Below are 70,038 nucleotides of genomic sequence, written 5' to 3'. Positions count from 1 at the left end.
AAACTTTATCTGCATCAAATATTGACCCAGGTACTCATATGTTGTGCTATGGCCCTATGGACTATTGGCTACTAACTAATAATGCACTAGGTGGATTTCAATCTAAAACATGACATATATTTCAGGTGGAAATGAAATCTTCCACTTATGCTGTGTTCTAGTTTTTTTTTCACTCTTTCACTAGAGCTGGTTGCCTGGAAACCAGTTTGCTGGTTGCTGCCTTGCATGGCTGACACCCATGTATAAATGAGTGAATCTGTGTATGAATGGGTAAATGTGAGGCAATTATTGTAAAATGCTTTGAGTGGCCAAGTCTGGTCTGTAAATGCAATCCACTTATCATTTACTCACAGCCAATAAACCCTGACATCATACAGGAAAACACAATGAGACACTTAGAAGAGTGGACGCTTAGAAGTTAAATTCTTGTATCTATCGTATTTGGTTACAATTCATGTGATATCAGCAGCGACAATAAAAAGTGGAATACCTGAGGAAAGTCATGTGACCTTTGCAGGTTCAGTTAAATATTTTCCAGAATTGCATCTTTGTTTGTTGTCGGTTCTGTCTCCCTACTATGAGAATAACACCAAATGAGTAGACATATATTAAAAAACAAATAGAGAAGCATAGCTGTACATCCAGTCTGTGTGGAGGACTGGTTAGATGAGTGTTGGCGTGGCCAGAGGTGCTGCGGCTCCAGTGGTTGCTGTGAGGGGGCCCGTGTGGACGCTGCGGTGGAAGAAATGGCCCAGCAGCCTAAGCATACTTAGATCTTTTCTTTCGTTGTGGACCTGATCGCTGATTTCTACGTTGCTGCTGTCGGAAGGAGAGCACACACCACACACACTTCAAACAAATAGCAGACACACAGGCCACCTGCCCAATTTCTGAATTCCGATCCGTGCAGATCCATTTGTGGACACATCGTGTTAGAATGTGGTTATCTTTTCATTACTCTGTACTCTATCCTACTCTCCTGTTCCGTCACCTTTCTTTTTCCTGTAAATCCGGCTATTTAATAGTAGGTTGAGAAGGAGGTCACAGAAGATGTGTGCCTGTCAAAGAAGAGGACAACATGAATGAAGAACTATGATATTATGGCAACCTATGTTGCTTTTACCTTCTTCGGCTTTGAGACAAACAGCCTAACCACTAGAATATCAAGCCCCCGATAATGGTCCTGATTCTGAAGGAAACTTAATCAGCAAATGCAGTGGCCTTGGCATGCTAAATCTCTGAGTCTACTACTGACGAGAACACATTACAGTATTTACTTGTTGTGAAGCCCTAGCCTAGAATAGGACCCATGAGCAATTTGGTAACTGAGAAAATGCCTTTAGGCATGAACAATAAATAGTTAAATGTATACAAATGAAATAATATAAATAGGTAATACTTACAAAGCCCATCATACCCAGGACGGAGGCTATGTTTATCATTGTCGGAATTGTACTAAACTGTCCAGCCTATTGAGGACAAACAAGATCAAATGTCAGTTCCAAATTAATCATTATATAACAGCCAAAATTGCTGTAAGGCTCTTTGACCCACCTTGCCGTGCACCATGATATTAAACCGTATACCATAGACTTTGTACAGTACTCTGCTGCGTTCCCCAGTGTCATCTCGGAAATACTGGGTGTGTCTGTGTTACAACGTAAAAGAGTGTCAGGGTGAGGAGATATGTCCTGGTAGGGATTTTAGAGTGACGGTCACCTGAAGTTGAATCCAGCTGTGACAGATGGAGAGTTTAAGATGGAGAGGTCCAGGCGCTTGAAGTCATATTTTGGATGGCAGTTGGAATAGCCTTTGTCAAGGTCACAGTTCCACTCGATCATGATGCCGATTATGCCGCCCTGGAAAAAAAGATTAAATTAAATCAAATTTTCAATATCCCTTTCCTTTTTTTATTTAGATTTTGAAGCCACAACGTCAAACATTTTCCCCCTGAACAAGGATGAGGCAGTAAATCAGTTTCTCCCACTATGTAGGAGGAGAGGTCATTTCTACTCATGTGATAGGTAAACACATGACCACGCTAGAAGTATGTACAGGCTCAAGTATTAAAAACTGTGCTGTACATCGTCATGGCTTCTTTATGAACCTTTTAATCCTTCTGAATATTTTATTATTAATTTATTTATTTTTATTTATTTTTCTGAGCATGAGCCAACCATACCCTGGAAGCCATGTCCTGAAAGTTGTGCCCAGCCATTTTGGTAATGTCCCCCAGGCGGAATATGGGACAGTAGAGGTTGTGCTCTGGGTCAAATTTACATTTGCTTAGATATGAATTGTTTGGGGATTCAAGGACGTTGGATCTGAAAGACATATCAAAGATTGAGTTAAACAGGGCCGGGTCAGGGTGCTACACTTGATGTCACTTATTTTGTCTTGCATTGAGGAGGCGATGTGACTCACTTTGAGAAATTAAAATGGCTAAATTGGATGAAATTCTTGATGTATATGGTGAAGTTCTCAGCATTTGTTAAAATATGATTTCTGTGAAGAGAGGAAATTAGAAAATTCAAACAAACAAATAAAATCTAAAGTACAGAAACAGGGTGTGGACCTTAAATTGAGAATGTGTAGTACTGTAATATACTTTTTAGCCATTAGAGGGGAGAACCAAAATGTACAGCCCATGGGCCGTACATTTTGTCATTCCATACATACTGTATGTAAATCGCCCTGGAGTGACTTTCATCAGCATTTTAATCATCTACCTTTACACATGTACATTACCTCCTGTGTAAACCCAACATGTTCCTCTACTTGGAAGTATTTATCTTAAAAAATAAACATGAGGTTATTACGTTCACAAGGTTATACTGTATAAGTCACATAAACCTGCAATAATCTCTCTTGCATGATTTGAATGATGTCCATGCAGCTTCTTACTTCTTACTATAATTTTTTTTCTCAACGGGACACCAGGCATATATTTCACAGGTCCCATTAGGGTTTCCATCTTTCCTGCATCTGCCACTCATGACTCCTAGAGAAAAGAAAAACCACACAACCAGTTACCATGCCTCTACAGAGAGCACTGGCCACAAACATATCGGTTTACAAAACTAATGCAATCTGAGCCATTGTAGACAGTCACAGACAGTCTTAAAAGGCTTTAGAAAAACACACACATTTGGATAAGACCAAGCATCCATCCATCCATATATCTATACATATACAGATATATAAACATACGTACAAATCAGCAGCCCTACCATTTCCATACAAAACGATTTGTCCTTTCTTGCAGTTGTCATCAGTTATGCAGTGGCTGGCGAGCACTGTGGGACTCTGGCAGCAAACACAGTTCATCGAGACATTCAGGGACCTTTCATTTGGTCTGGCTTTTTTCAATCTACTGTTTGATTTTGAGAGCCTTTTGCTGAAGCTGTGTCACAACAGTTGAGAACTACTTCTGTTTCACTGCCTGTCACCGACGTGAACTTGAACGGATAATGGATAACTACCAACCAATTGACGGTATGGCCTTGCAAAAGGTGTAAAGTACTCCAATGTATACACCGTTGGTTATATATGTGTGATCGAGTACCGTTTTACTATTCCAGAGGGCTGCATGCTGTATAAGTGTGTCTGACCGCACCAAACAATACACTGTCACATACCAGCAGCCCGCCAACAAACCTCTTCAAGCCATGTTGCTGACAGACTTCAATTCAATTACATTTTATTTGTTTAGCCCTTAATCACAGGTACAGTCTCAAACAGCTTAACAGGCCATATATTGATAATTACTGATGAGGCAGTGGGAAAGAAGATACAGTGATGCAATAGTGATCCATATGGGACCATACCTAGAAATACCATAGGAAGTTCAGTTTGACAGTATCATGGTGTTGTGATCATAATAAATAGGCCTATGGATATTGTCAAATTCCCCATGAGTATTGTCCTACACATCATGATATACACGTTGTGGCCTGGAATTACATTCATACATACTGAGCATTCACCCACAAATATCCCTACCTCAGCACACAATCCAAGCTTCTGATTCGGTACCTCTTTGAAATTGGTCACAATAAAAGGTGCATCCTCACCCTGGAGAACAAAAAGCAAAGATAAAGCAGATCTACTCACACTCACACAAGGAACTCTGTCAGAACATGCATGGGTAGCCTATGATCATAATGTTGTTTGTATTCTTCACCTTGGGTGGAATAGCATAGTCTTCAGGGCCCCACACCATCTGACCTGACTCAGTCGTATTTATGACCGAGACCCCTTTTAGTTTACTCACAACAGAGCTCAGAATTGACTCGTCTTTCTCCTGGTATCCTTTCTTGTTCACGAACACCCACCTTGGAGTAGCAACCCAATTCCAGGCCAGAGAGTAGAGTTTAGAGTTTTGAGATGATTGTGGCTGATTGTGGATTTCATATTTAAGTTTAGCCTACTTTTGATAGCTAACATGCATTATTCACACATAAATATATATTTCAGCAACTGTTTCAAACAAACAACAAAAATATTTTCTCTAATTCCAGAAGGACATGTGACGTGGTCAATCAATGAAATTGCTACTCACCCAATAACGTAAGAAAAGATGAAAAGTTGAATGAGTCTGTACACAACCCCAACTGGCTTGATGTCATTGACAGTATATTTCACGGTTTTGTACATAAATGCGCCAGCGAGGATCCCAGCCATTGTAATGTAACGATGTCGCCGGTGACAGAGGAATGTCCAGTCAGGAGTGTGCAACATGCAGTTTTATTCTGTGCAAACAATGGTCACTTTTTGTTAGTAACCTACGCCAAATAAAGACTGTTTCCAAAAATCCAATACAATACACCGCAGTCGTGCTCTCTGAATCTCCATCCATTAACTCCCACACACAATCTAAGTCCCCTCATTTCTCTCCCTGCAAAGCACCTCCCTCGTGCCACTTTGATTCACCAGCCACAGATTGAACATAGAACTTTCCAGTAAAAGCATGCGGGAACAACTAACCAAACGGATAACTATTTACAAAAACAAACACGTAACAACATTCTGAAATATATGTTAGGGCATTATAAGTGGCCTAGCATAGCGGTTGATGTCACAAGGCCTGTCCATCAAAGGTCTCCTCTACTTCTGTGAAAGGTTTCTTCTCTCCAGCCAACTGTTAAAAATGTGTTTCTTCATTCTGATTCTGAGTCGATTGACTGCAATACAGTGGCAGTCAGATACAGTATAAATACTTCTTCCAGAATTATTTTATGACAACTCCTTCTTACAGGAATTGATGAATTTGTCTTTCCTACAATTTCATGCTTATATAGTGTTAGCATGAACTATCCACGTTCACCTATAAAGTTTAGCCTTGTTGTCTATGATTTGTAGGCTGATCTTTCAAATATATCAAATATTTACGATTAGCAGAGTTACTCTTCATTTGTATTCACCCTGAAAATTACACTATGTTTAGGCATTTAGTGCATACATTAATAGCGAATACATTATCACCTACTACAGCATACAGCATACACTCAAATTGATGCTCTAAATGCCATTCAACTCATGGCTCTTCTAGAAACTCATCTGACCTCAGCTCGATGGTGGCTTCCCCTGGCTTTAAAAAACCAACCGACTTATCTTGTTTCTTGTCTAATTTTCTGCAACATTTATCATGGTTCTGGCCATTAATAATGCATACAAAGATGTGTTATTGTATGAAGCCCAAATTAACAGAGGAAGAGGATTTATTTGTTAAAGTGTTTATAGATTTTTGTTAATGGGAACTAAATGCATTTCTGCATGGCAATACATTTTTCACTGCCTGACAAACTTCTATGATACATGTGCATTAGCAAAGAGGAATGACAATAGCAATATACCACACAATTGTAATTAGTGGACTTAAAGTTGAAATTAATGGCATTAAAACACATTTTGATGCATTGCTACCAAAGCCCCAGAAAGCCAGTTCCCGGACCTCTGACCCCTGATTTGTGTGACCCCGCTGCTGCAGGTTCAGGATGAGCGCTGTGCGCAGCTGCAACTAGCAGCAGATTTATAATGATTTTTGTAATAGTTTGTTGTCATGACCGTATCTTCTTAATAAAGCTCAGGAGGTAATTAACAGTGTCTATTTATTTCACACTCATGTAACAACCGCACCAACTTCGTCAGTCCCTTTACACACTACCTTTTACATATCCTTACGCATGTCACATTAACATCAAGTGTATCGGTGCGTGGCACTATATACTACATCCCCCTTTCTTAACATGGAGGTTAACCTTCAACACTGGTATTGCTTACCCATCTATAATGAAATCATGTGCTGTACTAATAAACTCAACTTAGTATGTTTGGTATTGTTCTTCCACTTGTGAATACCTCCAAGACACAGATTGAATAACATCTACATTGTGTCAACTTCTGTATAAGGCATGTCAAATACAAAACGTTTCTGCTAAAGAAACACATTATAAGAGACTTCAAACATTTCTCTTTAAGATGTTACCAAACAAACATCATTTCACATTTTGTTGTTTCATACACTCTTCATATATTAAATTATCTTTTTTTTTTTTTAATTTTCAATTTTGCAAGAAGTGGTCCATCACTCAAGCTATCAGCGTTGACCCATCTGAAAGTCTTTAAACCTCTCAGGCGGTCTGACGACTCTCCCACTCCTGGTGTGAGTGGAATTCAGCGTGGATGAAGGCTGAGAGTCCATACTCTCTGCTGTGCCCGTACCTGACAAGTCTGGCGGGTCCTCATCGACAACGTCTGCATCAGAAGTAGCCTGAGTACAGACTGGCGTTTTTCTGAGATGGCGCCTGTTGCGTCTGTAGTGCTGCCCAGAAGACGCCACAATGTTGTAGGAACGAGGTTCACCTCGCTCTTCAGTGACCACAGCCGGACACCAGCCCTGTGCAGTTTCCATGTGCACGGTGGTGCCAGGGCTCAACTCAGGAAGCCGCCTGGTACCTCTGTTGTAGTACTGTTGCTGTCTTTTCTGCAGGTCTTGGAGAACAGAGTGTGCGTTCTGGGGTACTGCAGGCTGGAGAATGGAGCTGGAGCTAGGCAGAGTGCTCCTCAGTACCCTGCCCATGAGCATCTGAGCAGGAGAATATTCCATACCTGTGACGGGCGTGTTCCTCAGGGTGAGAAGTGCAAGAAGAGGATCTATTCCTGTTTGTTGTGCCTTCTTGATCACCTGTTTCACAGTTTTGACATTTCTCTCTGCTAGGCCATTAGACTGTGCATAGCCTGGGCTAGAGTGAGTGAGTTGAATGCCCCATGATGTTGCAAAGCTATGCATTTCCTGACTAGCGAATGGTACATGGTCACACACAATCTCTTTTGGAATTCCTAGTCTGGAAAACACTGATTTCATTTTCCTAATGACTGTGTGTGCTGTCTTGTCCCTAATGTTCAGTACCTCTGGGTATTTTGAGAAATAGTCCACTATCAAGAGATATGACTGACCATGAATTTCAAAGATGTCTGCCATGGACATCTTTTAAGCCACGGAAGCTCAGGTACGTCATGTGAGATCAATGGCTCTCTTTGGTTTCTTGGCTGGAACTGTTGACATGCACTGCAGGTCTCAACCATTTGCTCAATGTCTCTCATCATTCCTGGCCAGTAGAAGTATCTTCTGGCTAGGGCTTTTGTTCTTTGCATTCCTTGATGTGCCACATGCAAATGATGCAGCATTTCTTGTCTGAGCACGCTTGGAATGATTATCCTGTCACCAGCAAACAAAATGCTATCTTTCACTGACACAGTGTGCCTGACAGGCCAGAACTGTGCCATACGAAGGTCCACCTGTTTCTTGTGATGTGGCCAGCCCTGTCTGTGTCTGTTTTGCAGGAGCTGTAGGGTCTCGTCTTTCTGTGTTTCCCTCTTGAGCTTTTCCAGAGATGCTGTGCTGAGAGCCTCCGTGGGCTCCAGAGTGTAGATCACCTTCTTATCAGCCACATCATCTTCTATCATGTCTTGCTCTTGTATGACAGCTCGAGACAGTGTATCAGCAATCAGCAGCTCTTTACCTGGCTTGTAGAAGACATTTAGGTCGTACCTTTGCAGCTGGAGTAACATTCTCTGCAGTCTGGACGGAGCTGTGCCAAGGGGCTTCTTGAGGATATTCTCCAGTGGCTTGTGGTCTGATTGAACATTCACTCTCACTCCATAAACGTATCGGTGAAACTTTCTGACAGCGAACACAATGGCTAATAACTCCTTCTCTATTTGTGCATAATTCCTCTCAGAAACGGTCAGTGCTCTCGATGCATAGGCTATTCCATCTTGTAGCAGACATGCTCCTAAACCATCCTTGGAGGCATCAGCCTGTATGTCAAGCTGTTTCTTTGGATCAAAGAACTTGAGCACTGGTGCATTTGTGAGGGCAACTTTGAGCTTTTTGATGGCTTCGTCGTGTTCATGTTGCCACAGCCACACCATGTCTTTACGCAGCAGCTGTCTCAAAGGTGCAGTAAGGGTGGCCTCACCTGGAATGTATTGTGCAAGATATTTTATCATGCCTAACATCCGCTGTAGTCCTGCTTTATCAGCCGGTGGGGGCATTTCTGTGATGGCTTTGATTTTTGCTTCATCTGCCTTCACCCCTTCTGCAGTAACAACATGTCCCATGTATTTAACCCTGTCAACTTTAAACTGTATTTTGTCTTTGTTGAATTTTACGTTTGCTTCCTTTGCTCTCGCCAGCACTTTCTGTAGTATCTCGTCGTGTTCTGTCTCTGTAGAAGCCGCAATGATCATATCATCGGCTATGATGTGAACTCCTTCTATGTCTCCAAAGGTTTCACAGTTGCGTTGCTGAAAAACTTCACTTGCTGATTTGATTCCGAAAGGAACGCGTTTGAATCTGTATCTCCCCCATAGGGTGTCATCGCTGGCAGCGATGATGCTTCATCCAGCTTCACCTGCCAGTAGCCATCCTTTTCATCTAGCACAGAAAATATTTTCTTACCAGCAAGCTTGCGCAGTACCTCATCTGTTGTTGGAATGGAGTAATGCTGTCTCAAGATCGCCTTATTCAAATCACTGGGATCCAAACAGACTCGCAATTTATTCTTGTCTTTCTTTTCAGTGACCACAAGGCTGTTTACCCATGATGTGGGCTCTGTCACTCGTGTGATCACATCAGCTTGCAGCAGGCTGTCTAGTGTGTCTTTGAGTCTGTCCATTATTGCCAGTGGTATTTTTCTACACCCATGTATCACTGGTGTGATGTTAGGGTCTATGTGGATGTGATATTCACCATCAAACTCACCAAGACCTTCCTCACTCACCATCCTTCCCTAACGGGGGCGCGGCTCTGCTGCTGACCCTGTGTCTCACCTGTCTGTCTCGTCTCCTGTCATTTTTATGTTTTTTATGTTTTTTTTTGTTGTTTTAAGTGATCGAGCCCGCATTCTCTTTGTGGCAGGATGAAGTTTAGCGTCGGCATGTTACTTTGGCTGGCTGTGTGCCTTCTCAGTAGTTTAATCGCCGAAGTATGGAGTTTATATGGAAAAGCCGGCATCCTCACCTACACGCGGGACCAGCTGTTGTCACTCAGGCACTCAATCAAACCGGGGGACTCTGGTCCGGAGCTGCTGGTCAAGTATCCGCAACTCAAAAACACCGGAACGCGAAAATGGACTAAAATAAAGAAAAGAGGATCGAGAGGTGGAGTGAGAGAAAGACTAAGGAGGCGCGGCAGCAGACATCCTCTACCGGTAATAACTTTTTCTAATGTTCGCTCTTTGAGCGACAAGATGAATGAACTGACCGCTAAAGTTCAATATGACAATGAGTTCCGACAGAGTAACCTCATCTGTTTTACGGAAAGCTGGTTGAAAGAGGATATGTCAGACCCCAACTTGCCGGGTTACACAATTATTCGGGCTGACAGAGACATTAATTCGTCACGGAAATCTATTGGCGGTGGTTTGTGTGTCTATATGGACACACGCTGGGCCACCCAGTACACCGTCCGGGAACGTGTGTGCACACATGATTATGAAATCCTGGTTGTCTCCTTTCGCCCCTTTTACCCAGTTTGGCCAGATTACAATCATATTGGCCTATGTACCTGGGCCGGACTTCGTGGGAGCTGCAGACAGGATAGTCGAGAGCTATAACACCGCCCTGTCCTGTGCAGCTAACCAACCCGTCCTGTTGCTCTGGGACTTTAACTCCTGTGATCTGTCCGACCATCTACCCACTCTACATCAATACGTGGACTGTCCCACCCGCCTGGCACGTACCCTGGATAAGTGCTATGGCAACATACTAGACGCCTATAAATCCACCTGTTGGCCTGCCTTGGGGAAGTCTGACCATAATGTCGTCCATCTACTCCCTCGTTACAGGGCTAAACTGAGACGGGAGAAGACAGTGACTAAGGAAATTGAGATCTGGACTGAGGACTGTACGGAGGAGATGAAATGCGAGCTGGAGACTACCGATTGGTTATTTCTTAACTCATGTGGCACCCCTCATGAACTAATTGACACTTTTACATCATATCTGTTGTTTAATGAAAGTAAAATCATCCGTACTAAAACTGTAAGAATATTTCCTAATAATAACTTATGGATGTCTAGTGATCTTAAGGAATGTATCCGTGAGAAAAAATGTGCTTTTAAAAATGGTAATATTGAGTTACTTAAGGAAAAAAGATGTGAACTAAGATCTAAACTGAGTAAAGCAAAAATAGAATATAAAGATAAAGTTGAATGTCACTATTTTTCAGGAAATGCCAAGAAAGCATGGGAAGGTTTAAATGTGATGATGGGCAGGGAAACTAAGCAAAAGCGTACCCCCCTGTCACACCCCTCTCCATCTTTTGCAAATGATTTAAATGTTTTTTTCAGTCGTTTTGACAAGAATGATTTTAGTGCTGAACGTGATAGTGTGTGTAGGTCCATTTTGGGATATGTCCCCATTACACTGAATGAACATGAGATTGTAGCCAGCCTGTCTAGTATTAAGCCAAACTCGGCCCCGGGGCCAGATGGCCTGAGAGGGAGAGTTTTAAAAGAAAATGTTCATGAACTTAAAGGTATTGTGCTGGAGTTATTCCAGAACTTGCTTAATTCTTTGACAATGCCCAAATTATGGAAAATGTCTTATATTGTACCTATCCCTAAAAAACCTGGAGCTACTGAATTAAAAGACTTCAGGCCTATTGCTCTTACTTCTATCTTAGGAAAATGTTTTGAGAGAGTTATAAGCAGACAAATTACAGCGTCAGTTTCTAACAGTTTAGATCATCTCCAGTTTGCTTACAAAAGTCAGAGGGGAACTGATGACGCAACTGTCAGTATGTTCCACACCCTGTCAAAGCACCTACAAGCCCCCTCCCACCTTGCTAGGGCCCTATTTATCGATTTTACCTCTGCCTTTAACAGCATGCAGATTCACATCCTGCTGCAGAGACTTATCGACATAGGAGTAAACGGTGGTATTATCCACCTTGTTAGGGACTTCCTCTCTGACCGCCCTCAACAGGTCCTGGTTAACAATACTCGGTCCGACATCACTGTGCTTAACACCGGCGCCCCGCAGGGGACCATTTTATCCCCATTACTTTTTTCCATATACACAAACGAATTCCAATTAGATCTGGAAAAGTTTCGTTTGTTCAAGTATGCAGATGATATGGCCCTGGTTGCCTTATTAAAGAAGGGGGACATAGTCGGAGAGGAAGTATATAGAGCACACGTGTCATCTCTCCAGAAGTGGTGTGATGAAAGTTCCTTAGAGATCAATGTAACAAAAACTCAGGAACTTGTCTTTCATGAAAAGGACCCTGTGCAGCCCCTTATAATTAGGGGACAAATTGTAGAGGTAGTAGACAAGTTCAAATATCTAGGTACATATATTGATTGTAACCTAAATTTCAGTGAAAACACAGACCATATTTTTAAAACCTGTAACCAACGTCTCCATCTACTGCGCAAGCTCAACTCCTTTAGAGTGAGTAAGCACATTATGGAAACAGTTTATAAGAACCTGATAGAAGGCATTCTAACTTTCAACATGGCAATGTGGTACGGTAATCTAAATATTAAAGGAAGAAGCAAGCTGCAGAGAATAGTAAACCTTGCCTCAAAAATCATAGGGACAAGACAGAAACAATTAAGTTGTATGTACGATGAAGTGCTTAGGAAAAAAGCTGTAAAAATAGCAAATGATCCCTCTCATCCACTCAATAGGGAGTTTGAACTTCTTCCCTCTGGTAGACGTTATAAAGTACCAAGGGCAAATCGTAATATTTTTAAAAATTATTTTATTCCTAATGCAATTGGGGCACTGAACACCATGCCCCGTTGATGCGTTGATGCAATGTGTTGTAATGTAACTGCCACTGCTGTCCTGCTTTTTGCCATGAAGATGTCTGTGTGTAAGTGTTGTTGTTGTTGCTGTTGTTGTCCTGCTTGTTGTTACATACTTTTCAATGGAGATTTTTTTCTGTCATTGGGTGCGCCCAAAACTGGTGCCTCTCTAATACTGTGTTCTTCCTCGGCAAACAGTATGCCTTGAAAGCGTCCAATATTCCACTCATCGTGAGGTCACCGTCTTCGCCGACATCAACATCCAGCATGTTGTATATCTCCAATGCTTCTTCGCCTATTGCGTGCAGCAGAATAGCCACTTGTACCTTCTCATCCTTTTCCTCTGCACCACTCGTGGTCATGTATATTTGGAAGCGCTGTTCCCATCGTCTCCAATTTTCACCCAAATTGCCCGTTAACACCAGCGGTGACGGTAGTTTAAACTGTTCCATCTTCAGATAGCTTCTGTGCTTGTTTCTCTAGGCAAGATGACGAAATGGACCAACTTCTGACACCATGTAATAGTTTGTTGTCATGACCGTATCTTCTTAATAAAGCTCAGGAGGTAATTAACAGTGTCTATTTATTTCACACTCGTGTAACAACTGCACCAACTTCGTCAGTCCCTTTACACACTACCTTTTACATATCCTTACGCACGTCACATTAACATCAAGTGTACCAGAGCGTGGCACTATATACTACAATTTTCAGGTAAAAAGTATTTAGAACTGTAAAACTATAAAACTGATTAGTATACCTAATTTAATACTTAACACTGCCAATGCCAAACCATGTAACTCACAGTATTAATCTGTATCCTTTCGTTTGGCACCCTCTAGCGGTCAGAAACGACCGGAGCACCGATGAGGAGCTCCACGTGGAGAAAGACTTATGACTATATTACACTAACAAGGAATCACAGAGTGATTTCCATATACAATCATATACAACTAGACATGTCGCCTTATGTGTATTTTTTCTGAAGCTAATGTATCCGCAATATTTCGTGGGCATGCTAGCAAGACTAATGAGCAAGCACACCAAAGTTTCAAGTCCCATGGACCGCTTTGAACAACTTGTGATTGATTGAATAATGGGTCTGATCGCGAGTTATAGCACCTACTGTCACCTTTGTTATGTTGTTTTTAATCCAGGAAAGGCCGCCAAGACAGGATCGCTTTTAACTTGCTTTATTTGGTAAAGGTTTTGGTCTATTGTCTATTGTCTATGACACAAAAGGAGAGGAATTGTGTACAACACGTGCGTAGCGTCTCTAAGCTTTATATCTACGATATGCTGCCCAAGAGACTATGTCTTCTAAAAGTCCAAGTTGTGCTTATATAGATAGGTAAAGATAGGCTTCTTCTACAACGTTTAAACCTGCTCACTTCATCTGTGTGTCCGTTGTTGCCCTCTCTTGACTATGTGCAAGTGTTGCAGCTTTACTGCATGTGCTCGGTGCTGCCCCATTGTGACTATGTGAGGATATTACCTCTTAACCATTGTATGTGCTCGGTGCTGCTCCCTGTGGTTATGTGAGGATATTACCTCTTAACTATTATATGTGCTCGGTGCTGCTCCCTGTGGCTATATGGGGATATTACCTCTTAACTATTATATATGCTCTGTGCTGATCCCTGTGGCTGCCCGACCATTTTTGTTGTGATTTGGTGTTAATCCCTCAAAAACTGAATGAGGAGAAAACTTATTTCGCCTGAAATCAGGCGAAATAAGCAGAATAGGATGAATACACAGAATAACAGTGTGGCTTGCTTTGCAACCACATAATGTTTTCTTTTTTTATTAATATTTTGTATTTCATTTAAATAAAGTATTGTTGTGGATTTTGGTCCAGGAAAGGCCGCCGAGACAGGATCGCTTTTAACTCACTTTATTTGGTTAAGGTTATTGGTCTATTATCTATCGTCTATGAAACAAAAGGAGAGGGATAGTACATAACACGCGCGGAGCGTCTCAAAGCTTAGCATTCAGGATACGCCGCCGAGAGATTCTGATCTCCAAAGGCGGAGTCTGAGTTTATGTATCCCAGGTGTTCTTCTTTGGGTTTCTCACTTCCTCTGTGTGTCCGTTGCTGCCCCTAGTGTAAATGTTTTGTAACTTTGTCAAATGTGTTCAGTGCTGCCCTCAGGCGATTAGGAGGGGAAATTACCTCTAAACTATGCTTGGTGCTACTGGATATGGCTATGTGAGAGTATTACAGTAAAAATGTATCACTAGGGAATATTACAATTAAAAAATGTCACAGTATGAAACAGATGTATATAAGGATTTTGGGGAAACACATATGCATGTCATTTTATTCATCCATCTATGTCATATTCCAAATTAGATTGTCATTGGACTTCAAAATAACATCATACACACCACTGGAATGGGAGTGTTGATTTATTGTACATTTCATATACCAAACCAAATACATATTTGGCTAGGTAATGTCTTGTAGGATCTGAGAGATTGAGTGACCTATGAACCCTATGATAGCATGCCACGTATTTTGGACAGCTCTGGACCTCTTCTTTCAGATGTGCTGAAAGCTTAAATATGGCTTTGAAGTATCAATTGATAATGTCCTTTAGGCAGTCCTTGATTTATTTTAGGGTTAGGCAGAAATTTTCAAAGCAAATTTCTCCCATGTGCTAAGCAGAGATGTATAGTAATGAAGTAGAACTACTTCACTACTGTACTTAAGTACTAAAATGCTGTATGTGTACTTTACTGGAGTATTATTTATTTTCTCCTACTTCCACTTTTACTTCACTACATATTTTTGTTGTTGAGTTTAATACTTTTACTCCAATACATTTTTCATGCGCTGAATTACTCGTTACAATTATAAATAATTTATCCCATTGATTTCTGTTGGAAGATGTTGGGAAAATATCGTCGGTCCAATTACGCGAGCAGATAAACTGAGACGGAGAGTAGATCAAATTTGTCGGCACAGGGCCTCGGATTTATTTGGTGAAGTAGCAAAAGTTACACTGAGTCCTAAAGCGTAGGAGATCGATCGAGAGAGAATGTCCCTAACAGCGCTGAGGTCGTCTGGAGCTTCACCTCCGTGGAAGCTCCGCTTCAGATGAGCATGATGGTTCTCTGTGTGTGTGTGTTTTATATGTTCAGAGCTGGCGTGGGGGTTACCCGGGTCCAGCTCCCTGTTCAGCTCCCTAACCTTGAGAAGGACGGGAGGTGCCCCGGGCTGTGGTTAGGCTATGTGTTAATTACTGTGATCTAACGGTGGGATATCTGGCCGTATTCTGGGTTGGCTTGACCTTACGGGCCATGACATAAAAGTTGAAAGGCATACCACATTCTGGGTTGATTTGACCTTTCGGGCCTTGATATGAGAAAAATTAAAAGGCATACCATAGATGTGATGTGTTTGTTTTTGCCCATCAAAGACTCATTGCTCGTTGGCCGGAAACGGAAAGGGGGCTGTTTACGTTTGGTTGTAGTCTTTTTGTTCGGTTCTCCGTCTCAACAGTAGGGCTAGAACTGAACGAAAAGACTACAACCAAACGTAAACAGCCCCCCTTTCCATTTCTGGCCAACAAGCAATGAGTCTTCCAACAGAAATCAATGGGATTTACAAAATGCGATAAAATAGCAATCAAACACGACAGAAACTGTATTTCACTACCATACTTGATTTGGAACATCAACAAACACCACTAACCACTCGGTGAGTTGCACATTTCTGAAAACGAACGTTTAGGGTTGCTTTAAGGACACAAGGATGTTTTTAATTGTTTGTTTTTACATAAACACTTGTATGTGGCCTTTGACAGCTTTAAGACAGCTCTGTATGTATTCCTGTCCTTGTACAGCTGCTACAGCCAAAGGAATTGTGTCCTTCAGTTTAAATATTTGAGATAATGTAAACAATATGATATTCAAACTTTTGACAGCTTTCTTTAATATAAACATAACACAATACTTTTACTTTTATTTTCAGTAATTGAGTAGTACATTTTAAAATAAACTACTTGCAATACTTAAGTACAAAACATTTTTAGTACTTCCACTTAAGTGGAGTGTTTAAAGAACTCTTCTACTTCTCCAGTCACTTTTTTGATACAGTACTTTTACTTAAGTCTGGGTCTCTAGTACTTTATACATCTCTGGTGCTACGACAAACGTGTTGGTTGCCTTTTACTTTATTGATTGAATTTACGCTTCAAAAACCTAGGCGGTGTGTAAAATTAAGGCGGTGTGTAAAATTTATATTTGGAATTACAATTTTGGTGAAGCAATGGCAAACATAACTTCTTGGTTTCCTCCACAAAAACACGTCGGCCTAGTCTACTCTGAAATCCAAATAATAATAATAATAATAATAGTACAAGAACTTTATGAAAACAACAATAAAACAAAAAACCAGGGCCCGCCAACTTTTTTGATCTCTTTCTTTAACTTTTTTTGATCAGAACTACGTAGACTGATTACGTTTCTTGTAAAAGCCACACTGCAAAAAAAAAGATAGAGATAAAATCAAATGAAGAGGAGACAATAACATGAATGGATTCAGTTTGATTCATTAATACAGATATCGATATATATCTTTACCTTGAACAGGAGGACCACAAACAGCACCAGGACTAAGATACCCCCAATAGAACCGCCAATGATAGCTGCTTCTGATTTGGTCACTTCCTGCTTCAGTATCATCACATGCACCTGAGAGGTGAAGAATTAGGGAGTGAAATTCAACTGTACGCCACCAAAAGCAAAGAGGAATTGTGTTGTTCACACTATACCTTTGATGATGTTGTGTTGACACCCATGAGAACGAAATCCTCATCAAAGGCCACATTTGCAAAGGCAGTAATGTTGCTCGATGTTTCCTAATCATCCCATGAGGAAAAGTGGAAGGAAGTGAACTTGTGTGTGTGTGTGTCACACACACACACAGACATACAAATGCACATACATACTCACATACAGACATACATAGCCTATATACACACAAATATTTGAAATGAATACAATTCATTTGTATAATCTGTTATCTGTCATTATTATTACAAGAACATCTACCCACCTTCACACCAGTAATTGATGTAACGACTTTGATATCTTGCAAATCGGTCAAATGGCAGTGGATGTCATAATATCCTTGAGTCTTTAGAAAAACGACAATTATTAAGTATTGATTCAATACTTAATAAGTACAACTAACAAGTATTCCAAGCATTATGAATATGGATGCATTTATTAATGATCTTTAAGAACTACATAAGGTATACTCACTCTTTTATTTATCGTACAATGATCCTGCAATTCAAATTGAAAAGTTTTTAAATACAGACGGATCACCATTACAACAGAAACATCATTCAAATGTTGTAGTTGCTGACCTACCCTTGGCTCAACTGTAGGTTTAGCCATGTTGGTGTTGTGTTCAAACATCGTTAAACGGATGTCAACTGTTAAAGTTGCATTATACCTGTTCTCACCACTAAGCTGAAAAGAAGAAAACGTGGAAGAAGAAAACGTGCAAAATTGTAGCCATGCTTAAAACTGTTTTTCTCATTTTCTGGGTGGGTCGAAACTGACCTTAAATGTGAATGTGATGTCTGTCTCTTTAAGTTTGTCCTCAAATGTTATAACATTTGGGCTGGCAGTCCTATGACAAAAGTGTATTCAATCAGTAAAACTCACTACTCACTACAGTTACTGAAATTACTCTGTAGGTAGACTTACCCTGATAGCTGCACTGTCAAAGCATTCTTAATCCGAAAAGTATATATTTTTTCGTCCAATATTTTGATTTTTTGGTCCAATGTTTGGTTTTCTTGGTTTGCACTGAATACAAAAACAAACAACTTAATGTCAAGGAAATAATAAGGAAATTGAGTTTCGGATTAAGATCTGTTGTGATCTGAATTGTAAAATATTTCACACCTAGTTAGGCGTGCATCGATTTGACCATCACGCATCTCTGCCTTCGTATCCACAATTTGCCAATGGATGACAAAGTTGGCCTTTTGGGGACAAAAAAAATTCAAAGGAATGGCTGCATTTTAAAGAGCTTGAGTAAAACACGATTAACCCTGATTGATGCTGAGAAAATCTTTGTGCAAGCACCACCCTACCTGTGCACCTTTCTTGAAGTGTGGATGCCGAAGGCGACACCTAACCTCAGAAATAGGCTTTCTGATTTCATGATCACACTTGGTCCCCTCTAATGTGGAATTTGGATTATTCTAAGCAAACATGTGGTATTTAGACACAGTTAACATTTATGATGGTGAACAATATGTCTGGTAAAACACTTGGACATGATATATTACCACGGTCATATGGCTGTACTGCAGATTATGAGGGTAGGCCAGAACAAGCATTGTCATGTATGCTTCATCCCCATAGTTGATCAAATTGAAGGATATTGAGTTGCTCTTGGATGATCCAATGATAACGACGGTTTGACTAATGCACAGGGATGAGATATAGCTCAGGGATCAGTATTTCAGTGACATTAGAAAATTCCACAGCATTTTAAGTGGTAAAAAATGTTACAAAGCCAGAATCTTTATGTCTGATAATGATCATTTGTTTTGATATGTTCTGTTATGTTGCGAATGCTATTGGACTCACTTGAGCTTTGAATCCGACAGGGATATGTTTGCAACACATGCACCATCACAGTCATTGGCAAACATCACCTGCAATAAATCAATCACTGAAACCGACCTTAACAAACAAATCTATTATTTAGGATATTATGTCTTTATGTATATTACAAGGTACCTTATGAGTAACCTCCTTGGGAGTCCAATAATCCAAAACTCTGTGTGGTTTGCGATCGGTAGGAGTATTCAAAGTGAAGTTAAACAGAACTACAATGGGTGCGTGACAATCATTGCAGCCCTAAATAGAAATTCAAAAGGCGTATATCAGTTGCTCATATATTACATTGCTCATATAATACATATATTTTTATTGTCTTTTGGCTGAGAGACAAACTGTAGGTATGTGACTCACGCTGAAACTTAGGCTGATAGATTGAGGGCCTTTAGCAGATGGTTTCCAGTCAAACACTCCCTCCTTATCTGCATTGTTGATGAATGTCAGTCGCTTTTTGTCTTGATCCACGTCCAAAGAAATGTTATACAAAACTCGAAGTTCTTCAGTGTCTGGAAGAGAAATTAGTCAGTGCATTCTGGTTTTGAATTTCACCCACACACCATATGGTGTCCTAAAGTAAGATAAGTCAACCTCTTATTGATTCGTTTGGCTGTGCCTACCACATACCAGCAATTTCTCCCTTGTCTTGTTGTTTGAATTGGATTTCCAACTGGACCGCCCCCGTTTTTTGCCGCCATGAAAATGGGATTTTTGTTGGTATCACTTCAAGTACGGGTTTGATGTGAAGTACGGGAAGGGTCCTGGTGGAATAACCAAGAGACATTTGAAGCTTAGCATCATCTTGGAAGCTCACTTGGTAGCAGAGTGTGGCAGTAGCAATGCCAGGGTTGTGGGTTTCGTTCCACTGGGGCCACCATGTTCAGATGTACTCACACTCAAGGTAAGATGTTTTGGACAGGTCTTATTTTTGTGCTGCAACTTACTCAAGGACAGTTACATTGCCTTCACTGCCAACACTGATGTGGTGCTGTCTATTTCTGTCCACTTGCTTTGAGAAAGCACTGACCGACTGGCCAAAATGTCGGAGTTTCATCCCAATGGACGCAGGGGAGATTCTCTGTAGCAGGAACATATTTAGAAACTTAACATGTGGCTCTTACTGGCTCTTTGCATCCAAAACAGAGGACATTTTCAGAGGAACTACCTGTGAATGTAGCGGCTGTAGCTTGTTTGAAACACCATTGAAGATGTAGATGCTTCCGGAGCCTCCGGATTGGCCATCTTCTTCCAGGGGAGCGCCGACGGCCACATCAGTGCATCCGTTTCCATCTAGGTCCCCAACGCTGGCAATGGCCGAGCCGAACCTGGAAAACACATACTTCTCCATGCCTCGCCATTCAAAGTCCTCCTTTTGAAACGCATTCTAATGGCGAGGAGGGGAAAGGGGGGTGGGAGGGAATAAAACATTTAATATGAAGAAGTTTGGGTTTCTTGATGACACGCATGGGCTGATTTAAAACAACTCAAGGTCAATATGCTTATTTGATATTGGATTGCTCACCTCTCCCAGCACCTTGTATATAAACACTTTTCCCTCCTCTCCCTTCTGGTAGTGGAACGGTGCCCCAATAAGTAGGTAGTCTGTCTCTCCATTTTGATCAATGTCCACAGCACACAACACTGAACCAAAGTACGACCCCAACTAAACATGAGGGAGAGAAGATATTACAGGGGAAACATAAAAGCATGAGTGACAATTTACTATGTGAACAATGCCATGTGTCAGACATAGTTCATGAGAGTTTGACCAACTTGTTCCCCCTGTAGTAGCTGACGTTGTTTGTGATTGGCTGCATCGAAGACAAACACCCCTCCAGTCAGGTTGTAGCGAGGGGCCCCTGAGATATAGAGGTCCCCAGAGGGGACCGTCACTGACAGCACACTGTAGCCTGTAGGTAACACGCACGCGCACACACACACACACACACACACACATACATGCATACATGAACACACACACACACACACACACACACACACACACACACATACATGCATACATGAACACACACACACACACACACATATGTAAACACACACACACACAGGAAAACACACACACACAAACATACATTAACACACACACACACCCACACACACACATACATACACACACAAACACACACACATACACACTTGTTACACATTGCTGTAGTGCTCTACATTGTTTCACTGCAGCGATCCTATGTTGAGCGGCATGTCAATGGATCCACGTCACCTAGATAGGAGAAGCGTTGTTTGGAGAATTCCACCTGCAAGAAGCTCACTGGGCTTTGCGGCCCGGGAGGCTTGAGGATGACTCCACCGCTCCAGTCGTTGGCTCCCACGGCTCCAAACAGCAGGGACCCCTAATAAACGCCCACCCACAAAGCAGACATGCGTTTCTTCACTGATTATGAATCCCTTGCAGATTGGCGGGAACTCGTCCTCCTGATATGAGGTCATTTTAGAGCACTTTACATGGTCCATTTCTGGATCTTGTGTATCGACGCGTTCGTGACAGTGGACTTACATCAGGTGCCATGTGACTGCTGAATCCGGCCTCGGAGAGTTCAAATTTGAAGCCATCTCCTTCATTTAATCCTGGTTGAACAAAATACAGAATCATAATAAGTACGATTCATGGATGTACTAAAATAACTGAATCTTTGAAGCATTAATACAGTAATAGTAAATTGGGAATTCATACTAAATTCAGTATTTATAAAGCATTTTTCCTAAATGAATACTCTACACTTAACTTATTGTTTATATTGAAAAAATAAAAAAACAGAAAGAACAGCACGAAATATACATCTACTGTTAAGTGTACAGTATGAACTATATCAACTTAATAATGCTTCAATTCATACTTGCTCCTACACAACGACGTTCACAAATGAGTTGTAGCTATTCGGATAACACCTCCTCCTTCCTTGAACTCTAATCCCAAAACATTTTGTTATATAGTGCATAGTGTTCGAACTGAAGCTACTGGGGGTTCAGATACACTTTATTTGAAAGTCTTAGAATCATTTGTCCATTCTAAGCTACTGTTTAAACATGGCGGGCTCCGTGGAAATGGACACGCTCCCTATGGAGAAATAAAGGGCTCATTCTAAGCTAAGGCAACAAAACAAATCCATTCCTATTTTCATGGGAATATACACAAATTAAAACATACTCTTTAGTATTGTACTTCTGCCATACCATTCCATTACAATTCTACACTCTGCCTCTTAAACTAGCGCCCTATAATGATCATATTAACCATTATCAAACTATCTTATTTATAATTTAGAACTTATGATGAATAGCTTACCAATGAGAAGTCATGTATGAAAAATGCTATATAAGGAATTCCCTCTATATTACTGCTTTATTAATGCTTCAAAGTTGCAGTCGTTCTAAAGGACTACCCAAGTGATTTAAAATGTGATAAAATTAAAAGAAATGATGTATGTAAAATGTATTAGACCCACCTTCAATGCTACTCAAGAGATTATTTTCGAGTTGGGAAAGGATTGATGTCAACGCATTGTAGTTATCCACAAACTTGAGATTTTTATTATCTCCAGCAATTTCGGACATTTCCTTTATTGCCTCAGGTTTATCTTTTATTTCTCCCACCTGTATTGTATGTAGAAATGTATATGTTTAATTAAATGTTGGATTAATTGGATGATCCTGATTATTTGATCATTGAGCATGACCATTGTTCCACAGCACGTTCCTAAGATATCACTTACACCAATAGCAAATCTGGTGACATCCATTTCCTTAAGCATTGTCAGTGCTAGGCCAAGGTTTTTTCTATCAAAAAAACTTATTTCTCCATCTGACACCACAATCATCATCTTCTTGGCTGCTGGGTGCGATCCATTCTCTAAAGCAAAGCTATGGTTTCTTAAAAAGAAAGAAAAACACTTTATATAAATGAACAGCCATGAGGTCAAATTGTCAACTGTTTTGTAAAAAAACAACCATTTATATTTGATTATACTTACAATAAGTACTGTATGGCTGAAGCAGTTGCTGTAAGATTACCGATTTGTTGTATGTTCTTCACCTTCTCAAGAGCTTTTGGACCGTTCTCCTTGCTGTCTTTTAGTGATAGTTCAGACCTGACCTTCTCTCCATACTGAACTACAGTGAAGTCACACTGCAAAGACACAATGCTGTCATTTAATAGCAATTGAGGATGATTATTGTTAATTATTGATTGATTGATTGATAGATTTCTATACATTCAATTCCTCTCAATATATTGATATATATTGATTGATATAAGAGCAAGTGATAGGCCTTGTGTCAATCAAGGCCTGCAAGCTTCTGAAGCTTTACCCTAACCTGTAAGCCAGGTCATAGCCTACATGTTAGATAAATAAATAAAATATGTGTCCTCGTTTCTCTGTTCCAGGTTACTAGAAACATGGCGGTGCAGTATGGCGGGCTCCGTGGAAGAAGACCAGCTCCCTATGTAGATATAAAGGGCTCATTCTAAGGAGACAAAGTTCTTGTTTTCATGGGATTATACACTACTTTAAAAATACTCAAATACAACTACACTACACCTTCAACTGCAGTTGTTGTTTTTGTGCTGTCTATCAAAGAGTCATTCATGTAGAATCAACAGATGTTGTTATTACTTACGTTATAGCATTTCTTCCATACATTGGACATCACATTACAAATAAAGTTCTTTGCTATTGCAAAATCAGGTTCTGATATACTACCAGATCCATCCAGTACAAATCCAATCTCTGTACCAGGAACTGCAAAACACACACAAACACACGCACACACACACACGCACACGCACACACACACACACACACACACACACACACACACACACACACACACACACACTGATCATCTTTAAGTCAGTAACCATTATTTGGTGTCGATTGCATTATTACATACCCTCTTCATCATCGTCATCGTTGTTGTTGTTGTTATTGTTGTTATTATGGTTGTTGTTGTTATCGACCACTTGAAGTATTTTTACAGAGGGATATTCATAATTTGGAATTTTAAACATGAATGGATGAATTGAATACTTTGCAATGCTATGATGTTCATTAATGATTCACCACCTACCCAGGGTAGCAGGGTACATCACCTCAGTGTTACCGCCTGCAGACTGAAAAGTGCAGTGGGCATTAAAGTATTCAATCGATTTTTCCATCTTTCTCTGCTGTTGACAGACCTATCAATGGCAGATAAGGATTATTCAATACATGTGTCTGAATTCAATCGTAAAATTGAAAATAAATACCTGGGAAAAGTGTTGCTTGGCAAATGAATGTTAAAAACAATAATATTAGTAAGATAACATTGCCTTGAGTTCCCACAAATAACTTATGAAAGGCTTATTAAGTACCTGAAATAACATGAACTTCAGCATTATTATGTTATAAAGCATTACTTACATGCTATAAATACTCTTTAAATCATCAATTTACGCTTTATAAATGATCTTATAATTTTTTTTCTAATCATCTAAATTAGAATAGTAGAATAGTATATTTAATTAGGAACAATGTTTTATAAATGATGAATTCACTAGGAATCCACAATGTAATACTTATTAATGCTTCAAAGTTGGAGTTATTACCAAAAAATTGAGTACAAATCGCCTATTCATTTCATCCAGTATTGGCTGGGAGAGGTAGTTTAAGTCTGTATGAAAAGCTGCTGCATTGAAATGAAAATTCAGGAAGCGTTTTGAAATGCAAGTTTTGCATGAGAGGAAACTGTGGTTTTGAGTTGAGAGTCGTCTGGTTTAACATCACTTGTCTATAGTCAAATAAGCATATGTCAGGCTGCATTTAAATGGGATGTTAATATTAAATGATTTACTAGTTTTAGAATTGGAAGAAAAATACTTAACTTACATAAGTCAGTTGTACTATATTTGATTTTTGGAATTTTTATTTATTTGATTTAAACACATATTACCATTGACTTCTCGTTTTTCTCAGTCATAAGGTTTGTTACTGAAACAATTGGCTTAGTTCCTTTTACGCCAGTGAAATCTGTAAAGTAACCACATTTAAAAAAAAACACAAGGTAAATTGAGTCTATCAGAATTTAAATAATTGCTAGAAATGTATTGTGATGTTATTTATTTCACCTGTAAGTTTGGCACATTTGTCCTCATCTCCTTTATTCAAAGTGCAATTAAATACCACTCTGGAGTTTGGAGATGGAATCAGGACTCTAAAATTGAAGTTACATCATGAATAACAAAAAAATGGTACACTTAATAACAAAAAAATGGTACACTTACCCATCTTTGGACTGAACCTCAGTTTGTCCAAAAAGTGTATCGTTATCCCCTTGAAAGGTCCTCACTGGTTTCTCATAGATGTTAAAGCCTTCAGTAGTCCATGCAACTACAACAGTTTAAAGAGTTTATTTATGATCATTTGGGCATTTGATTGATTCAAATGTTAAAAATCGATCAATATACCTACCAGCCAATAGCAATAGATGTGCCCACGCCATCCTTTGTATTGTATGGGAGAAAGCAAAAATATCGAATCCTATCCTTCTCTTAGCATTTCACTCCAGACAGAGAAATACTGCAGACATAGATGACTTCCTCTTTCAATCTTTTCAATTGACTGCATGTCAGAAATCGGTGACGTGCAGGCGACATGTGGTGACATGCAGGCGGTGTGCGAGGGAGGGCCTCCATGCAGGGAGAGACTTTCAAACTCAATGTTTTTTGAAGACTTCTGACAATCTCAATAAGATCTCAAATGTAGAGACTAGGTTTTCTTTTATATTTTCTCACAGCAGTTCTGACTAGTTTGCTGCTTCTAAACATAGAGTGGTCAAGACAAAACCATAGCCTATAAAGTTGTATGGGTCTGAGTCAGGGCCGGAGTGGGACCCATTTTCAGCCCAGGAGTTTCAGGCCCATACCGGCCCACTTAAAAAGTGGGCCGGTAAGTCATAAGTCGTAAGTCATTTTTAGGATACATTTAGCTGCTATCAGAAATAGAGAGTATGTTATTTCTAAATTACTTAAAAGTAACATTATATACTTGACAAATTGTTTTTGTGTTGATCACTTTTCCTTCACCATCATTTGGATTCCTGTGACACAGTGTTGGTCAGTGCCTGCGTCCTCCTACCCTGCCATACTCCCTTCCTCGGCAGAACTGACTGGATGCTGTGGGTCCAAAACACTGGAGCACCTCTGGTTAATCTGTCGTCTCAAGGGAAGGTTAGGTTCTTGGAACCCAGGCAAGGTCGGGTAAAAACCTTCCCCAACGAGGGCTCCAGAGGGAACTTCACCATCCGTATCGACGCTCGGACGCGGGATGCTACCAGTGTGGACCAGCTGATGCATGTCATCAAGTGGTAGTTCAAAAAGAGGGTGAGATGATCGTTATTCATACATTGCTATAATAATGATAATATAATGATAATATAATAATGATATATCCAGAAATATATCCAGAAATACACAACAGCTTAATTTTCCTGCGTTACTGTGTGCATAACTACTTAATAATAGCAATATGTCACTCATGGATTATAGGTTCCTTGGTCTGTAACCTGGTCTCGGTCCGTCGGTTCTTGTTGCCGGTTGACCGCTGGTTTCACCTGCAAAGGATGCGCAGACCAGACCTTCTGCCCCCTGCTGGTGAGTTGGCTCTCTTTCGCCATGGGAAAAAGAAAAATAAAGTTGGGCTGTAATCATCTTTTTATTATGACCGAAACATAAGGATTGTACACATGTTGATGAACCTGAATGTTTCAACTTTGCAACACATAGAAAACACTCTTTCTGTGGAGAAGGAGCACAGCTAATACAACATTAAACTATAGCTGACACATATGAATGTGGGTTTTGTATTTTCTGTATGGAACAGGAAGTGTTATTAAAAACCTAGCTTCCACAAATGATATGCCTAAGAACAGAAAACTGCCCTATAATTCGATTTAAGTAAATGTGCCAGCTCTTTTTGTAAAACTTGAACCAATTTTATGTGAATGAGAAACAAATATATCCTTTCCTGGCTTTGACCATGTTTGACATCATGTTTCAAAGAGATCCTTTGTTCATTCCACTCTTAACTTGCACATATTCCCTCATCGTCAACCACGTGGACAGCTTTTGATGTAAATAGAGACATTAGAGGCTTTTAACTGAGCTGACCTTTACTTCTCTGTGAGTCCTACCGCCGAAACCACGATACGAGAGACTTAAGAATTATGCCTCATCCGTTTCCACAGGAAACCAATGAACTATACAGCAGCACTGAAATTTGAGTCTTCAGATTGTTTCAAAAACCTTTCTAATAAATGAAGCTTTCTACAGTCACGCACATGATGTGTAGTCTATCTATGTTGCAAACATAATATAAAAGAGAAAACATTGCGTACCGAGTTTCACACATACATCACACACAATAGGCCTAGCAGTCTCCCATTCAACCAATGACGTTCTTTTTTTAAGTGTAAGACATTTCCGGAAACTAACGTGTGGTTTTCTCAAGTTACGAGAACATAACTGTTCAAAATCACCTTAACCTTCAAGATGTTTGACATGTACAAGAGCATAGCTTGGTTTGCCTTGTGCTCTATATGTGCATCTTTAAACGGTAAGACATTTTTAGAATACATTTAGCTGCTATCAGACTACTTGTGTTACTATTACATTATTATGATTATTGTATAATTGGTATTATTATTAAACCATAACTATTTCTGCCATCCCTTTATGGCCATTCATCTTTTAATACGTTACGGTGGGAAATGTTTCACATTTGTGAAAGCAAGCTATATGGTATGTCTTTCAGACCAGCCCAACTGCCAGGATTTCTGTGACACAGTGTTGGTCAGTGCCTCACTGGGGTCCCCCGTACTCCTACCCTGCCATACTCCCTTCCTCGGCAGAACTGACTGGATGCTGTGGGTCCAAAACACTGGAGCACCTCTGGTTAATCTGTCGTCTCAAGGGAAGGTTAGGTTCTTGGAACCCAGGCAAGGTCGGGTGAAAACCTTCCCAAACGAGGGCTCCAGAGGGAACTTCACCATCCGTATCGACGCTCTTCAAGAGTCGGACCTGGGATGCTACCAGTGTGGACCAGCTGATGCATGTCACCAAGTGGTAGTTCAAAAAGAGGGTGAGAAATGTGATCATTATTCATACATTTCTATCTGATAATAATAAAAAATAACACAATAACAATAACAATAACAATAACATAATTTTACCGTGGTTGTTATTTTTAGAGAGAGAGAGAAAGCAGACAGACAGACAAACTGACAGAAAAACTGACAGACAGACAGAAAGACTGACACACCGACTGACTGACGCACTGACTGACTGTATGAGAGAAAGAGAACTATAGAAAGTGCCAGGTATGTGAGAGTAAGCTGCTGTTTCTCCTGCAGAAGTTGATCTGAGACTTCCTTTGTACATCTCCGCTGGCGTGACCACAGTCATCCTGTTTGTATGTTTATGCTGTTATTACGCATGCTCACGTGAGTTACTCCATTTCACACTATATTAGACAACATATCATTTAAAACCGGTTGACTTAATGGATTGGTCCGTGTTTTAGGCAGAGGGGTGTTGGATTAATGATTGTCATTTATTGGCACAGTCATTGATTATTTATGAAACAAAATCTGTAGGCCTACATGTGTGACTCTAGCAACAATTGTAGAATTGTATTTATTAAATGTGAAATAGGAGCAAATGGAAAACCGATAATGGACGTGTATGAACAATGTAAGGACATATTCTTACTTCTGCGACAGGGCGTAAAGGGTGTTCCCAGTCACAGAGAGGGGCCCGTAAGAGACAAGGTATGAGAGGTAGGGCTAAACATGCACTCAATGCAATATATTAAAAGGACTTAGGTAAACCCACGAACAGAACTATAATTAAGATGCTGCCATTTCACTGTGTAGGCCTAAATGAATATAAAAGATGATTAAACATGAAGGTATTGTGATTTTCATTCCCAGGAGACAACAATGATCATCTCATTCATGGTGTGGTTCTCTCTCTTATTCTTCTTCATCATCAAGTTCATGTATTGAGTTCATGCTGACTTTATTTAGGTTCTTGCTAGTAGTCCAACCATATCCATTGCTGTTGTATTTGGGGTTTTATTTTTATTTTTGTTCATAAGAAAACGGTGAGCAGGACCCTGCAACCATTGGCCTATCTGAGGACGAGCGATTGGCCAGAAATCAAGATCAAGGTCCCCCAGCAACCGTTCATGATTATGAGGAACATCAGAGCGAAAGTGTCGCCCCCTGTAGGGCAGTCAGAGGACACCCGCAGCTCGCACGGACCAGGAGTACCGAGAGAAAGCATGCCCTGCTAAACAGAGGTTTCTGAGGACGTCTTGCGGTTTATATTTGTGGCAAATCCATCTATTAACAAGCATCTCAATGCCAGCCTAAATGTTGCGAGCTGACCTCCATTTTCGTGGGGCGACTTTGGTCTGGCTGTTTGAGGGTCTATCCCTGTCTAATACATTTTCTTCATTTTCAGAAATATTCAGCAGACTTCGACAAGCAAGTCGTCATTTTTATGGTAATTTGCATCTCGGATGCCTTAATGTAGGCTGTAAATTGATTGTATTTTGTATATGATGTCTGTATTCATTATTTTTTTTTATTGATAAGACTTTTATAACTTTACAGTAAATCAAGATGAGCTAATCCAGCAAACGAGTTCCGCTCAAAAAGACAGACCACCCAGAGGTAAAAGGAGCAGTTGCTTCAGAAATGAACTACAAAATAAACATAACGGAAAACATTTTGATGGAATGTTATTTGTTTGTTATTGCAGCAGGTCATCGGGGAAAGAAAGCGAAACAGAGTGAGTAGGCCTAGTAGGCCTGTCTTCAATTATGTATTATCAAGGTCAAAATTGTCTTTATTCTGTTTTAATGGCTGCCCACTCATTTTGTTGTCTTCTTCAGGATATGAAAACCCAATTTACAACAGCAGCCCCAGCCAAGTCAATCATCTTTAAAGAAAAAACGAATTTGAATGTCTGCTAGTGCTGCTTTTTTTTATGTTGAATTTAAAACGATCGTTTTATGTAATTATTAATTGAATTGAATTGAATTAAGTATTTGACGTTTGTTTATGTCTCCTGATTCTTATGAAGGTTGAAAATCTCCTTTCATTCTCCAGGCATGTGATTGATGTTTTGTGTGATCCCATGGTGCATTTCTTTCCACCAGGCCCCTACAGACTAAGCTCATTTCTAAACATAATTATAATCAACATAATACCTAAACTCAACCTTACCTGACCTGTATTGTAACTTCATTACTTTTATGATGTACCTTTGATTGAATTTGTCATTGTCAAATTGATCAATAAAGGACAAAAGAGAATACCAGATATCTTGTAAGTTGGCTTTAGGATAATTAGAGTAAATGAGAAACATCTGGTTTGTTTTTTTGGACACTAGACCAATCTCAACCACACTGACCTAACTGAACATTATGATCTGTACCCACAATATTACTCTGTGGAAGTTAATCCCCTTCTCCCTGTTAAATTTATTGTATATATGCAAAGTATGTTGCTCCTCAAAACCATTTAAAATGGGGGATTGTTCTGAAAAAACCAACACTATACTTTGCCAGAAAGACTTCATGTCTATTTTTATATCGAAAGAGCAGAATGCAAATCTCCCCTTTGCAATTTATGTTCATGGTAAGCTGAAGGAATATAGTCTCAATTAGTACATTTTTCAGTTTATGGTCAAGGCGTTTTGCTGAATCATCTTTTCTACATAGATGAACAAGGCAGGAGTTACGAAGCCATGGCCATTGCTCATCAATGCCACTACTTATTCTAAGAAATGGATAACTCTGTCATCCTAACTGTTTCTTACCGTGGCTGTTTTGTGACAAGACAAGTAAGCCGTACTTTGAAGCCCACATCCACAATGACGTACAATGATTAATGTTCATACATATGCATGCATTTCCTGCCAAAACCCTGTTGACCTTTCAGAAACATTTCAGAACTTTGAATGTTCTCATCATACAATTTGCAGGTAATGGCAGGGTTCATATAGGGAGGCTAACCCTTGTTAGATGCAACACTGAACAGAAAGGTACAAATGACTTCTTGGCAGACACTACTTTGTGGCATCATGTTTGATGTGACTATTGGAACTCATTGTTGATTATCAAAATGTGTCCAACAGAGGAAATACAAGAAGACAATGCGCTTCTAAAGTCACCACAATTAACCGAGCCCTGTGACAAAAATGGATTCAACATTCACAAGAATGCCACAGTGATCCCTTTGAATCTGGACACCATCCAGATCCTCTCTAACCAGAGCGTGAAGTGTAAACCCAAAACTAGATCCATCGACTGTCACTTTCAGCTTTCCCTTCACAGCATGCGGCACCCAGTCTGTGGTATGTAAATAGCTTAAACGCCATGCACTTCATTAAAGATTCCGCAGACCAATGCATCTAAAATAAGTATTGCCTTTATTTCTCAGGAGATGAACAACAGCATTATCTATTGGATCAACATCGGTGCAAGAAGAGAGAGAGGCTCTACAATAAGAACAGTTCCCTTTCGGTATGAAAAGAAAGAAAAGAAAAACAACACGGTTCATGTCACTCTCTAATTTGCTTCAATATTAATTCAGTTGCAATTGTTTGTCAGACAGACGGTGATGTGCAGCTTTGCCTTGCCCAGCAGGTCTCTGCTGGACGTGACGATCCTGGGCCAGTGGCCAGAGCATCAATCAGCACTCAAGAGTGATGGAACCATCAGGGCAGAGCTGAGGTTTGCTAAAGGTCGTTCTGTGTTTCTGCTCAAATCATTCTGTTTGTATGTGCCAAACAGATTGACATGGCTAATTGTAGGCCTATTTTATAATTTGAGTGTTAATGATAATATAAACATGTCAAATGTCAATATCAAATATGGCAACCAAGTGTTGAAGACATTGATTAATATTTAATCTTTAATCTTTAATCTTTAATCTTTTTGGAGTCAATAGCAACCCTTTATTGAATAAGATAAGGTAAGATACACACGTGTACTGTGCATCTCTACAGATTCTGTTTATGTCGAGGTGCATCTACTCAAATGTGAGGACGAAGCGCTAGAGCTGCTACTGGAGGACTGCTGGGCCACGCCCACTCATGACTCGGACCACCCCCTGAGATGGATCCTGCTCATTAAACGGTCTCTGCACTCACACTTCTTTTTTCAAGTGGTGGGCGGTAACTGAGTACATTTACTCATCTACTGAGTCAAATTGTGTACATTTTACTACACTGTATTTATCTGACATCTTTAGTTACTTTAGATTCAGATTAACAATACAAAATATAAGTGCCAGATACATTATATTATATCAATAAGTTGTTATTGGTCCCCAGGGGGGAATTCAGAAGATACCGAGCAGTATGAAAATGAATATAAATGAATTAAAATTAGCATTACCTTTACCAGCTACAACATTAAAGTGTACATATTAGTGCATCAATAAATATAATTATATATATTATTCATGGTTCATTTTGCCTAATGAGTCTGATTTTTTTTTTTTGTACTTTTGTACTGTAGTTTATTATTGTGCAATTTTACATTGAGTAAAAACTTTTCAATGCAGGACTTCTGTAGCGCAGGCCTGCTACTTTTAAGTACAAGATCTGAGTACTTCTTACACCACTGCTTATTTCCTTAAACACTTGAGAAAGTCAAACTAAGGCCCTGTCCCAATTCTCCCCCTCCTCTATAGATTTGAGCCCTAACCCTAGATTTTGCACATTCCCGCGAAGGGGTAGGGTGTACCAATACAGGGGGGGGAGCTGACTTGCAGCTAAGGGCACTCAAAGCAAGTGTTCTTGTTAAGGGGAGAGAAATGGGACTGGGCCTAAATCTTTGCTCTGTAATATCCAGGTGTCCTTTTAGCGAGGATAGCCATGAAGAGACTCGTTTGTTGCTGGTTGAGTCAAGCAAGGAGGTGAGGTATCCATCACTTCAAAAGCGCTTTGTCACCAAGCTCTTCTCGTTTGTGAATGTGTCCCCAGGATGGAAAAGACTGGTATGAGACCATAAAAAAAGATCTATTAAAATGTTTATAATATGCATTTAAGCATTCAAGTCAACTGAAAACAAAATCTTCCTATAGGTGTATTTCCACTGCAATATAGAGATATGCAAAGGACAAGATTGCACGCAATGTGACAATAGTGAGTGTGTCTATATGTTTATACTACTACTTAAATTAATTAATTTCTTATTTAAGCTACTTTGAAGGCTATTCTCAAAATGTATTGCTTTCCTTCATCGTTTGAAGGTTTTCAAAAGATGAAGGAAAGTATGTATAGTATGTAAGTATAATGCATTGTAAAAAAATAAATAATAATACATATACATATACTGTTCCATCTACTCCAGAAAGACTACAAACAAGACAGGTAAGAAGTCAGAGGATCCTGCCTGATATAGTCTCAGGTGGACCCCTTATTCTTCTACTAAATAAATGACGTGCTGTGTTTACACCTGTTCACCTGACCAATAATTATTGAAGAATATATGTAGCAAAATTCAAATGGCAATGCAATTTGTAATTTGCAATTCAATAAGTCATTGCATTATGCAATTGACATCCATCATGCAATTTAATAATGTAATTGAAAATACGTTATTCACAGTGTATTTTAATATGCAAAGTGACAATTAAATCCTCAATTCAACTTGTAAAAGTTATAACAATAAATATAGAATTAACATTTTGTCACATTTGTTTTTCATTGTCACATTTTTTGAGTGCCTTTATTCAAATGGAAAAGCTAAAGCGCCCCCGTGATTGCAATGCGCTTTGCCACGCTCCGTGTGTTGCAAAATTCAAATGACATTTCAATCCGCAAAACGCTTTGCAAAAGATTTTGCAATCTATCAGCGAATCGCGTGTGGGCGGGACCTACGCCACTTCCTCGTCATTTCCTTGTTTATGTTCGTATGTGTCAGCAATGGAGGAGATTGTCGCTGAACTCCGAAGTTTGGCAGATGATGTGGAGAACAATCGTGTTGAAGACACAGATGCAGTTGATAGAATGCGTGCTCTGGGAGATAGGATAGAGGACTTATCCTTACTGGTACGTTTTGACGCCAGTGTGGTAAACTTTCCCAAGTGCTACAGGTACTGGGTGCGAAACGTAGGGTCGGGAGACCTACCGTGGAGATACCCTTGGAGAATGGCAAAAATATAGGATTTGATCCCATTTTCTCTAAATTGGGGACTTATTTCAGTAACAATGATAAAATGGCATAGATTACTATTTTGACGATTATATATGACAAATTACCACGTTATAAACAAAAACATGTGGGTCCACTGGCTATTAATATTCATAGTATATCCATTATGCAATCCATTATAATTCATAGCTATATCACTCGTGTTTGTTGTAACAGACTCGACCAAAAGATAGCAGCAGCAAAAGACTTAATATAATAATAATAATAATAGCCTAATAATAGTATGGTAGCTATCTTTAGCTGAAAACAAAATGGTTGGACCAGGAAGGGATCAATATGACTCATCTGCTTCTTTTTCGTTCCTCTCCTTGTATCCTCTCCATGTTGTTCTTCTGAAGCCAGCAGATTCCAAGAGATCTGCTGGAAGAGCTTGTACCAGGACCATTATCTTACCGGTCGTCAAATACCATCCCTCCATCACACACACCAGCCACCAGGGAAGAGGGCCAAGCCCAGCCCAGAAACCAGACCAGAAACCAGACCAGAGGCCAGCTAATTTTGTCCTGGTAGGCAGATCAGATGTTCTAGACTATGGGTCAGGACGCAATATGGGTCGCAATCCAGTTGGCGGTCGCAGTGGACCAAACTCTCTGAAAACTCTGAGCTCTGGCCCAAGTCCAGGGAAGTGCATCCTGGAGGGAGGGGAGCTGACCACCAGCTTTGTGGAGAAGGTGGAGGTTCTGACTCGGGGTCAGAGGGAGAACCCGGCCTGGTTCGATTGGCGGAAGAACCGCATCACCGCCTCCAATGTCCACCAAATCGCACACAGCCGCTTCGTTAACGGGACAAGCAGCACACCCCCTGCCTCCTACCTAGCTAACATCACAGGTAGACCACACCTCCTACCGGTCTGTCACCACAGGTAGACCACACCCCTTACCTGTTGCTATATGACCAGTATGGTGTGGTTGTTGAGAGCTGTGTGTTTGTGTATAAAGCTGTGTTTCTAATACCCAGGACATGGTTCGGGGGTCCAGACCAGAGCGTTGAGATGGGGTGTGGACATGGAGGGCCGGGCAGTGAAAGAATACCAGGTAACACCAACCTCGCTCCACAAACACCTTGTATGTTGTATTTCAATTCAAATAGTATTTCAGTGGATGAAACCAACATTGGCTACATAAAGACATCATATAGAACTTTGATCGTAAATGGTATTTCGATGGAAACGTTCAGGTGCTGAAGAGCAAGCTTCTTGGGCGAGAAGTGATCGTTCAAGACTCGGGTCTGTTCATCGACCCCAAGCAGCCCTGGTTGGCTGCCAGCCCTGATGGCATTGTGATCGACAAGCTGTCTGGACAACGGATTCTGTGCCTGGAAGTGAAATGCCCGTTCAAACACAAAGACTGCAAGGTTGAGGAGGCTTGCAGGGAGGACAAAGACTTCTGCCTGCAGATCCAAGAGTCACCTAACCAGGTACGTTTAGAGGAGGGGGAGGAGTTACCTGACCAGGAGAGTGTACTGCATAGTTCCCCTGAAGCACCCCTGGGATACTTCTACACTCTGGTTTAATGAATTAATTTGTATTTTTGGGTAATGTGTAGTGTGTAAATGTGGGTAATGAGCCGTGTTTACTTGTGGGTAAGGAGTAGTTTGTGTTTTTTGGGTACAGAGTAGTGTATTTATAGATAGTGTGTTTGTGTTCCTAGCGGCCAGTATATCGGTTGAAGCAGAACCACAGCTACTACAGCCAGATCCAGTGCCAGCTGGCCGTCACAGGGATGGAACAGGCAGACCTGGTGGTTTTCACCCTTAAGGAGACGGCCCTGGTGCCTGTGTCCTTTGACCCCGAGTTCTGGGAGCAGACGCTGACCAAGCTGAAGAGGTTCAAGGAGCTTCTGCTCCCCCAAGTGGACGAGCACAGGCCGCCGGACCCTGCAGCGAGGCCAGAGATGTAGAGGCTGGGCTGTGTGTTTTGAGGTCCGAAAGGAATTGAAGCAAAATAGAAACTGGGGCGTTCTCAGACAAAATGCTGGACTGGGCCCAAGGCGAGGCTCTGCATTGGGCTTCCATCCCAGCAGTATGTGCAGGATTGCTCAGCTGAACTATTCCAACATTTACCACATGCTCACAGTACACCGATGCCAGCTATCGGTCAATACAATAGGGGTTTGGAATCAGCATTTGCTTTGTTCTACCTACAAAAGAAAAATGACGTCAAATAACCCTAAACTAAGGGTTTTAGGCCAACTAATATCCAGGGGTGGGGATTGGCAAAAATATTGTATATAGTATTGTGATATTTGGACCACGATTCAATACTGCGATTTTGCGATACAGCAAGTATTGAGATTAGATTCTGAGATTTATTGCGATTCATGTTTCCCATATTATTCAAATGCTTTACAAAAAATTAGGAAAATAAGACTTCAAATTTCACATTTAATTTTGTGAACAACATTATCTTTTACACATTAACTGAAGTGCAACTTAGGAGGGTAGTGCAAAAACTTTGTCCTTGAACATACAGGACCATAGTAAGAGACCCCTCACATGAATGCTGAGCTCGCAGCACATAACTTAAAATTATTTAATTACAAGAGTAACATAAAACAGACATAATAGAGTAACATAAACCTGAGAATAATCATATAAATGAGTAACTTAGAGCTTCATTCAAATTGAGAAAAATAAGCAAATGTGTACTGCTAGAGTCCAGTCCTGTTGGCTGCAAGGTCATCAACCAAAATGTTAATTTAATTTGGGAATATTGGCATTTTTGTTCAGAAAAAGCAGTTGGTCAACATGCTACATGCTATCAGAGTTAACTAAATATATATTTTTTAATTGAAATATTGCAATACTTTGCACTACTGTATCGATACAATTCAGTTAAACCTGTTGTAATAACTGCTAACATGTATCTTTACTTCTGGGGCTTAAAGGTGATATTGGGCTAAATAAACCTGATCAAGTGATTATCTCTTGACTCTTATTGACTTGAACACACCAACCATCCAGAATAATTGTCCTTTATTTCACAATAAAGGTCCTAAGGAAAACAGTGCAGGAACCTTATTTCCCATTGATGGTCCTGATGAACAGTGCCAGAATCTTATTTTACATGAAGGGTCCTGATGAAATCAGGTGTTTAAATAAAACACAAAAGGTAGGAGGTGATGGTCTTTATTAGCAGGTTTTTTATAACAGCTTAACTTATTATGGGACATAAACATACAAATTATTTCTCTAATAATGTCCATATGTCTTTCTCACGTCTTGCTTTAAATGTTGGAGGAACAGAGTCCGTCAGATCGGCCAATCACGGTCTGACCACGCCCACTAACAGTTAAACAAGAAGGCAGCAGAACCGGTTTCGACTGTTTCCCTCTGGATCGCCAACCGACAAGTGAGCTGGTGGGGAGGGTGGAGTCACTGGAACTTAAATGTGATTGGCATTTGCATGTATCAGTCCTTGGCAGGGAGCAGGGAGAGGTGGGCGGGATCACAGGTAGCCCTCCTTCTGGAACTGCTCCTGCAAAATGTCGCGGTACTCGTCGAAGCCGCCTTCGATGCGACGCACGGCTCCCTTCTCGCACACCCAGAGCTCCTTACACACCAGGCGGATCAGCCGCTCGTCGTGAGAGACCAGCACCACCCCTCCCTGGGGAGACAGAGGGGTCAGCAATGCTAGCACAACTAGCCGATGACGCTACCGCTAGCACCAGTAGCCGCTAACGCCACTACTAGAAACACTACCCATTAACACTTCTAGCTACCAGCCTCCCTGGGGAGACAATTATCCAGGTAACGCTAGCTACTAGCAACACTAGCTCCACTTACCTCTAGCTCCTGGTATAAGCTCCACTAGCTGCTAGCTCCTGGAGTTAGCTCCAGTAGCCTGTAGCTCCTGGTATTAGCTCCACTGGCTGCTAGCTCCTGGCATTAGCTCCACCAGCTTTTAGCTTCTGGAGTAAGCTCCACTAGCTGCTAGCTCCTCACCTTGAACTTGCTGAGGGCCTTGGCCAGTGCCTCGATGGTCTCCATGTCCAGATGGTTAGTGGGTTCATCAAGGATGTAGAAGTTAGGACTGGAACACAAACACATAAGTTCATTTAAAGAATATAGCCTTCTGATTGAGAGAGGGTGGTGAAAGTTATTAGGGCAATTTAATAATTGAAAGTTTAGAAGGTTAAAGGCTAGTAAGAGGTAAGGTTTAGTTGGTTTAAGGCTGTTGAAGCATAGCTAAAGGGCAGGTGAAGGTGCTCACCAAGGCATGGTCATCTGGGCGAAGGCGACTCTGCTCTTCTGTCCTCCAGACAGGCTGGCCACTGGCCTGGTGGCCAGCTCCCCCGTGATGCCATAACCCCCCAGCTGGTGGCGGTACTCCTCCTCATTACGTCCTGCAAACAGAACACAGTCAACAAGAGACTCAGGGAGACGGTCGTCAGGGAGACGGTCGTCAGGCAGACACTGAGTGCTCTACCTGGGAACTTGTTGAGCAGTAGCTCCACTGAGCAGACGTTGAGGTCCAGTTGGTCAACGTGATGCTGGCTGAAATACCCGATCTTCAGGTTCCTGTCAGAGAGAGTGTGAGTGAGTGAGTGAGTGAGTGAGAGAGAGTGTGAGTGAGTGAGTGAGTGAATGAGTGAGTTACCGGTGGGCTTGTCTCACTCCGTTGACAGGCGTCAGCTCCCCCATCAGGAGCTTCAACATGGTAGACTTCCCCGCTCCGTTCTCCCCCACCTGACAAGAAACATAGAATTAGACCAAGGCCACCAGGACCCTAAACCACTAGTACTCTAGAGACCACTAGTCCAAGATGGTACAAGTGTCTAGGTTCTAGAAGGCATGAGGAAGAGGAGGAGGACGTACGATGCAGATCCTGGACTCCAGGTCAGCAGACACATTGAGTCCAGTGAAGAGGCGCCGCTCTGGAGTGTAGTAGAACTCCACCTCGTCCAGCTGGAGGATGGGAGGAGACAACTTCTCAAAGTTATCAGGAAACCTGCAGACACAGAACAGACATGTAAGACACGTCGGCAGATACACACGACTAGAGAAGCTAGGTATGATGCAGGTTTGACCAAGGCCAATTACCTCAATGACACCTCGGTCTCCTTCTCTAGAGGCTTCAGCGGCGGTCTGAATACACAAACAGAAAAAACACACCTTTCATTCTGACGGAACAGAAGAGCCGGCTAGCACCCAGGATTTTGTGTGTGTGTGTGTGTGTGTGTGTGTGTGTGTGTGTGTGTGTGTGTGTGTGTGTGTGTGTGTGTGTGTGTGTGTGTGTGTGTGTGTGTGTGTGTGTGTGTGTGTGTGTGTGTGTGTGTGTGTGTGTGTGTGTGGTCCGGTGAGTCTAGTTCAGGTGTGTGCAGTTCGGTGTGAGTAGTTCAGGTGTGTGTAGTTCAAGGGTGTAAATCAGTTGTTTGTAGTTCAGGCGTGTGTCATTCAGGCGTGTGTCATTCAGGCGTGGGTGAAGTTCATGTTTAATTCAGATGTGTGTAAATCAGGTGTGTCTACTTCAAGTCTGTGTGGGTCGGTTCTGTAAGTCAGGTGTGTAGCTCTGGTGTGTGTAATTCAGTTGTGGGTATTTTGTACTTACAGTTTCTCCAGCAATTTAAGTTTGCTCTGCACCTGAGCAGCTCTGTTGGCATTATATCGGAATCTATCGATGAACACCTGAAAAAACACATTTCACAAAATGACGCAAACACAACGCTACTTACCACTGAAACACGACACATTACACACAAATGATCATGCACCCCCTCGCAGCTCTGAAGACCTATTCAGCTTGTTGAAGTGTTGGTTTTAGGTTGAATAGTACCTGGATACGTCGTCTGTATTATAACTATATACACTAGGAGGTAGGGATGGTGTAATACCTGGATATGTCATCTGTATTGTAACTATATACACTAGAGAGGTAGGGATGGTGTAATACCTGGATATGTCATCTGTATTGTAACTATATACACGAGAGGTAGGGATGGTGTTATACCTGGATATGCTCTCTGTATTGAAACTGAGCGTCATATTCCCTCTGCTGGTTTTTAAGTCTGTCTTCTTTGGTCTTGACAAAGTTCTCGTAGTCGCCCCGGTAACTGTCCAGCCTCTGGGTGTGCAGGTGGATGATGTCTGTAACCACGGCATTGAGGAAGTTACGGTCGTGGGACACCACCAAGATGGTGGACTGCCACGTCTGAGGAGCACAAATCAGATGTTGTACTGAGACAAATTCACACCAGCACTTACAAATTCACACCAGTAGTTGCAGAATCATACCAGGAGTTACAGAATCATACCAGGAGTTAGAAACATTCATACCAAGAGTTGAACAACTTCAGACCAGCAGTTACACAATCACACCAGGCATTATTAGATAGTAGACATGTATACCAGTAGTTTTACAGTAGACCACAACATTCATACCAGTAGTTACAGTAGACCACAAAATTCATACCAGGAGTTATACAGTAGACAACAACATTCATACCAGGAGTTATACAGTAGACCACAACATTCATACCAGGAGTTAGACAGTAGACAACATTCACACCAGGAGTTATACAGTAGACCACAACATTCATACCAGGAGTTAGACAAAATACCACAGGGTGTGTTACCTGGAGGTAGTTTTCCAACCACAGTATGGCTCGTACATCCAACATGTTGGTGGGCTCTGAAACACAACATGTCTGTGACTACACCACATACACACACATGCTGTTCATATACATGTATCTCAGGTATAAAATACATAAAGAGATGACCAAGGGGTTAAACTTACCATCGAGTAAGAGGAGGTCCGGCCTGAAACAGACATGAAGTAGCATTAGCGTTAGCACGGGTATGAAAGAAACAAGACATGTGGAAGCATTAGCGCTAGCATGGGGTAAGACAGAAATGCAGTAGTGTTAATTAGGGCTGAACGATTAATCAAATTCAAACCGACATCGCAATGTAATGGAATGCGATTTGCAAATCGCAACGGCTGCGATTAAAAAAAAAGACAAAAACTTTTTTATTTTCCAATTCAATAGTTAAATAAAGATCAATTATTTATTTAGTAATAATATCAATTCATGCATCAATTAATCTCAACACATTGGCCTGGCCGGAAGGAAAGAGCAGTTTATACGATGACTGCTTCCAATGTTGTGTTGGTCATACTATAGAATGATTTATTGCTTGTTTAGTGAATAATACAGAACATAAGGAACTTTAAAAAGAAAATGCATGCTAAATCGCAATCACAATATTGGTCAAAATAATCGCAATTGGATTATTTCCCCAAATCGTTCAGCCCTAGTGATGATGCATCTGGGACAAGCCTCCTTGTACTGCTAGGTCTGTAGGAGGATGGGTTAAGAATGATGAGAGGAGACTCACTTTGCAAACAAAGCTCTGGCCAGCGCTAGCCTCATCCTCCAGCCTCCGGAGAACTCCCTGCAGGGAAACACAATTAGCATGGAACACACACACACACACACACACACACACACACACACACACACACACACACACACACACACACACACACACACACACACACACACACACACACACACACACACACACACACACACACACACACACGGGGTGGGACTTACCTGGTAGTTTGCGCTTGCATTTGAGCAGAGAAGCCAAGACCAGCCAGGATGACAGACGCTCTAAGTGGACGGCGTGAGAGAAAGTTAAATCAGCCAACAACCTTTAATGGTTGGAAGTTATGTTATTGTAGAATAATACTACAACATCACTGTAGAGTATGGTAGCATATCAAAGATCAGTACCTTGCGGGTGCTTTGTCCGCCTCCATCTCCTCCAGCTGGGCGTAGATCTCCGACAGACGGACACTCGCTGCTCCATCAGCCCTGCACACACATCCCATAATAAGAACCACATCCCAGCTACCACCACACATCCCATAATAAGAACAACAAATCCCATATTTACAACCACACATCCTGAAGTAACCAGAGGGGTATTCCATCAAAGTTGGTAACGAAAGCGGCGCTTAGTTGATTAAGCCCAGTTAGAACTAGCGCCAACTTCCACTTGAGGCTTAAGCCGTTCCTTCAACGCAGTTCAGCCGCGCCTTGCTCAGGTTAGTTCAAGCCAGGCTAACGTTATCGTGGATTATGCGCGTTCACAAGATATGTAACCAGCCCAGAACCGTGAATGTCGAATCATGGATCAAATGTCCGAAAAGGACAGAGCGGGATCTTTTCCAGCGGCGAACAGAAGCTGCTTGTGGAGGTCTATGAGGAGTACAAGCATATAATAACTCAAAAAGGGAACACCGTAACCATTAATAAAACAAAAAAATCGCCGTTCTCTTGGATGCATAAGTAGTATTAAGCGTAACCCATTTTAATTAAATAATTGACCATGGATTTATAATCAGGGAGATAGTCTCGAGTTAACGTGTTGGACTTGCACCCGGTCGTCCGGGGTTCAATCCCCACGCAATTAGTAATATAGGAAGCATTACTGGAGAAATCATAAAACTTTTTATGCCATTTATTTTCCATTTCTTTGAATATTCTAAATAAGGGAATTAATAAAATTAATAAAAGGGAATTACAAAGTTAAGCCAACGCCAAGAATACTATGAAATACTCAGGACGCGAACTCGGGTCGCACGTATCACAGGGCAAGTGCTAGATTATTCATTCAACTGCTGATTCCTGATTTTGTTATAATACATAGATTTGTATAAAAATGTGTTGCGAAAATAGCCACGGTAACAATACATAGCAATTCATTTAACCTTAGACCATTAGTGAAAATATACGCTGTTTGTACTTCATATATGTACATTTATGACAAAATCGTGAGGACTAGGCTTGGCGGAACCTTCTGATGGTACAATTGTTGCCGACAGATGGATTTCTCTGCTAACACTGCTCAAGTTAGCAGTTAACCTGCTACCGACCAGGTTAGTTGTCGGATAAGTTGCCATGGTTACTTAGCAGAGATTCCCTTAACTCACGTTAATAGAACGCAACTCTAGCAGAAAGAAGCCAGGCTATGCGAAATAAGCCCGGCTTTGCGCTTAGCTTGGTTGATGGAATACCCCTCAGGACTCATGTTCCCGTGCATCCTTTGGCAACCAGTTCTCCCATTCCCGCACATCGCTTAGCAACCGGTACTTACGTTCCCGCGGCGATGCGTGCGTTGAGCTGGCGCTCCTGCAGCAGCAGCCCCTCCCTCAACGTGTCGCTCTCCAGGACGCTCTGCAGTGCCACCGTGTCGTCGCCATCCACCTCCTGCTCCACGTGCAGGATGGTGATGTGGGTGGGGACGCGCAGGCTGCGACTGGCCAGCATCTTCAGCAGGGTGGTCTTCCCCAGACCGTTCCGACCAATCAGACCGTAGCGTCGGCCCGCTGCCAGCATCACCTCCGCCCCCTGGAGCAGAGACCTGCAGATACACAACTTATTGTACACACCTCAACACATAATGCACAACTTATTATACACACCTCAACACAATGTGTACAATGTGTGTAGTTAAGGGGTGAGGTGTTTAGTCCAAGAGTGAGGTGTGTTTCGTTACAGAGTGAGGTGTGTATAGTTAGAGTGAGGTGTGTTTCGTTACAGAGTGAGGTGTGTATAGTTAGAGTGAGGTGTGTGTAGTTAGAGTGAGGTGTGTATAGTTAGAGTGAGGTGTGTATAGTTAGAGTGAGGTGTGTTTTGTTACAGTGAGGTGTGTATAGTTAGAGTGAGTTGTGTTTCGTTACAGAGTGAGGTGTGTATAGTTAGAGTGAGGTGTGTATAGTTAGAGTGAGGTGTGTGTAGTTAAGGAGTGTGGTGTTTCGTTAAAAAGTGAGGTGTGTGGTAAAAATTAGCTATGAGGAGGTAAAGAGTGATGTGTGTGTAGTTAAAGAGTGAGAGGTGTAGTAAACGTGTGGGGGTGTGTGTTGTTGAAGAGTGAGGTGTGTGTGGTTAAAGAGTGAGATGTGTATTAAAAGAGTGGTGTGTATGTGTGTAGTAAAAGCGTGATGTGTGTAGTAAAAGGGTGAGAGGTGTAGTAAAAGTGTGTGGTGTGTATAGTTCAAGCAGGAGGTGTGTTGTTAAGGGTGAAGGAGTCTCACCTTTCCCCAAAGGAAACGTCAAAGTTCTCAATGCGTATGTCATAGCTGCGGTTCCGTCCTGATAGGTCGATTCTGGTGTCCTTTTTATTGCTGGCCTGGCTAGCTGAGGCCTCCTCCAGCACTCTGGGGGTGGAGTCACAACACATACATTATGTTAATACATGTGTTAGGTATAGTGATGTCACACGGCAAACATGATGTATATACATGGGTCTGGTATACCCACATAGGTCTTGGTGAAACAGACATAGATATAGCTCACGGGGAAATGAAGTCGTGAGGAAACAGACAGATCTAGGTGATATAAATCTAGGTGCAACAGACATAGATCTAGGTGATAAAGTTCGGGGTACGTACAGGGGTGTGGTCGTCTTCTGTCCATCCTTGTCGTTGCGTCTGACATGTTTAGCTTTCAGCTTTGCTTCAGCCTTCTCAAGCTTCTTGGCATCCACTGTCTGGAGCACATTCATACAACACACATCCATATTACACACACTTTCATATAACACATAATATTACTCACACAATATAACACACAAGAATGCAAAGAAAACACTTAAGGGTAAACGTTTTAAGGTCCTTATAGTAAGCCTTAGTTAATAGGTAAGACCCATATTATATGCTTATTAACATTAATTGGTGTTAAGAATATATATATATATATATATATATATATATATATATATATATATATATATGTGTTAATAACATAATAAACATGTTTATTGTGAGATTATAAGACTTTTATAAGCACTTATAAGAAACATGTTAACTAATTATTGATTGCTTAACATTAATAGTCTTATGAGTTTCTTATAGTTGTTAATAAAAGCATTACAAACTCATTTATTGAGACTTACTAACGCACATGCTGAGTGAGTGTGATCTGTTCTTTGCCTCATATCAGATCCTTTAAAGGCTTTTATTTTGAATGTTGTGAAACCGGAAGTTCTGTTTACGTAAGTGGCTGATGCCTTCATGCCTATGTTTGACCAGAGCCCGTCTACGGAGAGCCTTGGCACTCTCGATTGAGGCCCATTGTATCGAACTTGGTTGCAGTTCCATTAGAATTCCACTGGGGGTGATCGCCTGAGTGCAGATTAAATGGGGGTCTATGGAGCTAGACGGCTAAATGTATCTCTTTCACCTGCTTGTCGTTGAAATATCGCAGAATTTATTGTAGATTCCGCAAGTTCAATATAGATTACAGTTCAAAAATGAGTACTTATGTCCTTTCGATAATAAACCCCAAATCACTTTTTACAGATGAAAACAGATCCGTTTGACACACATTTCTGTTTTTGTTTTACAAAAAATTGTAAAGGCTTTATATGAGGGAAATTATCAATAAAAGACAAGACGGCTGCTCTTTGTGGCTAAAAACACTTTTCCAGGCTGGTTTTATATTGGCTCTGCTCCCTAGGTCAAGCCAGTGTGACATTTGTGCTGACAACGTTTAACCACGCCTCTCACCCCTGATCCTAGGGAACCCAATGGGTCCGGTTTTTGTCAAACCTTTAAGACTGTAATGAATGGTCAGATCGCATTTTTTTCAAACACATAACCAGTATTTCTCCTGCTAAAAACTGGGTTCATTGTACTGGGGTAAAATTTAAGAGCTGTTATTTTGTGTCAAATTTCTTAGAAAGGTCACCCGTCAACTATTAGTGAGTTGTATGCACTGTGAGATATCTTTTCTGATTGACTTCGCCGGCCTCTGTATTAGACCATTTCGATTTCACAGAGCATCTGGCTCATTTCTGACCAATCAGGGACTCCCTTCCCTGATGGGTGTGTGAAATGGAATATTTCTCAATGGTGGAGGAACGTGGGGATGTAGCAAGCCAAGAGGGAGGGGGTTTCTTTGGTTGTTTACTTTCAGAGATCATTCTCTTCTGATCTCTTTTTACAACTTTGATCTTACCTACAGCACTTTAATTATGATACATACATTAATATATTGAAAACACACACACACACACAATTATATGCCATGGACACATACCGTGTTCTGTGATCTCTTCAACATCCAGATGCCCTGAACATCGTTAGTCGTCGTCACTGAGGAGGAGAAACGGGATGGAGAGAGGGAAGGAAATGTCAGACTGCGTCGTAAGGATTTTTAAAATCACTAATCCCAAATGCTTCCATTAGGAGACTTTTGTTTCACAAAATAGTTACTATGGTTACTATGCTACTGACAGAGCATAGAGACATGTTGGGTAACTATGGTTACAACCGGACTGAAAAAATGGGGACATGATAGGTTGCTATGGTTACTCCAGGGGTTTTCTTACCACATTCAGCTGACATTTGCGACAGCTGCACGGGAGCATCTAGCAGAAGCTGCCTCTGAGATCCATGGCCGTTCTGCCTGCAAACCAGAGTCGTACCAAATCAACAGGTTTCTGGCGTCACACCACATCAACAGGGTTAAGGATTAACACCACATCAACTCGCCTCTGGAGTCACACCACATCAAATAGCTTCTGGAGTCACACCACATCAACAGAGTTCTGATGTCACACCATATCAACCCGGTTCTGGAGTCACACCACATCAACACGGTTCTGGAGTCACACCACATCAACCCGGTTCTGGAGTCACACCACATCAACACGGTTCTGCAGTCACCCTATGTCAACATCTTTTAATAGGTGTTCTAAAATATGTTTAAATAGCTGTTTTAACAGTGTGAGGGGGTTGAGCTGGTTACATTTACAGTGTGAGGGGGTTGAACTGGTTTACAGTGTGAGGGGGTTGAGCTGGTTACATTTACAGTGTGAGGGGGTTGAACTGGTTTACAGTGTGGGGGGGTTGAACTGGTTTACAGTGTGAGGGTGTTGAGCTGGTTACATTTACAGTGTGAGGGTGTTGAACTGGTTTAAAGTGTGGGGGTGTTGAACTGGTTTACAGTGTGGGGGTGTTGAACTAGTTTACAGTGTGGGGGGGTTGAACTGGTTTACAGTGTGAGGGTGTTGAGCTGGTTACATTTACAGTGTGAGGGTGTTGAACTGGTTTAAAGTGTGGGGGTGTTGAACTGGTTTACAGTGTGGGGGTGTTGAACTAGTTTACAGTGTGGGGGGGTTGAACTGGTTTACAGTGTGGGGGGGTTGAACTGGTTTACAGTGTGAGGGTGTTGAGCTGGTTACATTTACAGTGTGAGGGTGTTGAACTGGTTTAAAGTGTGGGGGTGTTGAACTGGTTTACAGTGTGGGGGTGTTGAACTAGTTTACAGTGTGGGGGGGTTGAACTGGTTTACAGTGTGGGGGGGTTGAACTGGTTTACCGTACAGTGTGAGGGTGTTGAACTGGTTTACAGTGTGGGGGGGTTGAACTGGTTTACAGTGTGAGGGGGTCGAACTGGTTTACAGTGTGGGGGGGTTGAACTGGTTTACCGTACAGTGTGAGGGTGTTGAACTGGTTTACAGTGTGGGGGGGTTGAACTGGTTTACAGTGTGAGGGTGTTGAACTGGTTTACAGTGTGAGGGGGTTGAACTGGTTTACAGTGTGGGGGGGTTGAACTGGTTTACCGTACAGTGTGAGGTTGTTGAACTGTTTTAACCAACAGTGTGAGGATGTTAAACTGGTTTAACTTACAGTGTAAGAGTGTTGAACATTTGGAGGCAGATGTCTCTGATGTCCTCTTCATTCTTGCAGTCAGCGGACACTTCCTGCAGTACTCCACCAATAGCCTCGAAGACCTCGTCGTCATCCTCAAAGTCTGCCCCTCCGCAGTCCAAAACACCTGAAACACAGACACAGATATGACTGACAGTTAGCGGTTTACTACTTATCCCAAAGTTGCAATGTGTATCATTAAAAACTCGTAGCTTACCTGGACATATGGGTAGTCAATGCTATGTGATAGTTATTTCAATAATGGTATCAATAAAATCACATCCTAACCCTAACTGATCAATTCTACAATAAAAAAAAGCTGCCCAGCCCGTACCTCTGCGTTTGTTTGAAAAAACCATAGAGTGGAGGGAGTAGTTTCGTACTTACTGGGAGGGTTAAATCGTACACATTTCAACTAAGAATTAATGATACAGTCAGTCCATATTTATATGGATACATCCATTATTTTCTTCATTAACACTTCCCCCTAACTAACTTCCCACACATGCTGCTACTTCGGTAACAGCATGTGTTGTAAGGCTAGCTAGCTGTTTCCCCAGCTTGACTTGAGAGCAGAACTGGTAGGATCTATGGGTTTGGACTGCCTGTGGCAGGTTCTTGTTTTGGAAGTGTTGTATGGAGGAAACATGTTAAAATGTCTAACGTTTATATTACATTAATGTTAAGTCCCTTTGGAATATTTGAACAATGAGCAAAACCAGGGTATCTGAACAGCCGATAACACTATTTGTGAACAAACTATTTAGTGCAGCATTATTACCATCTTATGGTACGACTACTCTGTGCTTTGCACTGCCTGCTAACCACAAACATGTACTAGGTGATAAGGGAGTAGCAGATCTTATGAAGTTGCGTCCAGTCGTGAAGCACCACACACCCTTACATGCATAACACAGAAGTTGGATATCTGGCAGAATAGTGTCGTGTCTTGGTGTTTGGAGATCGATTACCATCTTTCTCCTGTAGGAGCCCTTATACGTGCATTTCCACGTGTGTACGCATTTGCCAAGCCAATCGGTCACTGTTGGTTAAATTGGATGACCAACCTGATTGGTGGGTAGGCTTCCCCTAGCTCTCAACTTCCGGTACTATTACGTCACCGCACCAGAATATGACCATTCTTTCAGATGTGTCTTGTATCTCTGGTGTCAACGCTTGGGACTCGCATATGGCTTTAGTCTTCGCATGAATTAGAGGCTAGCTATCGCACCATTGAGTCATATCGTGTTTCCGGACCCTCTCTACCGTGGCTGACGAGCCGAGCCTGTCTCAGTTTAGCCGGAACCCACGTTAAAAACCGTCCCGACTTCACGTGGTTCAACGGGACTAACAAATTGAATTAAAGTCATTTATACAATCCGATTTACAGACGGGATCTTATAGATAATGGATGCGTGGTCCATGTGGCTCATACCTTTGATGTAATTGAACACTTCTTGGTCGATTTGGGGAAACTCGCTCTTCAGGATGTCCACGTAGGTCGCCATGATACACCGGTCCTCCTGCAGAGGCTATGCGCATGCGGTGCTGGTGTATGATGGGAAACGTAGTTTGTGGTTTAAAAACAGCCTTGCTTAAGAAATAGTTGGATTGGTTTGCTTTTAAAATAAACGCCTTGTCCTTTGAAAACATGACTCATTGAAACTATTGAGACAACGTAATTGTCGTTTTTATACTTTAAATGTCATACATGTTGCACATAAATTGATTGTATTAAGTATTCTCTATACTCTCTTTATCATGAGCAGTGCAATTGTAACGAAAATGTTTCTCCAGTATCAATAATGAAACTGAATCTAAATCTGAAATGTCTTCATCATCACAACCACAAGTCTACCCCCTGTTGTGCGCATGCGCCGAACTTCTCCTGGACAGTTTGGGAGTGCTAGCAGTTAGCAGCTAACTAGCCTAGTGTGTAATGGCCGCCTCGGTTCTACTGGGGTCTGCGGATTCTACCGGACCCGGATTTTGCGTCCCCGGGAGTGTTTTGGTCGAGAATAACGGAGGGTCGGCTCCGGCGTCGTCGTGGAACAGGTCCCTGGACCGGGCGTTGGACGAAGCCTCGGCCACCGGTGCCCTGAACCTGAGCGGCAGGAAGCTGAAGGAGTTCCCCCGGAGCGCCGCCAACCACGACCTCACAGACACAACCAGGGCCGGTGAGTCCGAGCCGGGATTCGGCCGCGGGGATGGGCCGGGTCAACCCCGCCCTGGCTCCCAGAAGCCGGGGGCGGGGGGGCACGAGTAGTAGGTCCCGGTGTTTGACGGGAGGCCTGGTGAGGAGGAGTTCGGGGGGATGCCACCAGGACCAACTTGGGACTTAAATAACTCTAATTTAAGTTTATTTGGTGATTAAACGTGACATATTTTTGAGTCCTTAGTCCCCCACTTGTCCACAGATCAGCCCATCAGGACTACTGGAAGAAGTGGGGTCCTTAAAGAGCTAGTGTTGCTATCCGGTTAGCCGTCAGACCGGACCTGCACTTGAAGATTCGGAACCAGCTTGGTCCTGAGAGTCTAGTTGAATGTAAAAAGTTGTCCATCTAGAGAAGTTGACCCTGCCAGTTGAAGCCTGTGTCCTGCAGCCCGGGACATCACACGGGACAGCAGGAGTTGGCTGTCTAGTAAACAACAATACTGGTAGCCTGTCATTATGGTATTCTACTGATCCCCAGAAGTTACCACTAGTAGCCTTAGCAGATCAGAGAAAAGAGAAGTACTGTGGCAGTGGCATGCTGTATATATTCATAGACCAGGAGCGTTAAATATCCCGGTTATGATTGCGGCATGGAGCCATTAGAAAACACAAACACTGGCCCCTCCCCCCCTCCCTCCCTTCCTTTTCTAGCAGGTAACAGCCTGGTCCAGGCTCAGCTGAACTCAGACAGAGATCACCAGACAGACAGACTGTCTTTCATTGATGCAATTTACTGTGGAATGTCTCATCTAGGCACCAGACCTCCACATCACTCAGTTTGCAAGATCCATTGTCCCTAGAGAAACATCCAATGTCCACACGTCTCCATCTGTTTGCCAGTGCATCCCATAATGCCGGCCCACAGGAAGCAGACATTGCCATGGGGATGTGTACTTTCTACTGGAGAGTTCAGATTCCCTACAGCTACACACACAGACGTTACACAAATGTATTACATTTAATCATTTGGCTGACACCTTTATCCAAAGTGACTGCCAAGTGACGCTGAGAACAATGAAAACATAAACTAAGTTGCATAACTACAGTAGCTACGAAAACGTATTTACGTGCAACATGGCCTAGTTAAAAACAAGATGGACAGAGTGTAAGGAAATTACGAGTACAATGTTTTTTTTTACTTGTGGTATTCAAGAGCATAATAGGACACACAGTTCTACGTTTATCACAAGTGCTTAAACAAGATGTACACAAGTCAGTTGATGTTCTTGGAAGAGCTTCCATTATTTTATATAGTTGTGTGTAATGGAACACACACACCCTGAAGGGAAAATGATTATGCCAAATGAGGCTCAGTATAACCTACCAATATGATTATGAGGTCACGACGGCCCCTGAGGGGCCAGTTAAATCTTTTAGTACTCTGGTTATTAGGGCCCCTCGGAGCCAGTTAAGGATACTAGTACTCTGGTTATTAGGGCCCCTCGGAGCCAGTTAAGCATACTAGTGCTCTGGTCATGAGGGCCCCTGGGATCCAGGTAAGCATACTAGTACTTAAGTCATGACAATAAAACATGCTAGTACTCTGGTAATTAGGGCCTCTAGAAGCCAGGCTCAGTATAACATTCCCAATTGTGTGTGTGTGTGTGAGACCAGATCTGTCCCGGAACCGGTTGGCTGAGGTCCCAGCGGAGGTGTGTGTCTTCGTGTCGCTGGAGAGTTTAAACCTCTATCACAACTGCCTGCGCACCCTACCAGACAGCCTGGTGAACCTTCAGGCACTCACCTACCTAAACATCAGGTACAGACACCCTCACCTACCTAATCCTTAAGGGCTGATTATGGTCCCACGTTCACGCAACGCAAGGGGGGTTACGGACCCGTTACATCCTTGCGGACCCGTTACGTCCTTGCGGACCCTCCTTGCGTCCACCGCAAGGGCCTGATGTGCACCTCTCAAAAATTGTAACCTTGCGTTGAGGCGACGCAGCAGCAAGGGCTGTGATTGGTCCGCTCACTAAAACCCGACGCAGAACCAAAACAGGTTCACGACTGCGTCAAAGCGTCTGCATGGTCCTTGCGTTGCATGAATGTGGGACCATAATCAGCCCTTTAGGTATACACTCACTCTCCATCGCCATCCTTAACATCCAGTTCACACACACCCTCACCGACCTAAACCTTAGGTACACACACACACACCTCCAACATCAGGTACAAACACAGGGTGTGTGCCAGTCATGTCATTTCATTGCGATTGTTTGTCATAATAAACAATGTTTCACTGGGTATAACCGTCTGCTGGGATGGTGGGTGGGGGGATTTATATATCTATATATAGATAGAGATTTCTATATAAAAATAAGGGCTCTTGTCCAGTTAGGGCTGTTCAGAGAAAGTCAGTGGGTTTCAGATCCACTCATGGTCCGAGCTTAAATCATGTACGGGTCGCACACCAGACGAGCCACGGAGCGTCGTGCCAGGTAGAGTTGTAGATTTTTTAATAAGATGCTGTCACACCGGCAACTTCTGTGACATATTCTTATTAGTCTGGAGAAGAGTAGATGTTCAGTTAGTTACGACTAACTTCCTTAAGTGTTCAAAGTTGTGAATACTGGGGTGTTTTGACCTCCTGTTTTATTTATTTATTAAGTCTTATAGTCGTTAAACTATACAATTATTAAAACAAACTAAAGAGCCTTTAATATTTTTATTAATAAATTATATTTTCAACACAATACGGCCTATAAATCCAAAAATTGTCTGCATTTGTCTCTCCTACCCTCCGAAAATATTGGTTTAAGCAGTGTTTTTCATTAAGAAAGGAATACCAGGGGTTTTCCAACAAAGGAGAATTTGGTTGAACAAATGCATATCGACCAACCAATCGATCCACCGCCCAGAACTTCAGCCCTAATATTCATAGATATATATCTCAAGTCAGAACCAGCTGTATCCTACCGGCGGGCAGTGGTTTATATTAATTAATATTAATATAGAAGAACTATATACTATATTAAGGTAGTAGTAATATGTGTTTATAATATATGAATGTATTTCTCCAGTCGGAACCAGCTGTGTGTCCTGCCCGCGGTGGTGTGCAGTCTGCCTCTCAAGGTTCTGATCGCCTGCAACAACAAACTGGTTTCCCTCCCGGAGGAGCTGGGTCAGCTCAGACACCTGACGGAACTGGTCTGTACCTGTCTGTCTGCTCTCCTGTCTCTCTGCTCTCATGTATGTCTTGTCCATCTGCTCTCCTGTCTGTCTGCTCTCCTGTCTCTCCCCTCTCGTCTTCATGATGTTGATGTGGGTGGTGATGATGACGGTGTTTATATTGACAGGATGTGTTGTGGATGGAGGTGTGTCTGTTAACAGGATGTGATGAGGATAGAGATGTGTCTGTTAACAGGATGTGATGAGAATGGAGATGTGTCTGTTAACAGGATGTGATGAGGATGGGTGTGTGTCTATGTTAACAGGATGTGAGCTGTAATGAGATCCAGGTGCTGCCCTCCCAGGTGGGTCGGCTGGAGACCCTGAGAGACCTGAACATACGTAGAAACCACCTGCTCCACCTACCTGCTGGTACGCTGTGTGTGTGTCACGGTTTTAGTTTTCGTTATGGTTTTCAGTTCTGTAACTGATCAAATGCTTTTTTTCTTGTCCGTCCACTTACATGAAATATTTATACAATTGTACATATTTCTTTAAAAAAAGTACCTTATAAAAATTAGGTGTGTGTGTGTGTGTGTGTGTGTGTGTGTGTGTGTGTGTGTGTGTGTGTGTGTGTGTGTGTGTGTGTGTGTGTGTGTGTGTGTGTGTGTGTGTGTGTGTGTGTGTGTGTGTGTGTGTGTGATATTTTTTTAAATGTGTGTGTATAACATGTAACGTGTGTGTAGAGCTGTCGGTGCTGCCCCTGGTGCGTCTGGACTTCTCGTGCAACAAGGTGACCTCCATCCCCTCCTGCTACCGCCAGCTGACCCACCTCCACGCCATCATCCTGGACCACAACCCCCTGCAAAGCCCCCCCGCACACGTAAAACACACACAGAACCACCACACAACTGTATTCAGTGCATAACAATATATTTGTTTGTCTATTGTTTGTTCTAGATGTGCATAAAGATATATATATATATTTTTTTTTTTTTTGTTCTAGGTGTGTATAAAGGGTAAAATCCACATATTTAAATACCTGAACCAGGAGGCAGCGAAGACCACATCGGACCTCCCAGAGTTTGAGCGGAGGACTCAAGTCTTCAACTCGTGGTACTATTACAAATTACATATTACAGTACATTTCATTGTCATAATATTCAGGTGTACAACTCGTGGATATTATACATATTACATTACAATACATTATGTTATAATATCCAAGTATACAACTCCTAGATATGATACATATTACATTACAATATATCACATTATATTACAATATATTGTATAATATTGAGGTCTATAACTCTTGATAACATTTAATATAACAATATAACAACAATATAACAATTACATTATAGCATTAAGGTCTCTCTCTCTCTCTCTCTCTCTCTCTCTCTCTCTCTCTCTCTCTCTCTCTCTCTCTCTCTCTCTCTCTCTCTCTCTATAGTAGTGAGGATCTCTACCTCGGCCGCCCCTATGGCGCACTGGACTCAGGGTTCAACAGTGTGGACAGTGGAGACAAGAGATGGTCTGGTAACGAGGTAATAATACTACTACTAAAACTAGTACTACAACTACCAGTTAATTAATTAATATTATGACTAGTGCCAGACTATGGTCTGGTAATGAGGTAATAGTACTATAACTAATACTACTAGTACTACTTAATACTACTATACTTCACTTCCTGTTCTTCATCTTCTTCCTGTGTGTTTCAGCCCGTTGAGGAGCAGTCAGAGGAGCAGCGACATCGTAGACTAGGACCACCAGGACCCAACGGATCTGGTAACACACATATACACACACACACACACACACACACACAGGTCTGGGGTAATGTGGCTTGTTACTGTTTAACCATTATGAAAACACTTCATTGTGTGTGTGTGTGTGTGTGTGTGTGTGTGTGTGTGTGTGTGTGTGTGTGTGTGTGTGTGTGTGTGTGTGTGTGTGTGTGTGTGTGTGTGTGTGTGTGTGTGTGTGTGTGTGTGTGTGCGCAGTAGAGTCGGAGCAGATAGACTTTATAGACAGCTGTCCAGATGAGGACGACGAGGGACGTGGAGGAGCCGATGGCATCAGCCTCAGTTCTCAGTTCATGGCCTACATAGAGAGACGCATCACCACAGAGGTAGACCCACCCCCTACTCTAGCCACGCCTCTCTCTCTGGTCCCACCCACCACTCTCCTCTAGCCACGCCCCTCTCTCTGCTCCCACATACCTCTCCTCTAGCCACACACCTCTCTGGTCCCACCCACCACTCTCCTCTAGCCACACCCCTCTCTCTGCTCCCACACACCTCTCCTCTAGCCACGCCTCTCTCTCTGCTCCCACATACCTCTCCTCTAGCCACACCCCTCTCTGGTCCCACCCACCTCTCTCCTTTAGCCACACCCCTCTCTCTGCTCCCACACACCTCTCCTCTAGCCACGCCCCTCTCTCTGGTCCCACCCACCTCTCCTCTAGCCACGCCTCTCTCTCTGCTCCCACACACCTCCTCTAGCCACACCCCTCTCTGGTCCCACCCACCTCTCTCCTTTAGCCACACCCCTCTCTCTGCTCCCACACACCTCTCCTCTAGCCACGCCCCTCTCTCTGGTCCCACCCACCTCTCCTCTAGCCACGCCCCTCTCTCTGCTCCCACACACCTCCTCTAGCCACGCCCCTCTCTCTGGTCCCACCCACCTCTCCTCTAGCCACGCCCCTCTCTCTGCTCCCACACACCTCCTCTAGCCACGCCCCTCTCTCTGGTCCCACACACCTCTCCTCTAGCCACGCTTCTCTCTCTGCTCCCACATACCTCTCCTCTAGCCACGCCCCTCTCTCTGGTCCCACCCACCTCTCCTCTAGCCACGGCTCTCTCTCTGCTCCCACATACCTCTCCTCTAGCCACGCCCCTCTCTCTGGTCCCACCCACCACTCTCCTATAGCCACGCCTCTCTCTCTGGTCCCACCCACCACTCTCCTATAGCCACGCCCCTCTCTCTGGTCCCACCCACCACTCTCCTATAGCCACGCCCCTCTCTCTGGTCCCACCCACCACTCTCCTCTAGCCACGCCCCTCTCTCTGCTCCCACACACCTCTCCTCTAGCCACGCCCCCCTCTCTGCTCCCACGCCCCTCTATCTGGTCCCACCCACCACTCTCCTCTAGCCACGCCCCTCTATCTGGTCCCACCCACCACTCTCCCCTAGCCACGCCTCTCTCTCTGGTCCCACCCACCACTCTCCTCTAGCCACGCCCCTCTATCTGGTCCCACCCACCACTTCCCTCTGGACATGCCAGAGGGCCTGTCCAGAGTGTATCTCTTTGATACACCATTTAAGAGTTTTAGAGAGTAATTATTAATTGCATTATATTTATTATTTATATTTATTTATTTTTATTATATTTATTTTTTGGCATGGCGGGGGTCTCATCTAGCCATGCCCCTCTCTCTGGCCACACCCACAACTCTCTCTGGCTTGCTTTGACGCTCTCACTTTCACTGACCACTTTCAGTTTAACTGTCTGGCTACTTACCTGTGTGTGTGTCTCTCTCTCTCTGCCTGCAGGGATCTCCAGGTAAAGCCATTCCCCACAGGGAGGAGTTGAGGAGACACAACAGGTTTGAAACCTATGTTCCTCTACCGGACCCTGTCTTTCTCGCTCACCTCTTACTCTCTTGCCTTTCTCTTTCTCTCACTGGGTCTCTCCCACCTCTTTCTCTTTTACCTCTCTCTCTCTCACCTGGTCTTTCTCTAACCTCTTTCTCTCTTACCTGTCTCTTTCACCTGGTCTCTCTCTCACCTGCCGTTTCAACTGTTCTCTTTTCCCTATTCTCTCTCACCTGTCCCTCACTTGTTTCTCTCACCTGCCATCCTCATCAGTTGTCATCTGTCAATCTCTCCTCTCTCTTACCTGTGTTTAGTCTCTCTCACCTGACCCTCCCTCACCTTTCCTCTCCCTCCTGTATTGTCTCTCCTACCTGTACTCACCTGTACTGTCTCTCTCTGACAGGAGTGTGGTGGACAGTGCTTCGACAGCGCCCCCTAGTGCTGATCATCAGGTGAGACAGCAGGTGGGGAGGACAAAGTGTTGGTGGAGTTTAACTGTTGAACAGGGAGGTGGAGGAGGGTAACTGTTGAACAGGGAGCAGGAGGAGGAGATGGAGTAGTGTAACTCTTGAATGAGGTGGATGAGCAATGTAGCTGTGGAGGTGGAGTTGAACCTGTGGAATGTGGAGGAGGAGGAACTGGAGGAGTAACTTGAATATGGAGGAGGAGGTGGTGGAGTAACTGTTGAATGTGGAAGAGGAGGAGGTGGTGGAGTAACTGTTGAAGGAGGAGGAGGGGGAGGTGGTGGAGTAACTGTTGAAGGTGGAGGGGGAGGAGGAAGTGGAGGACTAACTGTTGAATGTGAATGTGGAGGAGGTGGAGGAGTAACTGTTGAATGTGGAGGAAGTGGAGGAGTAACTGTTGAATGTGGAGGAGGTGGAGGAGTAACTGTTGAATGTGGAGGAGGAGGAGGAGGAGGAGGAGGAAGTGGAGGAGTAACTGTTGGAATGTGTAATGTAGAGACCACCAGGAGGAGGAGTGGAGCGAGTGAGGAGGGAGGCCCAGATCGCTGCTCAGCGCTATGAAGAGGAGAGGAGCCGTAGCCAAGCCAACCCACGAGACTCCGCCCCCGCCTATGCAAAGGTGGGTTACTATGGTTGCTAGGCGACGTTACCGTCTGACAAAAGCGGTTTTACTGTGATTATAACCACTATGTTTTACTTCTATTTCAGCATAAAGCCCTGAGTCCGACCAAGCTGGTCCCTGGAGACAGAGAGGTAATGTGTGTGTGTGTGTGTGTGTGTGTGTGTGTGTGTGTGTGTGTGTGTGTGTGTGTGTGTGTGTGTGTGTGTGTGTGTGTGTGTCCTGTTATTACATTGTCCATGTGGGTCAAAGCCCCCTTCCATCTCTCATCTCTAAGTGTGTGTGTGTTCAGAGTGTTTGTCCCTCCAGACGTTCCACACATACAGATGACTCCGCCCTCTTCATGGTAAAAAAAAAAACCCTCATTCAAATATGAATATATTATATATATTAGAATTTGACAATTTTTTTGACTATAACAATATATTAATTACCCCTGCTATAGCAATGTTCATATAATAAAATGCATATAATAAATATTATAATGGATGTAAAGTGTTATGTATCTTATTCAATACCCCATATCATACTAATGCAATATTTAATAACCATATTATAATAACACTACTATACCACTGTTCTTTTAAATATAACAATAATCATATTCTAATAAAAACTACTATAACACTTCATTATAATATAACAATAACCATATTATAATAACACTGCTATAACACTTCATTATTATATAAAAATGGCAATATAATAATAACGTCATTCAAATGTGAATGTAATTATAATTGTATTTTAATATTACAATAACAGTAAAATCATAACTCCTGCTATACCAATGTTCATATAATACAATACATATAATAAATACTATAATGGATGTAGTGTTTTTCTTACGTAATACCAATCATCATAATTGTTCAATATAACAATAAGCATATTATAATAACTGCTAACACTTCATTATATAATTGTAATAGCTTTATAATAAATGCTATAACACTTTATAATGTTATAATGATACTTTTATAACCCTGTTCATTATAATTATCCGATAACCATATTATAATAACATTACAATCAAATCATCTTTTTCATAATCATAATGTGTGTGTGTGTGTGTGTGTGTGTGTGTGTGTGTGTGTGTGTGTGTGTGTGTGTGTGTGTGTGTGTGTGTGTGTGTGTGTGTGTGTGTGTGTGTGTGTGTGTGTGTGTGTGTGTGTGTGTGTGCTCAAGTATGTAATCTTGTGTTTGTCTCTTCTGTCCTGCAGCAGGGAGAGGAGAGGGCTGCCTTGTCGTCCACAGGTAAACACCGTCGAACACTGTGTTGTGTTGTTCTGTTGATCCACACCCTCCCTGCAGAGTGAGCATGTCACGTCACAGTTTGGGCGTTGGGTCATTTGGCTTGGCACCAGGACGAGGTCACTGAGGGGCCGGTAACATTTTGCAAGGGGGCATTCTTTTCGATGAAATACAATTCATTGATTTAACCACTAAGAAAGGCATTAAAAAAAAAAAGTTGTTTAAAAATTCTGTATGACACAGAACTAGACGAAGCTGGAAGCCTTGGTAGTCATATATATGGCAGACACTCTCGCGTGTTTTAGCCCTCGCACGGACGGGACAACATGCCTGAGTGTGTTCTGTGTACTAAGTGAACTTTGTCACTGTACGTTTTTTTCGGTAGCACTGAACTATATCACTGTTCTGTGTACGACTGAACTATGTCACTGTTCTGTGTACCACCATCCTGTGTACTATTGAATTACATCAGTGTTCACTGTAATGGTGAACTACTTCACTGTGTTGTGAACCAGTGACCGATACAACTCTTGCTCTTTTTTTCAGCCCACCAATCCCCTTCCTATCCTAATGCTGGAGGTGTGTCCCCGAGCCGGTCAGCCAATCAGAGACCAGAGAGCTTTCTATATCGTCTGAGTATGCGAGAGGACAAAAGGAAAGGTAACGCAGCTGGCTCCTCCTCCTAGCTACTCGTAGTCACTCTCCCCTCCTCCATCTCCTTTTTTAAATTCATCCTAGCCCCGCCCTCTTCATGCCAGCTCCTCTCACCTCATCCCAGCTTCTCCCAGCTGCTCTTAGCTCTTAGGCTGTGGGGAACGTCTCCACTAACATTCCTCTTCTCCTCTAGGTGATGGAGCCCCTGCTGCACCTCCTCCTGCTCCTCCTGCCCTGGTGGGAGAGGAGGCACAACTAGTGGAGCAGTTGCGCAAGGTCAGCCCTGAGTCTCTCTCCTTCATCTGAAACCTCTCAGCCTGAAGAACAATCTTAATAAACACGTGTTTAGCAGCCTTTTCAATGTTTAAACAGGGCCAAAAGATACGAAAAATCTCTGCCTTCTAATAATATTAAAAGGCATTTAGCTTTTTTGTTATTAATTTAACACTATATAAATGAAAAGGAAAAAAACTCAGAGATACGCGCTGGGAATTGAATATTTAGCGTAATGATCAGCCTAAGCTTGGTATATTGTATTTGTGATGGCCCTAATCACAACATGAAGCGGCCATCTCCCTCAGAACATCGAGGCTCGACTCAAGGTGTCGTTGCCTAGCGACCTGGGTGCAGCCTTGACCGACGGGGTGGTCCTGTGTCATCTTGCCAATCACGTACGCCCACGCTCTGTGTCCAGCATCCACGTCCCCTCCCCCGCTGTGGTGAGTATACCCCAAGGAACTTTATCACAGCCACAGTCTGATCTTTATCACAGCTACAGTCTGATCTTCATCACAGCTACAGTCAGTCCTTTATCACAATTACAGTCAGTCCTTTATCACAGATACAGTCAGTCCTTTATCACAGATACAGTCTTTCCTTTATCACAAATACAGTCTGTTTTATCACAGATAGTCTGTCCTTTATCACAGCTGCAGTCTGTCCTTTATCACAGCTACAGTCTATACATTAGTCTGTCCCTTTCTTCACAGCCTAAATTGACGATGGCAAAGTGTCGCCGCAATGTTGAAAACTTTCTCGAGGCGTGTCGCAGGATTGGTGTTCCACAGGTAACACACACAAACATACTCTCAAACTCCCACACAGATCGGAAGCACACACACTCAAACTAGTAGGCACGCCTGCATGCAGTTTAGATGAGTTTTCACGAGGGGAAGGTGATGTTGCGGTGATGTCATCTCAAAATCAACAGAAACTGGGACTAAATCTCTCTCTCTCTCTCTCTCCATTACCCTCTTCACTTTGGTTCATCCCCTTTACCTTTTACTGTTCAATATGTCTCTCACACACACACACACACACACACACACACACACACACACACACACACACACACACACACACACACACACACACACACACACACACACACACACACACACACAGCCTGTAGGTGTAGGGCGGCTCCTGTAGACCCTGCATCTCCTTTAGATCCTGCAGCTCCTGTAGACCCTGTAGCTCCTGAAGACCCTGTCCACTCTTTAGACCCTGTCCACTCTGAAGACCCTGCAGCTCCTGTAGACCCTGTCCACTCTGTAGACCCTGCAGCTCCTGTAGACCCTGTCCACTCTGTAGACCCTGCAGCTCCTGTAGACCCTGTAGCTCCTGAAGACCCTGTCCACTCTGAAGACCCTGCAGCTCCTGTAGACCCTGCAGCTCCTGTAGACCCTGCAGACTCTTTAGACCCTGTAGACTCTTTAGACCCTGTAGACTCTTTAGACCCTGCAGCTCCTGTAGACCCTGTCCACTCTTTAGACCCTGCAGCTCCTGTATATCCTGTAGACCCTGTCCACTCTTTAGACACTGCAGTTCCTGTAGACCATGTAGACCCTGTAGCTCCTGTAGACCCTAGTCCCGCCCCTCCCACCAAGTTGGCTGGCCACACCCTGTTTTACTCAAATCAGTGCTGTGTCCTCTACTGCCACACGCACACATATTATCCACACACACACACACACAGGTAATATCCACATCCTTCTGTATTTTTTTTTTCTCACCTGCTTCCTGTAGTTCTGTTGCCATGGCTAAAGTTATTTATTATTTATTCATTTGTTGAAATCCTTTTGTTTTATCCCCTTCTGTTCTCCTTCTGGTGTGTGTGTGTGTGTGTGTGTGTGTGTGTGTGTGTGTTTGTATATCTTGGTGTGTGTGTGTGTGTGTATATCTCTGTTTGTATGTGGGATTGTGTGTGTCTGTGTGTATGTATCTCTATTTGTGTGTGTGTGTAGAACCAGCTGTGTCTGCCCCTCCATGTTCTGGAGGAGAGAGGGCTCCCCCTGGTGTCCGGGACTGTCAGCGCCCTGCTGGAGCTAGCCCCGCCCAGACACAGCCCCGCCTCCCCCGCCGTCACCACGGCAACCACACCCCTCGCCATGTAGAGACACACAGACACACACAGACACAGATTAGGGTTGTACAAAGCTTTAAAGGTGAGGATGCTGATGTAGGGAGGGCAGAAGGTCTCGAAGAGTGTCCATACCTGACTTCTCCATTACCGCTAGTTTGTTACGGGTGGTTAGCGGCCATGATTGGTTGTGTTGAGCAGGGAACAACTAGAGTGCTCTTCAAACATCCTCAGCATTGTAATAAGGTCTTTGTTTTTAAACTATTTTTAACATCCATTTATTTAAATAAGATGGATATAATTTATCATTATAATGTCATGACCATTGTCAAGGTAAAACGATCACATTCAGTCAGGGGTGTCAGTGACGCATGTCGGGTGGCTAGTGACGTCTAGTCGGGTGGCTAGTGACGTCTAGTCGGGTGGTTAGTGACGTCTAGTCGGGTGGCTAGTGACGTCTAGTCGGGTGGTTAACGACGTCTAGTCGGGTGGTTAACGACGTCTAGTCGGGTGGTTAACGACGTCTAGTCGGGTGGTTAACGACGTCTAGTCGGGTGGTTAACGACGTCTAGTCGGGTGGTTAACGACGTCTAGTCGGGTGGTTAACGACGTCTATTCGGGTGGTTAGTGACGTCTAATTGAGGTGGTTTGTGACGTCTAATTGAGGTGGTTTCAGACGTCTAGTCAGGTTGTTATGACATCTAGTTTGGTAGTTACTGGCGTCTACTCGGGTGGTTAGTGACGTCTAGTGGGGTGGTTAACGACGTCTAGTCGGGTGGTTAGTGACGTCTAGTGGGGTGGTTAACGACGTCTAGTCGGGTGGTTAGTGACGTCTAATTGAGGTGGTTATGACATCTAGTCGGGTGGTTATGACATGGCGTCGGGGTGGGTAATGACGTGTAGGGACCAGATAGGGCTCCTCTGTAGCGGCCTTCCATGGCGAGGGTTGCATAAGTCTGAGAAATTGGACTTTAGATTTTATTTAAGGGTCAAATAAATCAACGTTATTTAACAGTTACAACTACGTATCTGCAAAGACATGAAGGAGCATGTCTAGTTGTCGATACACTATTTTTTATATCAAAGCTAACGAGAGCATTGTATGGGCACTAGCTGGATAACCGTATGAACACTATCTTAACGGTGACATATTATACCACCAGGTGTGAGTGTGATTAGCCCTTACAATCTGCCTCTTCTGAAATCACAAGTGGGCGTGTCCACCTAGATGTATGACGGATAGATGAGCAACGTTTGCTCCAGTCCACTGGGTAGGCTGATCTATCCAGCACACATCTAGGTGGACACGCCCACTTTCAGAACGGCTTGTAACGGCTAATAACATTCACACCTGGTGGTATAATATGTCACCTTTATGAAGACTAGCTTAAGCATGGTATGGCTACTAGCTACACCCCCAAATGGACACTAGTCATATAATGGTATGGACACTAGCTAGTGTGCTAGCAAGCACGCTCTACGGTGACACTAGCTAGGGCACGATATGGACACTAGCTAGTGTGCTAGCTAGAATGCTGTATGGTCATACTAGCTTGAGGATGTTATGGGTGCTAGCTTGTGTGGATTATTAACACTAGCCACAGTGTGATGTGTACATTGGCAAAATTTTGAGCTAGATCACAGTGTGGACACTAGCCAAAGCATGGTATGACCCCATGGATAAAACACTAGCTAGACTTGTGGCGTGTTGTATGGAATGTAGCTACAGCACGCTATAGACACTAGCCAGTCTGCTAGCTACAGCATGGTATGGGCACATGCTAGTATCATATTGACAGTAGCTAGCCTTCTTGCAGGATGACACTAAGTAGCTTCATAGCTACAGCGTGGTATGAGGCTAGTTAGCCAGGGCGTGTATCTGCTCTGTGTGGAGTGTTCACTGCAGAGAGAATTATGAGTGACGAAGAGGTCAAGGTTATTTTTATCTTTCTTAAATATATGTACAAATATATGCTGTAAATATATAAATATATATATGTAAAGCTGTAATGGGAGCGTGCTGCCGTCAGAATGGGGGATAGACGGCAGTGATGGATGCTGGGTGGCCAGGCAAGGGGTTGAGGATACATTAGTATTATTCTAACTTTTGTAACAGGTTGTGAGACGATGTGCTCTGGAACATTCTTCTGTTTGTAAAGAAAACTTTTGAGGCCAACAATGGATCATGTGACCAGGCGGAGGGCAGTTGGCCCCGCCCACAGACATTCCTGTTGTTTACATGTTTGAGCTCCTACACAAAAAACACTTTTTACATTTTTACTGTCCCTGAAACCCTGTATAAATACATTGAAACTGTCTTCATTTGAAGTTAACTGCAAAGTGAATTAAATACAAAATAAAAAGTCATTGGAGTCTGATTGTATCCTTGTTGGCTCTAGGGTCACCATTCCTTTCAGTGCCTTCATATAATTTGACAAACATTGAAATATCCAGAGAATGTGAATACGATCACTAACCCTAACCTCGTATTCACATTCTTTGGATATTTCAGTGTTTGTCAAATGACTGATGATGAACGTCGATACGAATGCCTTCCCAGGATTCCATGACGGCACTAGACGAGGAAGGCTACATCTTCTTCGTCTTCCCTCTCATCACAGGCCTGGGATGCACCACGCCTGAATCGGAGCACACACGCTCACAGGCTAGCCATGCTATCATCCAACCTTTCCAACACCATAACACCGCTAGCCACGCTTGATGTATTAAAGGTCCCATGACATGCCACCAGGTGTGTGTGATGAGCCATTACAAGCCTTTTTGAGAATCTGCCATTTCTGACATCACAAGTGGGCGTGTCCACCTAGATGTGTGCAGGATAGATCAGTCTACCAGCCTACCCAGTGGACTGTAGCACACGTTGCTCATCTATCTGTCACACATCTAGGTGGACGTGCCCACTTGTCAGAAGAGGCTTCAAAACGGCTTGTAACGACTAATCACACTCACACCTGGTGGTATAATATGTCAGCCCTAACACACAGCGTCCTGCTGGGAGGGGAGTTCACCTTTTGAACCAGCTCCTTCGGAAGGAGCAGCTTCTGGGTCCTCCTGCTTCTCCTCCAGCACCTCCTCGTACCTCCCCATCAGCTCCTCCAGCCTCTCTAACAGAAGCTACACACGCACACACACACAGACACACACATTATCCATGTCCCACACATAATGCACACATGCATATCAACAGCCCTAAAACAGAATATAATCCTCCCTCTCTTCTTCCTTGCTGAGTAAGGGAGTTTTTTCTTGCCCGTGTGGGGGCTTGGGTCAGGAGGGTGGAATAAATACTTGGCCTGTTAAGCCCTTTGAGACTGTAATGGTGATTAAGGGGCTATACAAATAAAATTGAATAAAATTGAATTGAAACTGCCTGTCTTAACAAAGCCACACTGGTGTACTCTGGTCTAATCGGGAGTCACTTTGGATCCCGGAGGGCTCTGTGGTGCGAGGGCAACTGAACCGCGCTGCGGTTCTCCAGTGTGGTCTGAGCGCTTCTGTGTTTGTTGGTCTGGAAGAGGAGCAGCTGAGCGCTGGAGCCCACGTAGCGGCCCTCCCGACTCACCCTCCCGAGAAGACCAGGATGAGGGGGAGGAGAGACCAGGAGACCAGGATGAGGGGGAGGAAGCGGCTGGTCATGCGAATGGGTGACCAGGAGGTCGTGCATGAGTTTTGGCTCGCCGACATCCTGGACCCGTGCATCACCGGCCTGGACCTGCTGACATGTCAGGGTGCTTGGGTGGACGTGATCCCTGGCCACACCCGAAAGGCTCAGGCAGACTCTGGGGTTTGGCAAAGGACGGCCTACGCCGCCCGCTGCTGGAGACGGGCGTCCACAGCTGGGGGGAAGGCGTACATTCCAAGAAAGTGAGTCTGCGCCGCTACCGAGAGGGGGCCCCAGTGACAGGGGCCCCAGCAGCATGACCGTCGGTGTCGGACCCCTGAACACTTGGGACCGTGCGCTGGGTGTTGGGGTTGTGTGGCAACCATGGGCCAGACGCTGTTCTGAGTGCCGCAAAGGATCCTGGGAGGGTTCGGACTAGTTCGGACTCGCTAGTTGGACCTTTAGCTGGGGCCTAAATGGCATTGGCAATAAGTGTGGTGGAGTGGATAAGGTAGACCTAGGGGGCAGTGGAGTTGACGAAAATCAATACTGCCACGAGGTGCTTAGGGTGGTGGGATAAGACTTGTGGTCTTTGTTGTGTTTAAATAAAGGCAACTCTCTGGGTTGTGCTGTGTAAGAGGGACAAGAGTTGCAAACGGCTGTAACCTGAGCTCTCTTCTGGTTATGCCAGTGCTGCTCGCCACAGTATGTTTGGAGCACTGTATCTTTGTTTGAGAAGGCTCGAGGAATTGGACCAAATGATTTGTAAAAAGGTAAACTAGAATGGCTACACGTTAACACTTCAACACATGAGCTATCTCATCACATGACCTCATGGAAATGATGCAAAGGAAAAGTGGGAGAGGCCGTCCACCAGCAGGAGTGACGGGACAGTAGAACGGGGGCGGGGTAGTGGTTGTATCTTGCCTTTCATTGGTTTATCTCCTCTGTGAGAAGGCGTTTCCTACTGAAACACACCTATCATGCTTCTATTCAATGTTCAGCTTTTGGAGCATTATCTTGTTTTTATCAGTAAATTATCCAATGAACACTGTCATTCAATCAATAATCACTATATTGTCAATACAATAATGAAATATTTTCAAGACAATAGTCCACCATGTAATATTCAAATAATGTAGATGTATTAAGATCTGAACTCTAGAAATAAACAAAACAACCAGAAAAGCCACATAACTATTTTTATTTATTATCTATACATTAGATTGTATACATAGGTTTTTGTTTTTTCTAATTTGTTTAATGGGTTTTTGCAGGAGCAAAAACCCAATACATATTTGCTATTTTGCAGACACATAAATAAATATATATTTTTTTTCTTTTCATATTGCTCAACATCAAAAACAGCTTACAAAGACTGACAAGACTAAACAACCATAGAAACACAGACAAAAATAAAATGTAATCACTCAAGCAATAGTGAACCGTGTCAGTGATAGACACCAATAGTCTGTATTATAGAATATCACCCACACCTTAACAAACAAACAATAACGATATCCCTCCAAACCGTAATAGGTGTCTCACTCAAGATGAGTAGGAAATGTGTCCTCTGAATGAAATCGGAAGGACAAAATCTTTAAGGAAAAACAATGGTTGCATACAACAATAAATAAAAATGTATGTTGTAGAGCTACTGGACTAGAATCGAAGAAGTTTAAGCTTGTCTTAAATTCTATGTGCACAAAAACGTTGTAGAATCGCTTGTAGCGATTGTAGAATCATGTATGTAATAATGTCATCAATTAACAACTTTCACTCGCTGACAGAAGAAGTTCCTCCTCTTCATACAGCTAACGAGATGTATGCCCTTCCCAGACAGACTCCCACAGTGGTTCCCGGCGACGGGACACTTTGACAACTCGAATCCCTTCCTGTCCATCCACAGCCAACGGCCCGCCAGAAAGCGCAGGCCGATCCACAACTCCTTCGTCTCGGCGTGGACCAGCTCTTCCTGTGCGTAGGAGATATCATCTTGGTTGTGCAAGCTAAGGAGATCAAACATCCCCGGCAACCCTTTGTCCACTCCGATAGCCCTGCAGTGGAGGAGAGCTTCCTCCCAAGTCTTCCTCTCCTTCACCAACACCACGAAGAACCTCTCACAAATATGGGCTAGTTTAACTCTGCAAGGATACATGTGCAGACTGTCCCAAAAGACCACAGCACATTCTTCTGACTTGTAGTGCCCAGACACCAAGGGCAGGAAGTTCTCCTTGCCGTTCATCCAGTACCAAGTATTGCCTAGCTTGCGGAGACCGACAAAACATTTGAACTCACTGTCGAACTCTTGATTAGGCTTGTTTTTACAGACTTGTGACAACATCTTCACCTCTGAGGTGTTCCTCGCGTTAGCTAAACTGTGCATGCCCATATCATTTGTATCCTTGCAAGTTAACTGGGCATCAGTCCAAATCATCTTCCGGTCCTGAAGGGAGAACACACTACGTAGCCCCGGATTAAAATCCCCTGGGGTGGAGAGAGAGAGAGACAGGATGAAGACCAAGACCAGGTACTCTGCACGGGGGCGCTCCATCTGACCTCCTGGTGAAGACCGCTTACCCAGACCAGAGGAACTGAGTGGCAGCTTCCACATTCACACCTATCTTTAAATAGTCTCAGAAAAAGAGGGAGAGGGAGACAGAGAGAGAGAGGGAGAGAGAGAGAGAGAGAGAGGGAGAGAGGGAGAGAGAAAGAGAGGGGGAGAGAGAGAGAAAGAGAGGGGAGAGAGAAAGAGAGAGGGGGAGAGAGAGAGAGAGAGAGAGAGAGAGAGAGAGAGAGAGAGAGAGAGAGAAGGATAGAAATCGGGACAAATGTCCCGTATATAATATGAGTGGAGCAAGGACCAAGGACTAATGAAGACCTTTAACACTCAGAACAACTGTAAGAGAGAGGGGGAGAGAGAGTCATAGGGAGAGAGAGGGGAAGAGACATAAGGAGAGAGATATGGAGATTTGAGAGACCGAGAGCGACAGAGAGAGGGAAACATGGACTTGAGAGGGAGAGAGGCCACCAGAAAAAGGCATGTTGCATTAGAACAACTAAAATTAAAGCTCATCCACACAGTCTCATAGACCCTGGTTTAGCCCCAGAACTCTGCTTTAAAAACACAAACTGATGGAGCAAAAAACCTTTTCTACACACCTATCTGCACATACAACATGACTCCTTCTCTAGCTACACCTGTCTCCAGCAGTCTGTTAGGCATATGCCTTATATGTTTTGTTTTTTGTACTTTTTATGTTTGTTGTATGTTGTTTGATACTGTATTGCTGCTATCTGTACCAGGGCTCCCTGAAAAAAGAGATATTGTCATCTCAATGGGACTTGCCTGGTCAAATAAAGTTGTAACAATAAATAAATGAAACCAGGGTGTTCATAGTTCTCATAGTTTGTAGTTTATTATTTGAAGTTGAGTATTGTCATTCATTCTCACTCAGATGAGATGAGGGATTCATGTTTAAGCAGGTTGTTCATTGTGCTCATAGTTTGTGTTGTAATATTCAGTTTGTATTTTAAACCTGGTGTTTTATGATATGACCCAGTGTGACCCGAGGGAATGCAGCTACATCCGTAATCAATGCAGTGATATTGTGCCAACGCTCATTTGAGCTACATCTGCATGCCTGAAGTCAAGTGAGTCCACTGGATGCACGTCATCATGGTAAGATTCAAAAAGAAAGAAAACCCAAATACAGTTTTGCATACTCACTAATCTGATGTCCCAGTTTGTTTATGACCAAATCCCAAAAACTAACAACCAAATTTAAACAAATGTTTTCATCTTGAGACGGTGGTCAGGGGAACTGGTTTCTGTGTGGCTAAGTGTGTGTGTGTGTGTGTGTGTGTGTGTGTGGTGTGTGTGTGTGTGTGTGTGTGTGTGTGTGTGTGTGTGTGTGTGTGTGTTTGTGTGGGGGGGGGGGGGGGTATGTTGTGTCCTGTATGTGCAAGTCAGTTTGAGGTACATTTTTTGTCCATAGGGACCCCTTACTTAAAGCACACTATAAACATAACATGAAAAACATAAAAAAGTAATCCATTGATTAGAGAAAATATGTCTTCCATACACAATGTGGATTGCCATTCAGCCTCTACAGTAGATCTTACAATTCATATATATTAAATTATATCGGAAAAGGGTAAGCAGCCTGACAACAATCTGACCCCTTTGAACACAA

General features: G+C 42.8%; 5 protein-coding genes across 14 annotated transcripts; 3 read left to right on the top strand and 2 right to left on the bottom strand.

Annotated features, from left to right (window-relative positions):
* Positions 1-16,062: 16,062 nt before the first annotated feature.
* LOC311342608 (integrin alpha-E-like) lies at positions 16,063-25,596 on the bottom strand. 3 transcript variants are annotated; one of them, XM_084467458.1, is made up of 31 exons: positions 25,451-25,596; positions 25,264-25,369; positions 25,108-25,193; positions 24,933-25,009; positions 24,072-24,180; positions 23,895-23,963; positions 23,622-23,743; positions 22,976-23,130; positions 22,718-22,874; positions 22,451-22,598; positions 21,502-21,572; positions 21,208-21,337; positions 20,742-20,878; positions 20,491-20,631; positions 20,134-20,352; positions 19,913-20,046; positions 19,596-19,729; positions 19,326-19,477; positions 19,092-19,211; positions 18,939-19,006; positions 18,635-18,770; positions 18,437-18,547; positions 18,246-18,325; positions 18,045-18,146; positions 17,898-17,967; positions 17,703-17,804; positions 17,592-17,615; positions 17,383-17,463; positions 17,099-17,185; positions 16,908-17,018; positions 16,063-16,806 (listed from the first exon to the last, which is right to left on the bottom strand). In XM_084467458.1, the coding sequence occupies exons 1-31, from the start codon at positions 25,479-25,481 to the stop codon at positions 16,771-16,773; spliced, it is 3,306 nt and encodes a 1,101-aa protein (XP_084323584.1). In that variant the 5' UTR covers positions 25,482-25,596; the 3' UTR covers positions 16,063-16,770. The 3 variants fall into 3 exon arrangements, with proteins under 3 accessions (XP_084323584.1, XP_084323585.1, XP_084323586.1); XM_084467459.1 differs by lacking the exons at positions 24,933-25,009; positions 25,451-25,596 and having other exon boundaries at positions 25,264-25,363; XM_084467460.1 differs by lacking the exons at positions 24,933-25,009; positions 25,108-25,193; positions 25,451-25,596 and having other exon boundaries at positions 25,264-25,370.
* A 1,864-nt stretch (positions 25,597-27,460) lies between these two features.
* LOC311342562 (uncharacterized protein) lies at positions 27,461-30,280 on the top strand. Of its 4 annotated transcripts, none has more exons than XM_084467395.1 (10): positions 27,461-27,592; positions 27,791-28,117; positions 28,389-28,478; positions 28,758-28,805; positions 28,968-28,994; positions 29,135-29,338; positions 29,503-29,544; positions 29,655-29,714; positions 29,803-29,832; positions 29,936-30,280. In XM_084467395.1, exons 1-10 carry the CDS (start codon positions 27,529-27,531, stop codon positions 29,986-29,988), a joined length of 945 nt encoding a protein of 314 aa, XP_084323521.1. In that variant the 5' UTR covers positions 27,461-27,528; the 3' UTR covers positions 29,989-30,280. The 4 variants fall into 4 exon arrangements, with proteins under 4 accessions (XP_084323521.1, XP_084323520.1, XP_084323523.1 ...); XM_084467394.1 differs by having other exon boundaries at positions 28,758-28,814; XM_084467397.1 differs by lacking the exon at positions 28,968-28,994.
* Positions 30,281-33,982: 3,702 nt separating this feature from the next.
* Positions 33,983-37,183, top strand: LOC311342017 (uncharacterized protein). Of its 2 annotated transcripts, XM_084466831.1 has the most exons (6): positions 33,983-34,107; positions 34,613-34,776; positions 34,887-35,098; positions 35,228-35,304; positions 35,447-35,686; positions 35,920-37,183. In XM_084466831.1, exons 1-6 carry the CDS (start codon positions 34,066-34,068, stop codon positions 36,166-36,168), a joined length of 984 nt encoding a protein of 327 aa, XP_084322957.1. In that variant the 5' UTR covers positions 33,983-34,065; the 3' UTR covers positions 36,169-37,183. The 2 variants fall into 2 exon arrangements, with proteins under 2 accessions (XP_084322957.1, XP_084322956.1); XM_084466830.1 differs by having other exon boundaries at positions 34,609-35,098.
* A 197-nt stretch (positions 37,184-37,380) lies between these two features.
* On the bottom strand, positions 37,381-49,629 carry abcf3 (ATP-binding cassette, sub-family F (GCN20), member 3). Its single transcript, XM_084466957.1, has 21 exons — positions 49,374-49,629; positions 47,918-48,065; positions 46,616-46,692; positions 46,324-46,379; positions 44,676-44,773; positions 44,319-44,441; positions 43,379-43,645; positions 42,013-42,093; positions 41,830-41,889; positions 41,609-41,665; positions 41,007-41,029; positions 40,843-40,898; positions 40,218-40,418; positions 39,819-39,895; positions 39,311-39,355; positions 39,086-39,218; positions 38,868-38,956; positions 38,697-38,788; positions 38,481-38,613; positions 38,213-38,300; positions 37,381-37,874 (listed from the first exon to the last, which is right to left on the bottom strand). Exons 1-21 carry the CDS (start codon positions 49,444-49,446, stop codon positions 37,716-37,718), a joined length of 2,136 nt encoding a protein of 711 aa, XP_084323083.1. The 5' UTR covers positions 49,447-49,629; the 3' UTR covers positions 37,381-37,715.
* A 221-nt stretch (positions 49,630-49,850) lies between these two features.
* lrch3 (leucine-rich repeats and calponin homology (CH) domain containing 3) lies at positions 49,851-64,593 on the top strand. 4 transcript variants are annotated; one of them, XM_084467368.1, is made up of 20 exons: positions 49,851-50,115; positions 51,768-51,912; positions 53,177-53,303; positions 53,591-53,696; positions 54,011-54,147; positions 54,271-54,380; positions 54,721-54,814; positions 54,992-55,058; positions 55,277-55,401; positions 56,826-56,878; positions 57,271-57,331; positions 57,828-57,950; positions 58,040-58,084; positions 58,243-58,296; positions 59,174-59,207; positions 59,751-59,864; positions 60,052-60,134; positions 60,440-60,577; positions 60,848-60,925; positions 62,105-64,593. In XM_084467368.1, the coding sequence occupies exons 1-20, from the start codon at positions 49,878-49,880 to the stop codon at positions 62,252-62,254; spliced, it is 2,082 nt and encodes a 693-aa protein (XP_084323494.1). In that variant the 5' UTR covers positions 49,851-49,877; the 3' UTR covers positions 62,255-64,593. The 4 variants fall into 4 exon arrangements, with proteins under 4 accessions (XP_084323494.1, XP_084323495.1, XP_084323493.1 ...); XM_084467369.1 differs by having other exon boundaries at positions 55,274-55,401; positions 57,271-57,319; XM_084467367.1 differs by having other exon boundaries at positions 55,274-55,401.
* Positions 64,594-70,038: the final 5,445 nt, after the last annotated feature.

Source organism: Micromesistius poutassou (genome assembly GCF_964030765.1).
Source record: "Micromesistius poutassou genome assembly, chromosome: 4".
Classification (NCBI taxonomy): Eukaryota; Metazoa; Chordata; class Actinopteri; order Gadiformes; family Gadidae; genus Micromesistius; species Micromesistius poutassou.
This window is presented reverse-complemented; position numbering and strand designations above follow the sequence as displayed.

What these genes read in the sequence shown, in the direction of transcription:
- lrch3 (XM_084467367.1), top strand. Translation starts at nt 49,878, where the DNA reads ATGGCCGCCTCGGTTCTACTGGGGTCTGCGGATTCTACCGGACCCGGA. An exon ending in GAGTTGAGGAGACACAACAG is followed by an intron (nt 56,879 to 57,270) that starts GTTTGAAACCTA and finishes TCTCTCTGACAG; the next exon opens with GAGTGTGGTGGACAGTGCTT. An exon ending in TAGTGGAGCAGTTGCGCAAG is followed by an intron (nt 60,135 to 60,439) that starts GTCAGCCCTGAG and finishes CATCTCCCTCAG; the next exon opens with AACATCGAGGCTCGACTCAA.
- abcf3 (XM_084466957.1), bottom strand. Translation starts at nt 49,446, where the DNA reads ATGGCGACCTACGTGGACATCCTGAAGAGCGAGTTTCCCCAAATCGAC. An exon ending in GCCCAGATGACCATGCCTTG is followed by an intron (nt 38,301 to 38,480) that starts GTGAGCACCTTC and finishes TTTGTGTTCCAG; the next exon opens with TCCTAACTTCTACATCCTTG. An exon ending in AGGCCCTCAGCAAGTTCAAG is followed by an intron (nt 37,875 to 38,212) that starts GTGAGGAGCTAG and finishes CTGTCTCCCCAG; the next exon opens with GGAGGGGTGGTGCTGGTCTC.
- LOC311342017 (XM_084466830.1), top strand. Translation starts at nt 34,066, where the DNA reads ATGCGTGCTCTGGGAGATAGGATAGAGGACTTATCCTTACTG. An exon ending in CTACCTAGCTAACATCACAG is followed by an intron (nt 35,099 to 35,227) that starts GTAGACCACACC and finishes TCTAATACCCAG; the next exon opens with GACATGGTTCGGGGGTCCAG. An exon ending in GGGCAGTGAAAGAATACCAG is followed by an intron (nt 35,305 to 35,446) that starts GTAACACCAACC and finishes GGAAACGTTCAG; the next exon opens with GTGCTGAAGAGCAAGCTTCT.
- LOC311342562 (XM_084467394.1), top strand. Translation starts at nt 27,529, where the DNA reads ATGTTTGACATGTACAAGAGCATAGCTTGGTTTGCCTTGTGCTCTATA. An exon ending in AGTGGTAGTTCAAAAAGAGG is followed by an intron (nt 28,118 to 28,388) that starts GTGAGAAATGTG and finishes TTTCTCCTGCAG; the next exon opens with AAGTTGATCTGAGACTTCCT. An exon ending in CAATGATCATCTCATTCATG is followed by an intron (nt 28,995 to 29,134) that starts GTGTGGTTCTCT and finishes TTTGTTCATAAG; the next exon opens with AAAACGGTGAGCAGGACCCT.
- LOC311342608 (XM_084467458.1), bottom strand. Translation starts at nt 25,481, where the DNA reads ATGGCGTGGGCACATCTATTGCTATTGGCTG. An exon ending in TCTCTTGAGTAGCATTGAAG is followed by an intron (nt 21,573 to 22,450) that starts GTGGGTCTAATA and finishes TTGTTCAACCAG; the next exon opens with GATTAAATGAAGGAGATGGC. An exon ending in ATCGATGCACGCCTAACTAG is followed by an intron (nt 18,147 to 18,245) that starts GTGTGAAATATT and finishes TTTTGTATTCAG; the next exon opens with TGCAAACCAAGAAAACCAAA.